This window comes from Porites lutea, chromosome 12, assembly GCF_958299795.1.
Source record: "Porites lutea chromosome 12, jaPorLute2.1, whole genome shotgun sequence".
Taxonomy (NCBI): Eukaryota; Metazoa; Cnidaria; class Anthozoa; order Scleractinia; family Poritidae; genus Porites; species Porites lutea.
Window position 1 is genome coordinate 7,224,164 of NC_133212.1, and position 72,089 is coordinate 7,296,252.

A 72,089-nucleotide genomic window follows, 5' to 3' on the forward strand; every position below is an offset into this window, starting at 1 on the left:
GCCTTGGTTAATATCCGGAATAACTCAACGCACTGGCGCGTGACCTGTACCTTCCCATCAGGCCTCAGTTATGCCGACTACGCACGCTCTTCGCTCAATGAAACAGATCTCCTAACGTTTGTCAATCAGGACAAATGCAAGAGGTATGAATATGTTTCAGTGCGAGGAATAAACTGTACTGATTGTAAAGGAATGTTGGTTCAAAGAGACAGTCAACACATGCATACAGATTCTTACTGGAGCGGAATAAATGGCTGTCAGTGGAATCCCGGGGCAGGAGCAAAATCAGGAGAAGATAATTTCGGTTTTTATGCTGATACCAATCCAAAACATAGGTGCACGGTAAACTCATCGTCTACTACACAGTGGTGGCTTGGGTCACAATTATAAAACAGTGTGACCGTGTGTATTTATATAAATTGTCCAATGCTAACCTTTTAGCTAAACACCATTTGTCGTGAACAGTTTCATTAAAGCATATAGCAGTGATGGATCCAGGGGAGGCCCCCCCCCCCCCAATTTTTGGCCCCAGCTGAGATGTGAAGGTCCAAAGATTTCTTAAATCCCGTTAGACTTCGTTTTAACAACCGGCCCTAAGACTCTAAATGCCTTTTAAGTACCCTGTAAATAAGTAAGGGATGCACTGATGGACTCTCAAAATCATATAAGCTTAAACAACTTTTAACCTTGCAGGAAAATGTAACAGACTACCAACACTCCAGAAATGACTGTGTGTTGTTCACCCACTGTGTCGTCTCGCACACAGATTTAATTTCTTGCGATAGAGGCCGGAGTGTAAATATTGCAATCAATATATATAAGTAGTTTTGAGAACCTTTGTTCAGTGCCTACCATTTCTTCCGTGGCTATCTAGTTACTTCAAGACCGTGAGTATTGGTCCGCTCCAGAAGATTGAATCTCCAAAACCCCTCCCTGCAGAAAAGTGATAGCAATAGTAGCCTGCAACGGTCTTAGTTAAACACGCAACGGTTTTTGTGAATGCTTAGTGTTCAATTACTACCTAGATGTGGACTTACAAATAAAACCAGTTTTTTTATTAGTTACAAAAATGGTAAATATGGAGTTCTGTTTCGGCAAAGAACAGGATATTTGCATGGGCTAAGCAATGAAAACAGGTTAAATGATTAATAAAGCATCAATTTCTAAATTATTTAAAACGTCCGAAGCCCAAGCCTATTAGCTTATTTCGAATAAAAAAAACTGAAATAAAAGTTGTTTCATACCTTTCTGCCCAGTAACAGCCAACCTGAGGCTGGAAAGGGGTGGGTGGTGGGTGGATACAGAGTACTCCTTATTATTCATTCAAAATATTCGTCCGTTTCTGATTGGCTAAAACTGATCCCAAGAATATTTCATCATAACCATCGACCAAATTTTGAGGAATTTTCAATAATAAGAACTGATGACGATGTCGCCAGATAATCAAACGGGTAACCGAGAAGATCTGGAGACGAGGTTGAGTTGTTTTGGTAGTGAATACAAAGTGGCGGAGCATTTCACTCGTTTTACAGGTTAGATAGATAGAAACTTTTATTTTCTATAGGGTAACTCCTTCAGTTTTTGCACAGTATAAAAAAAATCTTTTCCACAGACGCCCTACGTGATAAACCGAAATGGAATAGAAATAATAGTAATAATTAAGTACAAATAAAAATAGAAAAAGCCATATAAAAGACTTGAAAATCAAATTACTAGAGAATTCATAAAAATCTCAATCTGAATGAGTTACACAACCGTGATAAAAAATCCTTTTTTTTCATACAATTTAACTTTATAGACAGGAGTCTAAGCACTGTTCTTTGTTCTTCTGGGCAATACTTCCCCTGTTATAATTAAAATAGTGCATAAAAACTGTGGACAATGGTTCCTTAAGCATTTCTTAACTGGTTTGCGTACATGGCTCTCACGTCTTTTATCCAGATTCATGTAACCCAAAAAAGTTAGCTCTTTTTCGCTGCTCCCCAGACACATAACGTGCTGCGCGCCTCTGCAATTTCTCCAATTTTTCAGCGTTAACACTCCCGCAGTAGCTCCACACAGCGTCGCAGTAATCAAGAATAGGGAGAACAAAAGACGTGAAAACGGTACCTGTCATGTACATGTTTATGTTTTTCATTATTGGGCCTAACAATGCTACTCTCTGCCTAACATTATCGACTAAGTAATCAACGTGCGCATTCCACGTCAGCGACGGATCGAGAACAACCCCAAGATATTTATTCTAAAAAAGCATGGACTAATCCTTTGTGAAAATTTCAATTTATTGCATTTTTTTAAAACTTTACTTTTCTAGTCTAAAAGCGTTCTTTTCTATCCAAAACATCCAAAAACGATCGTTTCTGGTTTGATGTGCCAAAAAAACATAGTTGATAAAAAGATCGAATTTTTGGCAAAGACAATGCACTAATTAACCCCTTTGGAAAGTTTTATTTTTTGGGCTTTTTAAAACTTCAATTTTCTGGTCTTTAAAACATTGTTATATATCTAGACTATCCAAAAACGATCTTTTCTGGCTCGATTTGCCCAGAAAGTTCGAATTCTTGACAAAAACAATGGACTAACCCCTTTGGAAGTTTCATTTTTGGGGCTTTTTTAAAACTTCACTTTTCTGGTCTTAAAAACGTTGTTATATATCCAGACTTTCCAAAAACGATCTGTTCTGGCTTGATTTGCCCAAAAAACACAGTTGATAAAAAGTTCGAATTTTTGACTAAAACCATGGACTAACCTCTTGGGAAAATTTCAATTATTTGGACTTTTTTTAAGACTTAATTTTCTGGTCTAACAAGCATTGTATTTTATCCAGTATATCTTAAAAAGATCTTTTCTGGCTTGATTTGCCCAAAACACTCAGATGATTAAAAGTTCGAATTTTTGACAAAAAGCGTGGACCTACCCCTTGGAAAAATTTCGATTTTTGGGACTTTTTTAAAGTTTTACTTTTCAGGTCTAAAACGTGTGCTCTCTATCCAGACTATCCAGAAACGACCTTTTCTGGCTTGATTTGCCTCCTCCAAAATTTGATAAAAAGTTCAAATTTTTGCTGCACTAATCCCTTGGGAAAACTTTGATTATTGGTACTTTTATTAAAACTTCACTTTTCTGGTCTAAAAATCGTTCTTCTTCTACCCAAAAAATCCCAAAACGATCTTTTCTGGCTTGATTTGCCCAAAAGACACAGTTGATATATAAAACAGTTCGTAGTTTTGACAAAAACCTGCGATGGCGTGTTTTAGTTTGACTCAGTTTTCAAGTCATAATGATAAGAAAAAAAAATAAAGCTCTTCTACCGTCATTGACGCAACTAATTCACAATTTTAAATAAAGCCAACAAAAGAGAGAAAAAAGAAAGAAAGAAAAAAGTAAAACACCTGAGAATGAGCCAGTGCTACCTATTTGCAACCGTTTGTTTTCATTTACACCCGAATCCGGAATCCATGTGTTTCAGCTGTCTATTTTGTCAAAACAACCCCGCTTAAATTTCATCCCATTTATTTCTGTGTTGTTGTTGTTGTTGTTTTTTGTAGATCTCAGCGACAAAGTCGTAGAAAAGTAGAAAGTCTATGTTTTTTTTTAAGCAGCAGACACATGCTCCACCGGGGACATACATTTCAGCAAAGAGCAAGGTGGCCGCGCATTGTGGACGATGTGGGACCCTGGGAGCTAAAAAGCACAAAATCAAAGATGGCGCGCGGAAGGCAATGCAGAAGGCATGGTTGGTTTTTCTCTCGTTTTTCATCTTTTTTGCAAGGTTAGTAGCGATTGTAGGTGGATCAAACAGTAAGAACTGTACTCATTCCTTGATAATGGCTTCCTGACATGGCTGAAATGTCGGAACTTTGTCTCAATACTTTTCACATGTTTATGTTTCTCAAAATTGTTATTAATTAGGCAAATCTGTGTTCCTTTATACACCACTTTCCCTTCCCTTTAAGATTCTGTGCATACATCAAACTGCTGCTTATAAAAATTAATAAAGAGGGCTCATAAACAGAGGGTTTTATACCCGAGAGGGCTTACTTGTATAACAGGAACAGACTGCTCGACACCAGCGCTAGTTCACTAGCCCGAGACGAGTGAAACCTTAGGCTCGGATGGTAAAAATATGCTTATAACATAGCGCGCGTGCTTGCCCTATATAAGTCCTATTGAGCCGCTATGAACAAAATCTTTATTTACGCACGTCCGTGCGTAAATAAGATGTTGTGAGCATTTTTTTTTTAATCTGGCTGCAAAGTACAGTTGTCGTCTTTTAAGCTGCAGTGCAGTTTTCCTTCTCTTTAAAACATGGAAGAAACCAGCGAAGAACAGCCCAATTTTTGTATCGGCATTGACCTTTTAGGTCCTGATCCAGCAAGCAGCAAAAATAAAGCTGAATTTAAAAAAACTCGCAAGTTGCGCGTTTCGCAAATTTGTCGGAAGACCAACTGCAGCAAATTTTGGCCGAAAGACATTCACTGGGAACAGAACAGACACCAACTGATCATCAACAACATTTAAGGGTAAAATTTCCTTTTTTATTGTTGTTTTTAAATTTGTTACGCACTTTTGTTAACTATCTCCGGACAATCCGACTGAAGCAGGAAAATTTCTCTCGCAATAACAACACAAATTACACAAGAAGACATAAATTTATTACTCACGAAAACAACTGCTGCCAGGTCTTCTCAAGAAGCCGTAATGACCAGCCAATGCTCGTAAATGAATATAAGTTTAAAGAAGGATGACAGTCGTCTTCGCTAAAAACATGTTTTCTGAATTTCGCCGAGCAAAACGTAAACATCTTTTCAGCAAATCCAAACCATACTCCACGACTTCTTACGAACATGTTAGTATTTTAACTTTAGGTGAACTTTAAGACTCTTTTACCTTTGTTTCTGCTTAGTTTCCATTGATCGTTAACGAATAAAGAAGCAAATTTTCTTTCTCAGTTTTACAGAAAGAACATTTTCATTCAAACTAGACGATTGTGGTGTGTTCATAATCAGCCAATAGAACCATTTGTTATTGTGTTGCACGTTACAAGAATTTTGCAGTTAATCAAAAAGCAAGCATTTTTGTCAGCTATGTTATAAAAGAATTTGCTCATGCTTTTTAGCTGTGCGTATATCGAGTTATGGATTCACTTGGGAAGTTTGGAGAGCACTCAAGAAGCTGGAGTTGCACTCGGCTATCACCTCGTGCAACTCTTACGCATCTTTCGTGCTCTCCAAACTTCCCGCGTGCATCCATAACTCGATATACGCACACTAAGCATGAACAAATTCTTAATTCTATATGTACTATTCCCTAGACCAGTTAGTTTAGTTGAAAAGTAGCATTTCCACAACTTTTTAACTTGGGGAGTTCTTTTTCTAAAACACTTTATCTGTAGTTTGTTTCTACAGCTTAAGTTTTTAATGTAAACTAAGGACTTGCTATCCATATCATAGCCTGCAGAGCTGGTGTTTAGTCTCTCCCTTGGAATCAGTGGCAGTTTTTGACTTGTCCCAATTCTCTGGTAGCATTAATGTCCAAGCTGGCGGGATAGCATTATTCCCAAAAAAATCATGGGTCATGCTGCAAAATATGCATGCTCTGCAGGCTAGCCATATGGTGGAAGTAGATTGTACAATAATTATTGACTTGCAAAACCTAAGCCAAGTAGGAAGTGGAATGGTATTTTTTTTTTTAGCCCTCATGGGCTAGGGATTTATTAGAACAGAAGAAATAAACAGTTTGTTAAACACAATGCTCATATTTTTAGATGCATTTATTGGAATCAAATGAATATTTGTTTTGATATTTTCATGAAAGACAGCTAGATGTAAAAAGGTCTTTAAAAGTTTGAAGCCAAAGTGTATAGTTTTTCCAACAATAGCGCATGTGTAAGACTTAAAAATTGTTCATTTTCAAATTCATTTAGCTGTTACTTTGTATTATTGACTGATAGCATTAAGCACTTTAAGATTACTTCTTTCTAGCTTATTAAATTCAAATAATTACACGCGCAGTTAAAATCAAAATCTTAAAAGAAGAGCTTTTTCTGACAAATATCAATTCATGTAATCTGCTTCAATGAACGAGCTCCTCCACAATGTTGGTATACAATGTGAAGTTTTACTTTTAATCATAAGTATATGTGTAGTTCTGCTATTTACATGATACCATTTCAGTGGACTGATTTATTGACTGATTGATTGTTTCCTTAAGTGGTCCTTATATAGCTGATTGACCCATTATTATTATTGCTTACTATCTGACTGATAACTTCAGGACTGACTGACTGACAAACTGACTGTCTTGCTTGCTGACTGACTGACTTATTGACTGACAAAATGGCTGACTGACTGTTGACTGTATGACTGATTAACTAACTTGTAGTTGACTGGTGAACATACTGACTTATTAGCTGACTTAAGCTTGTTGACTGTCAGTGTCTATCTATCTTACTTCCTGAATGAATAATCTGCTGACCTGCTGACTGACTTACACTGTACCTATTGGCTAACTGACTGGCTTACTGACTAAGTGACTCATTGACTGAATAAATGGCTGAATTTTTGACTGACAACTGATTTACTTACTTTCTACTTGACTGTTAGACTGACTGTCCAATAGTCTTGCTAACCGAATGACTGATTATAAAAACTGACTTACTGACGGATTAACTGACTGATCGACTGAGTCATGGACTAACTGGCTTACTGATGGATTGACTGATTGGCTGACTGATAGGCTGATGTGTTGACTGACTGACTTATTGCCAAGTGAAAGTAACTTGCTTGCTGACTGACTGACTGACTCATTGATTAATATGCTAAGTAACTGATTTATGGACCTAATGTTTGAAAAACTGACTTACTAACTGTCTGATAGACTTACTGAATGGCTGACCTGTTGACCTACTGACTGACCAAACAGCTGACTTACATACAGTTGATAACCAACCGAGTGACTGACTTATTGATGGACTCACTGACTTGTTGAGTGACTGCCTTACTGGCTGTCTTGCTGACTGACTGACTCATTGACTAGACGACTAACTTGTTGATCTTGCTAAGTGATTGACTGCATGACTTGGCAACTCACTGACTTGCTGACTCAATAAATAGGTCATATTTTGACTGACTGACCCTTTGACTGATTGTGTCATTGACTAAATGGCTGACCTGCTAAATGACTGCCTTATTGGCTAACTAACTGAGTGGTTGATATGCTGAGTGGTGACTGATTGACTCATAAACAAACTCATTGAATGACTGACAGACTGACTGACTGGCTGATTATACTGACTGACTGACTTGGTAACTTACTGACTAGCTGCATTACTGACCGACGGCTGACTTGCTGACATGTACTTGCTGATTGACTAACTGACTGTTTGGCTGACTAACTGATTGACTGGCTGACTTGCTTAGCTTGTACACTGTAATGTACTTGAAGATCGATCAACTTCAGGACTGAATAGCTGACTGACTGATTAACTGGCTGACTTGCCTACATGAACTTGCTGAATGACTAACTGACTGATCGGCTGACTGACTGATTAGCTGGCTGACTTGCTGGCTTCATGACTGGGTTGGTGAATTACAGACTTACTTGCTTAAAAACGTACTGACTAATTGATTGGCTGTCTGACTGACTGTGTGACAGATAGAGTGATTAATTGACAGTCAGAGAACTGACTGACTGACTGGCTGGCTCATTGGCTTACTTATTGGCTCAATTGGCTTGAAAATGAATATATGATTAAGATAAATTTTAGGTTTCATAAAATATTTTATTAGAGTCATTAAATTTTGATTATGAGTTGCTATTGAAATATCAATCACTGAAATTCAGCTCTTTTTCTGAAATTCACACAAGACTACAAAATCATTGAATGCATTTTTTAAAATTGTACATTTATGCTGCTCAGTTTTGTATTAATTGTATTGGCTTGACTGGCTGGTTGACACACCCTAGAGAAATGGAAATAATAATATATGTTATATCAATAAGATAAATTTTAGGTTTCATAAACTCATAGTCATTTGATTATGAGTTGCCTTTGAAACATTGATCTCTAAAATTTGGCTCTTCTCCTGAAATTCACACAAGACTACAAAATCATTGAATGCATTATTTTTTTAATTATTATTTTGTACATCTATGCTGCTCACTTTTGTATTAAATTATTGTTTTTAAAATGAAAGGGTACGTATGGCTACTAAAAAGCCTGAAGAAGCTACATAAACAGAGGGGGTTTATATATTGAGAGGGCTTACAAATTGTAGTGCTAATCCACTTGGGCGAGTAAAAATATGCTTCTACTTTTACAAATAATTATGCTTCTACATTTACGAGCCCCCTTTCTAAAACACTTTATCTGAGTACTTTGATAATCTTGAATAAAGTTTGAAAGAATGCAAAATCAGTTTTTAGTGAGGTTTTTACCATAATTTGCTTTAGTTGCTGTTACTTTTAAACAGCTTGCTATTCAGTAATGCACTTGACTAGCTGGCTGATGTGCATTTTAAATGTTCATGCTAGGAAAAGAATCAAGGTTACTGATTGCTAATGATAGTCAATTTTTCATTTCAGATCAGATGTGCCCAGTAGATGTCCTAAGACTTCAACAGCCAGGATTTTGAGATTATATACTTCACTACTGTAAGTGCCATACGTTGCTTTGTAATCCAGCTATTGAGTGAACCACAAAAACTGAACTTGTGCAGCTTTTTTAAAGTATGATTGTATACATTTTTTGTAAGCTTTTAGTAGCCATACCTGGCATATGATTTAACACAAAATTTTAAGCTGTTTCAAAATTAATGTCTCTGTAAAATGAAACATACATGTCTACTTATAATTATTATAGTGAAAGAACACACTACTTGAGTGCCTTAAGATTCAATAGAAGTTTTCAAACACAACGTAAGAATATAAAACAGTTAATTTGTTAAAAAATAATGCTCTTATTTTAAAATGCATTTACAGTGATTTCGTTAATTCAGCATCCTGTGTCCCTGATGCATAAAAATCCCCAAAGATGCAAAATAATCAATCAATTTGTGTTTTTCTAGAAGTATCCTGTTTGTGTAATTTCTGTGGCAGTTATTATGACTGTTGTTTAAAGCTGCATATTTCTTTGAGCCTTTGTTGTGCTATAAAAATTATGGAAGGACTATATTTTATTTAAGGTTTAGTATATTGTAGTACAGAGTTTAGGAGTCTGTCTTCAGATTAACTGTCCTGGTTACATAAAGGCCCGCCCGAACATTTTCAATTTCAGACTCGCGATCGGTTTTTAACTGGGACTCATTGGTTCAAGACTGGGACTCATGATTTTTCACAAGAAGAGTCCTTAGACTCACCATAACATTTTTGTAACAAAATCACTGCATTTATTGAAATCGAATGAATGTTTGTTTTACCGATAATATTTTCATGAAAGACAGCTACAGGTAAAAAAGCTCTACAGTTTGAAGCCAAAGAGAACAGTTCTTTCCAACAAGTAGTACGACTTAAAAATTGTTCATTTCCAAATTCATTTAGGGAATTACTTTTCATTATTGACTGATACCATTAAGCACTTTGGGATTTCTTCTTTCTAGATTAATATATTGAAATAATTGCATGGGCAGTTAATATCAAAATCTTAAAATAAGAGCCTTTTCTGACAAATGGCAATTCATCCTTAAGTAGTACATGTGATCTGCTTTAAATGAGCTGTTACCACAGTGTTGGTTTACTATGCCAAGTTTTACTTTTAATCATGAGTATACATGTAGTTCTGATCGGCTGACTGACTGCGTTTGACTGGCTGAATTGCTTACATGTACTTGCTGATTTATTAATTGACTGTATGGCTGACAGACTGATTGACTGGCCGAAGTGCTTACATATGTACTTGCTGTTTAACCAACTGACTGACATGTAATTGGGGATTGAATAACTGACTGATCTGCTGACTGATTGATTGACCAGCTGGCTTGCTTCCATGTACTTGCTGACTGGCTGACTGACGGATTGACTGGCTGATTTGCTTACATGTACTTGCTGGTTGACCAACTGACTGATCAGCTAACTGACTGATTGGCTGACCTGCTGATTAAGATAGAGATTTCCTTCTTTAGAAACTTACCAACCAATTGACTGGGTCACCTGTTCAGTTACTGACTGTGCGTGCACCCCTTACCCTTATCTTGAGAAGTGACTAGTAAAAGTTTCACTTTTGTATGACAGATACATGTAGACTGATTAACTGACAGTCATGTCAGCTCTGATTGATTAATTGGCTCATTGCTGGAGTGATTGGCTTTACTGGTTGTTTGAAATAATGGAGAAATGGAAAATAAATATATGAATAAGGCTAGGTTTCATAAAATCAGAGTCATTTGATCATGAGTTACCATTGAAATATTGATTGAAATTTCCACAAGACTTGAATGCATTTTTTAATTTGTACATTTATGCTTCTCACTTTTGTATTAATTGTTGTGTTTAAAAATGGAAAGGTATGGCCTCTAGAAAACCTGAAGAAGCTTCTTATGGCTAGGAATTCCTCTAGGATACAAGAAAAGATTCAAATTCATTTTGAAATTAATTTTGACAAATGGCACTTCATCCTAAAGTAGTACATGACAGATGTGATCTTCTTTGAACAAGCTGTCACCGCAATATTGGTGTAATGCCAAGTTCTGCTTTTCATCATGAGTATTGTCTTTGCAATCTACATTATATCATTTGAGTGGACTGATTTATGGACTGATTGACTGTTTCCTTAAGTGATCCTTAGTTGATCAACCAACTGACTAAATGATTGACTAACTGACTAATTTGCTTTTAATTCTCACCAATTTCTTGACTGACTGTCTAACTGGATGACTTGCTCAATTACTGACTGTATGACACACTAGGCTGAATAATTAATGGTCACAGACTGATCGATTGATTGGCTGGCTTGTTGCCCTGACTAAATTGGCTTGACTGGCTGGTTGACATACTGGAGATTCATGCTAAGAAGAGAATTTAATTTTAATGTGCTCCATGATGTTAATCAGAATTACTGATTGCTGATGAAATGACTAATTTTTCATTTCAGGTTAGACATGTCCAGCAGATGTGACAAGACTTTAACAGCCACTGGATTTAGAGGTTATCTTCAGTGCTGTAAATGCTGTATAATTATATGCTTTGTAATCCAGCTCTTGAGTGAACCAGATAAGCAAAACTTCTGGTACAGCTTGTTCAAAGTAAGATTGAGGTGCAGATTCATTAGCTTTTAGGGGGCCAGGGGTACCTGGCCTAAATAAAACTAAAATTCAAAACTGTTTCTAAAATGAGAGATACGCTAATGAAGGAAAAAACACTACATTCTACTTGAGTGACTTGAATTTTTCTTGATTTCAATATTTGGCAAGCTGTTTCTTGTTTACAACTAAGAAAACAGAGATTCCAAAAAATTTTAAGGCTCAAAGGAAGAGTATAAAACATTTTTCTTTTTAACGAAATTTAATTTTTTGAAGTCAGTGAATGTTTGCTTTGAACTCTTCATGTAAGACCAGCTAAAAGCTCTCAAACAGTTTGAGGCCAAAGTGTACATTTCTTTCCAAGTAGTAGCTCTTGTGTATAAGTCCGAGGTACTTAGAAAAGTGTTTATGGCTCAAAATACTCTCAAATAAAATTATACAAGTGTACAATCGTCACTGTAAGACAATTATAATGAGCTGCAACTCCCACAAGTGGCATGGACATTAATATATTAATGTTATTTTGGAAAAGGAATAAATGAATAAGATGAATTTAAGGTTTCATAAAGGGTCATTTGATTATGAGTTTCCATATTGATCACTAAAAATTGGCTCCTTACTGAAATTCACACTACCAATTTAATTTGTACATTTATTTTGCTCACGCTTGTATTTTGTGTTTCAAAAATATGTTAATGCTTCAAAATCCTTTTAGGTTCAAATAATTACATGCAGTTAAAATCAAAGCTTAAAATTGACAACTGGTAATTTGTCCTAATGCAGCAGGCATGATTTGCTTTGAACAAGCTGTGCCACAATGGTACTTAAAAGCCAAGTTCTGCTTTTAATCATAAGCATAGTTCTGCAATCTACATGATACCATTTGAGTGGACTGATTTATTGACTAATTGACTATCCTTAAGTGAGCCTTAGCTGATTAACCAACTGACTAAATGAGTGACTAACTAACTAATTGGTTGACTGTCTGACTGATTTCCTGACTGATAAACTGACCCATTGATTGACTGTCTGACTGTTTGATCAACAGACTGTCTGTTTATATTACTGACTAACTGACTGATAACTCCAGGACTGATTGACTGACAAACTGACTGACTTACTTTCCGACTGACTGACTGACTCATTGACTGACAAAATGGCTAAAATTAATGGTGCCATTTAACACCACAAGCTAGCCAGCTGATTAGCAGCTGAGTAGGAAAACAACTGTCTTGAATGACTTTTTTGCAAGGTGGTTGGTTGCGTACTTTTTGACTAGGAGATCGATTTGACTGATCGCTATTTATTTGATCAGCTAAACGGTCAACTGTCCTCTGTGTGGTTTTAGTAGATTGATGAACTCTGCTTCCCATATTTCATTTCATGATGGTGTATTTTAAATCTCTCCTGCATAACCCCATGTGAGTTGAGAAAGATGTTTCAAAATAGAAAGACATCTGGAACAAAACTAATGCATTCCATATTAGTGACTTAGCATTTTTCTTGGTCGCTAATAATACATGTATTATCATAATGCGACTACTAATTCACCATGGTGAATATAAAGCCTTTGTGGTGCCATGTCATCGCTATGGAATGTTTAAATTCTTTTCCCAGGCGTTTCTTTCAGAGTGGGTGGGAGGGGGGAGTGGGGTGGGGGCAAACAGTTTGTAACACTGACATTTGACACCTCAGCGATATGTTTTCTTTTGTCAGGGAAAACAATTTCTTTCCTGAAATTTAAGGTTGTCAGCAATACCCCCTTCCTTTTTGTCGATTTTCTTTGGTTCCCTGGGAGGGCAATGAACAATAAAAGGGGCACTTCGCTCGTCACAGATTGGTCTCTTAAACAAAAGGCCAGCTACAACGCAGAAGAGTCCTAAGAATATCTTGGCAACATTTTGGTAAAACGAAATGTTATCACCAACAAGAGGAATCAAGAAATTGTTGTAAAAACTGTTTGGGTACTTACCTTCTATGATCATAAAACATTTAATTTTAAGGGCATTGAAGAAAAATTCACTAATATCGCTATTTGATTCATATGTGAATCAAATACAAGATGAAAAGTCATAAAAGAGAGAGTTGTTGCATTGTTAAAAAAATTTCTTGTGGTTTGAAAAAATGTAGGAAAATTTCAGTGTTACGAGGAAACCCTATGGAGAGATTTAAAGATGCCCACATCAATCTTGTCAGTTCCAAGGATGATCAGTGTATCATTTCTCCTTACTTTTTCAACGCATTGTCAAGTAATGAAAGATAATGCAAGTTAAGACCTGGATAAACATCTATATTTTCACAGCTAGTATTTTGGACATGCGTAGGGGAAGTGAGGAGAATTGACACTTTCAGCTTAGGACTGAAACTCCACAGTAACCTCAAGGTCTTGACAACGTTTTGTGAGGCAATTTTGGTTTGGCCTTAGCAAACGGCTCGGTTAAGCTGCTTGTAAATCAGTTCTAAAACTTTGTTTTAAATGCGCGTATTAGTTTGTTTTACCTACAAACATGTCTTATTACTACGCCGTTCAAATGTCACACGGCGAAGCGTTGTCGAAACTATGAAATTATTGAAAACAGGACTTGGTTTATTTTGTTATTTTGAGGAAGGCTCGGACACAGTGGAATATTTGACGGGGTAAAAATTAATTACTTGGTGTTTCTAGCGATGAGAATGTTACGTGCGATGTTTAAAGAAGTAAAATGCCAATTTCTAAAACACCGCGCGAAACAATCTCTTAGTTGGAAACCGGTGTAAATCTAAGACTGATTTATACTAGCTACATAAGCACAACTAGTACAGGTTTAGTGAGGTCATCAGCGACGGATGAAATAACAAAGAAAAGAGATTAAAAAAAAACGGATTCTTATGTTCTCCTCATTGCGAATATTCGCGATTTGTGCGTTAATTCCTTATGAGGAAACAAAGAATATGCGTTCTTTTTCTCCGTGTTTGCGCTCACATTGTTGAGGTCTTCACTAAAAGTTGTGCTTGTGTTTATGTCGCTAGTAGAATCAGTGTAAACTGCGCGCAATATTTCACTGTGTCCGAGTCTTTTATCTGGTTCACTCGAGTAGTTGGATTACAAAGTAAACAGTACAGGTACTGAAGATAAGAGTAATTTACTAAAGCTTGTCTCTGTTGTCCATTTATTCCAAAAAATAAAAAATAAAATTAAAAAAAAAAAGTAATCTAGCCTCCCCCGTCCCTGCCGGGCTGCTTCCACTCCGCTCCGAGTCGGTGTTCAGTCTCCTGTCCTCATTTAATATTCCAACTTTAAAATCCTGGTCGGTTTTACCTGATCCCTTCATTCAAGCTGGAGGCAGTTGGACACTTAGAAAATTCGGTCGTTTGTTCCCAAGTGGGGTGGGCAGCGTAAAGGAAAGTGAGAGTTAGCTCCTCATGCCCTCAGGGTCTCATTCATTTACGTCACAATACCACACCGGCCAAAAATAATTCTTAGTGAAAAATATAATTTGTTTTAGTTGAAGACGCGTATCTACAAAGTCAATATATCGTGAAAATATCCAGAGACTCGGACAAGAAAAACGAAAGTGCTACAGAGTGAAACTCAGTCTTCAGTGAGTCTCCGTCAGAAACGAGGGCAGCGAATTGAACAAAGAATCGCGCTGGTCTGACTGACCTTCATTTCACAAACTTCACCAAAGACCACAAGTCAATAATAATCTCTCCTCTGCGTAGCAACTGATGCTGGATTTCTCTCGCCCTATTTTAATGTTAAGTGTTTAATTTTTAGGTCTCAATGAAATAAAAATTTGCAACTGAAAATAAGATTTTCTTTTAGCGCCGATTATTATCATTTATCCCAAAATGCCGAAGTGCCGCGATTGAGTTTTGGTCTTAATGTTTCGTTTAAAATTCAAAATCTAAAATTTGCCCGCCCAATTATGAATTAAGATGCCGTTATTTAAAATCAGTGCCGAATAGATTTTGCTTTAAATTTCGCCAAAGGGATTAGATCTAGAGCGCCTTTGTAACTAAATATTTCATTTAAGTTAAATTTTGGTACCTTTTACTTTCGATGAAAATAACGGACAAATTTTCGCATTTCGAAACGAAAAAGGAAATTACGGAAATTATTGGAAATATATATTTTTTTAACCTATAAAGTAAAATTAAATGTTTGCTAGAAAAACTTAGAATTGATTTAAGTCTTAATTTATGCAGCTAGCCGCGATGTTTATCCGTATAACAATGACAATTTGCCGGAATAATAATTTGGGCCAATTTCCCTAGAGATGTTTCAGCTGTCGTGACCGCAATGGATACTTTACATCAGGTTTTCCACAGAAGACTGGAACTAGCTAAATGCGTTGTTTAAATAAAAAAATAAATGAGAAGAATCTTCCAGTCCTTTATGGGAAAGCCGATTTTAATGTATCAATTGAAGTCACTACCGAGAAATTAGCTGAAAATTTAAAGAAGACACTAAGCGAGATCTATGTTTATGATGAAAGTTGTTTATATATTTATGCCTACAACCGAACCTAACGCATGAAGGTCGAATTAACTTGATCTATCATACAAGCCACGGAAATCTACTCTACGTCCCTTTTAAAAAAGGAAATAGAGAAGACTTTCACAGCAGCCTAATTAACCAAGTTAATTTAATGGTAATAATTTGATCCTAAATTAATATGGTTGAGTTGCTAGGTTTCCTTTGGCTTAAGTAATATCAAAGAGAAGTTAGTCTTTAACATCAACAGCCAAGTTTGTTTAACTGTTGTTTCCAGTTGACACAAAAACGACAGACAAACAAACAACAGATGTTGATGTAATAAGACATTAGTTTTGATCATTGTTAGATAATTCAGGTAGGAAATATGATAATGACATGATAATTAAGATAATAATTGAATCCCAAATTATAATGGTTTAGTTATCTTGCTTTCCGAAGGTTTAAATAATATAAAAGAGAAGTTAGTCTTTAACATCAACAGCCAAGTTTGTTTGACTGTTGTTTCCAGTTGACACAAAAACAACAGACAAACAAACAACGGATGTTGATGTAATAAGACCTTAGTTTTGATCATTTCTAGGTAATTCAGGCAGGAAATCTGAGAATGAGATGATAATTAAGATAAAAATATTAATAATTAATTTGTATATGATTTTTATCCTATGCGATGGTCTGAACAGTTATTTATTATTAGGCCTAAGCAAGCTTGAGATAGATGTGAAATTTTTAGGTTTAGAAGAGAACTCCATTACCAGTTGCCCCCATTAGAGAGATTTTTATGACTATCAGCTCAATTTGATGTCATTTGTAAAAATCCACCCACACCACACCAGTGAGATTCAATGTCCAGTCCTCTGTCCTCGGATCCTCCATCGACACACCTACTCCGTGAGCCAGCACAATGTTAGCACCCCCGTTTTTCATCCTACCGCAGTGGAACATTCCCAGACATATTGTTTGCAGGCAAGCACCTTACTGTTTTTTTTTTTTGAAAAAAGGTGTGGGTAGTATTATGACAAAATGAATGAAGCCCCAAGAACACAAGAAGCAAACTCTCACCTTCCTCCACACTGTCCTCCCCACTTGGGAACAAACGGCCAAATCTTCCAAGTGTCCAACTGCCCCAAGCATGAGTAACAGGATCAGGTAAAGTTTCCCAGGATTTCTCAGTTGGAATATCTCAGAGGACATCAGAATTCACACCTTCTCAGAGGCAGAGCTTCCACAGCCCAGCAGGGACGAGGTTGGCTAGACTTAAACATGACCTTGCCCAAGTGATGGGCTCCTAATCTTGTGCGTGTACCACCTGAGGTCTGAAATTAAATAAGAACTTAAAAAAATAATGAAAAGCTAATGGCCTAAGAAAACAACCGATAATTCTTGACGACACCACTGGTTTCCCCAAGAAATGACCCAGAAAAAAAAAATAAGTGAAAAAATTCTATATTGATGATGTGTCACTACCCAGATCTGGATAGTGCTTCTGATTCGTGATGCCACAAGGAATATGTGCTTCAAGCAATCAGAAGCCCTTTGCAGGTCTGGGTAGTGACATGTCATCAGTACGGAACTTCTTTACTCAATCCTCATTTCAGGTTATTTTGCGGGGAAACCAGTGGTAGCGTCGTGAAATCTCAGCTGTTTTCAAAGCCTTAGCTAATGCAAGCCTAACAACAAATATCACTAATTAGCATAAAGGCAACTGATACAAGCTCATTAGCATTTTAAACAAAACTAGAAATTTCTTGGTACTTCAAACGTCTCCGTAATGTACCTGTGTAGTCAGTCAACTAATGCTCAGTTTATATGAGTAAAAAATGGAAATAAAAGAAATGCCACGGAGACAATTCCTAAAACTAACTATGGAAAATAATAATAAAAAAAAATACAGAGAGTGAATGCAGTACCAAGAAAATTAATTATCAAAAAAAGAATATAAATGCAATCATAAATCTCCAGTCTGCTTTGTTCTCAAAATTTAATAATAATAATAATAAAAGAAGTTTCAGTTGTGAAATTATCAGCGATTTGGAGACAACATTTTAGTGCAAGTTGCCTAGGAAAAAAAAAGCACAAGCAGACTAGAGATTGCCTTATAGACATTATGTACATGTAAACTAATGAAAAAATCTATTTTGTGTTGTAATACTTAAGATCCCACTATTAGGCCTAACTTTTTTACCAGCCTGTTTCTTAAGAGAATTTCCTGTGGCTTTGGAGTTCTTTTCTGAAAGGACAAAATCATTTGTGCACTGATGGGACAGGTCTAACTTTGAATTCCCAACAGAGACCAAAATCAAACATGAACTTATTACTAATCAAACAAAAATAAAACTATACCTTCTTGATACTTGCATGCATACTCCTTACTAAGGGATCAGTAAGCAGAATTTGGAAATTGGTATTGGGACTTCAATGATCAAGGTCACTGTGGTTATAAAATAATGCTTTCCTATTCCTATCCAAACTGTGCTTTGTAGATTTTGCCTGCAAAAATTAGATGCAATTCCCGCTGTAGCTTTGTGACCCTACGGTTAGACATTAATGTTACTTAAAAGATTTAAGGGTAATATTTTGCTAATGAGCTTGCTTAATTGTAGAGTGTTAATTTAGAAATAAGTAATAACTAATACTATAAGATGTAAAACCTCTATTAAGCCCCATCCACCCCACCCCCCAAAACTATTTCTTAAAGACTAATTTTGTAACCTGATCCTCTTACATGACATCCTTCACAACTTACCTGAAACGCCATTCCTCTTGCAGAAAATGCAGGAACTGATTTCCATCAAACCAATGCAAGATTACAGGTGGGATCAAAAATAACACTTTTCCACTAATTTTTCCCCTCAACTTTGAGATAATAAGAATCTGTCCTTCATCCCCCTAATACCCCCGACACCCCCCCCCCCCCCCCTCAAAACCCTTTAAACCTCGTTATAAGCTAGATGGGGCTTAACTGAGCTTTTACAGTTTTATGTACAGAATAATCTATAAAATTAATATCCACACCCACCAGACTACTATAACTACATCATAACCACTATTATCAATTTTTAGCAAGATTTCCTTTGAGCAGTGAAGTACTAGGCCCAAGGGTAGTTGACTTTAAACAATTTTGGAGTAGGGATGTGCCGGCAGGTGCACCCTAAAAACTCTAGCCCATACCAGACTTAAGCGTTCAGCTCAGTTGTGCTTAACCCTAACAGTATACTAGACCAAATTGGTCTAAAAGCTAATTTTTGAAAGCATTCTTCTCAGGTGATTGAATGACATACTGTGTAGCAGATTTTGATAAAATTACTAATTCCTGAGGAAAATGTCTTTCATAACTACTTACTATAACTATTCTTGGATAGAGCTTGTCACTGACTTTGTCTGACACAAAGTTTTATGAATCCCTTTTCTTCCCTGAAGTATAATTAAATGTAATAGACCTTTGTATACTACTCAAACTACATACTACTCAAAGGAATCTTGCATTTGAACTTAATAATTATTAATATGTAAGTACATGTAGTACAAATAAGCATCTGCACTCATTATCAATTTGAAAAAAAAAGACCGCAAACTTAATTAATTTATGAAAACTTTGATAGGTTGATCGCTGTCTGGTTAAAAATTAAACTGGATGAAGACTCAGTTAAATAAATAAATTATGTCATAAAATTTCAATCCCAGACTTAAAAACAAAGTTGAGAAACTTTTGTAAGTGATGCTTATTTTGTACAAATGTGGTGGCACACACACTGTATAATTATGTCATAACTATTGCAATACTGCAGATACCTTAGTATTCCCTCCAATAGTGAATTAAAGAATTTTGCCTAATAAAAAATACTCTTATTGATTTCACTACGTATTCAGCAGAAATGTGGTGAAGATACTAGCTGATTATGATCGGACCAAATTAGGTTTTCTTTGTATGAGCAAAGCTCAGTAATCTGAAAACTACTGGTATAGTTAAAAGGAAAAATATTGCAAGTGAATCTATTCACTCTTGTTAGGAATACCATGGACCTGTTAATATGCATGAGGCTCCTATTTGTTGAAATGGTCAATCTTCTTCAGTGTTTGTTTTTGTTTTGTTTTGTTTTTTTACTGCCAAATTAAATGAATTTGTCTAATGCTGCTGAATGGGGGTTGTGGAACAACAGCTGGGTGAAAAACCTCCCCGTACGTCCACTTGCTCCTAGGAGGAAAACCCCCGGGGCAGCTGTACCCCGCATTCAATGACCTCCCAGGCTGGGTCAGAAATATTCTTAAACAGTACCTGCTTTGAGGTAAGGTACTGGCTGTAACTGTTAGCATTAATAATTATGATTTTGTAAATACTAAACCAGGTATTTATTGTAAGTTGACTTTGATGGTACCAGGTTTGGATATAGTTATACCAGCCTCCTCACTCTTGGCTTTTGAACTCCTGCATTCAGCTACTGATGAGTTGTGAACCACGCAGTAATGCCAAGTCGGTTGTTCTTCTGTACCTAAGGAAAAATAATTCATTTTCACTCAACTGGAAACTTATCTGTGACTAAAATGATGACTTTTGGCTTGTAAGTATTTATAGGGACAGAGACAAGCAAGGGATGTACCAATAGTATAATGTCTAATGTCTAGTCATTTAACCGATTTCACAAAATAAAATTAATGTAAACGAAGACCTTATAGCATCACATGTTCATTCCTAAATAAGACTACAAGACTGACTGCAATGACAAGGATGACTAAGAATAAAAACAAGGGTGACCAAAATAACAGGTTTGACATGGGTGTCTAGGATGACTAAGATCACTGGAATGAGCAGGGTAACTGGCATCACTAAGATGACTAGGGTGACTGGGATGACTAGGGTTGTGTTAGACTAGGATAACTGCCAAGATGATAAGGATGACAACAGTCATTGGGCTGACTGTGATGATAAGGATGGATACAATGGCTGGGATGACTGGGATGCCGGTTTGGATGACTAGAATGACTGGGATGACTAGGATTACTAGAATGACTAAGACGACAACATTGACTGGGATGACTGGGATGATTAGGATGACAACAGTGAACGGGTTGACTGTGATCGCAAGGGCGACTAGAATGGCTGGGATGACTAGGACGCAGGTTTGGATGACTGGAATGACTGGGATGGCTAGGGTTACTGGAATGACTATGACGACAAGGTTGACTAGGATGACTGGGGTGACTGGGATGATAAGGATGACGACAGTGAATGGGTTAACTGTGATGATAAGGATGACTAGAATGGCTGGGATGACTGGGATGCAGGTTTGGTTGACTGGAATTACTGGGATGACTAGGATTACTGTGTCAGGCACGCCTGGGATGGTTTGAATAACTGGAATGACTGGGATGACTAGGATTACTAGGATGACAAAGATGACGAGGTTGACTGGGATGACTGGGGTGACAGGAATGACTAGAGTGACGGGTATAACTATTATTAATGGGATGGCTAGCATGACTGGGATAACTAAGATGACTAGGAACACTAGGGTGACTGAGTTGAATGAGATGAATAGGATGACTGGGATGGTTAGCATGACTGGGATGATTTGGATGACTGGAATGACTGGGATGACTAGAATTACTCGGATGGCTGGGGTGCAGGTTTGTACGACTTGTACAACTAGGATGACTAGGATTACTAGGATGACTAAGATGACAAGGACATTGACAGGGATGATTGGGATGATTAGGATGACTAGGATGGCTGAAATGACTGGGATGCAGGTTTGGATGACTGGATTGACTGAGATAACTAGGATAACTGGGATAACTAAGACAAAAAGGTTGACTGGGATGACTGGGATGGTAACAGTAAATGGGTTGACTGTGACAATAAGGATGACTAGGATGGCTCACATGACTGGGATGCAGGTTTGGATGACTGGAATGACTAGGATGACTAGGATTACTGGGATGACTAAGATGACAAGGTTGACTGGGATGACTGGGGTGACTGGGATGATTAGGATGACAACAGTGAACAAGTTTACTGTGATGATAAAGATGACGAGGATTACTAACATGACTGGGATGCAGGTTTGGATGACTGGAATGACTGGGATAACTAGGATTAGTTGGTTGACTAAGACAACAAGGTTTATTGGGATGACTGGAATGACTGGGATAACTTGGATGACAACAGTGAATGGGATGACTGTGATGACAAGGACAACTAGGATGGCTGAGATGACTGGGATACAGGTTTGGATGACTACTGGAATGAAAAGAGATAAGACATGAGGACTGGGGTGCTGGGGTGACAGGCATGACTGGGGTGACTGCAGTGATTTGGATGACTGGAAAAGCCATGGTTATCATGATGGGATAGCTAGCATGACTGGGATAACTAGGATGACTAGGAAAACTAGGGTGACTGTGTTGAATGGGATGAATAAGATGACTAGGGTGGTTGGCATGACTGGGATGGTTTGGATGACTGGAATGACTGGGATGACTAGAATAGCTATGATGACTATGATAACTGGAATGACTAGGAGTACTGGGTTGACTGGGATCACTAGCAGGACTGTGATGACTGGGGTGACCGGTATGACTAGGGTGACTTAGGTGACTAGGATGGTTAGGGTGATGAGGGTGACTAGGGTGACTAGTACGACTAGGATGAATGGGGTGACTAAGAAGCCTAGGATGACTAGGGTGACTTGGACAACTAGAATACCTGACCTGATTGGTAGTGGGGACGAGCGTTACGTGACGACACTAAAAATGGCTGTGTAGCAGACTACGATGATATTAGTTGTCTGTTAGTTAAGCAGCACTGATCTTATTCGCATGAATAGACTGAACAGCAGGGGTGACTGGGATGACTGTGATGAAAAGAATAACTATAAGAATATGTGGGATGGTTAGGTTGAGTAGGGAAACTTGGATGACTAAGGCAATTGGGGAGACTAGGATAACTTGGGTGATGAGATAACTGAGATTACTGGGGTGACTAGGATAACTAGGGTGATGAGATAACATTTTTTTTTTAATTACTGATACAACTATGGTGCCTAGGATAACTAGGGTAGTGAGATAACTGAGATGACTGGGGTGACTAGGATGACTAGGGTAATGAGATAACTTAGATGACTGGGGTGACTAGGATACCTAGGGTGATGAGATAACTGATATAACTGGGGTGACTAGGATGACTACCCTAGTTACATCAGTTATCTCATCACCCTGACTAAGATGACAAGGGTGATGAGATAACTTAGATAACTGGGGTGACTAGGATGACTAGGGTGATGAGATAACTGATATTAGTAAAATCCAACTAGTGGTCTATTATCAATGTTGCATTCTGATTGGCTGAGTTACTACTAGGCTATATGTTACAGCCCACTAGTGGTGAAAAGCGCTGACTTTTTGGCGGCAAAAAGGACTAAATTCTAGCTTTAACTATCTAAAGTTGTTTTGTCTCGATATGATTTTTACCAACTAACTGGATTTTACTAAAACAATTATTCCTCTTGCCCTTTTGCCTCTGAATCAATAGCCGAAGGGGTGACTAGGATGACTAGGGTGATGAGATATAAACAGTTACTGATACAACTGGGGTGACTAGGATGACTAGGGTGATGAGATATAACTGGGGTAACTACAGTGTAGGATGACTGGGATGATGAGATAACTAAGATGACTAGGGTAACTAAGATGACTAAGGATTTAGTCCATGGATTCCGTCAAAAATTTGATTTCATTTGGCAAAATCAGCCAGCAAAATGTGTTTGACGATAATTATTCTAGAAAAAAAAAGGAAGCATTTTTAGACTTTAAAATCAGAAAGTTAAAAAAGTAAAAGAATCAGCATTTTTCCAAGGGGTTACTCCAGGGTTTTGGTAAAAAAATGGAACTTTCCATCCTTTTATTTTTGGCAATAAAAACAGCCAGCAAAATGTGTTTGACAATATTCTAGAAAGGAAAAAAGTGTTTTTGACTCTAAAATCAGAAAGTTAAAAAAGTCGAAGAATCGGGATTTTTCCAAAAGGGTTAGTCCATGGTTTCGGTCAAAAATTTGAAAATTTTTCAAGTTTTTATTTTTGGCAAAATCAGCCAGCTAAATGTGTTTGACGATAATTATTCTGGAAAGGAACAAGGCGTTTTTAGACTCTAAAATCAGAATAACTGGGGTGACTAGGATGACTAGGGTGACGACATATAACTGGGGTGACTACAATGTAGGATGACTGGGATGACGAGATAACTAAGATGACTAGGGTAACTAGGATGACTAAAGATTTAGTCGATGGTTTCCATCAAAAATTTGAAAATTTTCCACCTTTTCATTTTTGGCAAAATCAGCCACTGCAGGGCTTGAACTTGGCGGCGGTCTACTAGCCAAATACCAGTAGATTTTGATTTTTGGATAGTGGATTTAGCTCATTTACTAGCCATTTTGGCTAGTTAATTTTCGCCCCTGTAAACAACATAAGCCTTGAAATGTTTTCAACATTTTCCCAGTTGATTCGCACCTTCTAGTAACCTCTTATTTAATTCCCCCATTAACAACTGGCATGAATAAAAGAAAGAAAAGTAATTCTACATAAGAATAATATTTGTTAATTCGGTTTTCAGTTTCGCGTTTATTCGCTGCCATCTTGAAATTTTGTACGACTAGGGAGCATGGGCCAAGCCGTACCCATGATGCAAAGCTAGCCAAAAAACAAATGTCCGCCATCTTGAAATGCAAATCTACGATCACAGTCCACGCGTGATTGTCGTGGATATGCAGTTTTTATTAACGTTTGATTACAACAGGATTTTTGACATTTTTTATTTTATTTTATGCTGTACAGAAGTGCCTAGACTAGTAGAAACACGTTTATGGCTAGTAAAGCCCAAGCATGTACTAGCCATTTGACTATTAAGTTCAAAAGTTAAGTTCGAGCCCTGGGGCCAGCAAAATGTGTTTGATGATATTCTAGGAAAAAAAAAAAGCATTTTTAGACTTTAAAATCAGAAAGTTAAAAAAGTAAAAAAATCAGCATTTTTCCAAGGGGTTACTCCATGGTTTTGGTAAAAAAATGGAACTTTCCATCCTTTTATTTTTAGCAATAAAAACAGCCAGCAAAATGTGTTTGACAATATTCTAGAAAGGAAAAAAGTGTTTTTGACTCTAAAATCAGAAAGTTAAAAAAGTCAAGAATCGGGATTTTTCCAAAGGGGTTAGTCCATGGTTTTGGTAAAAAAAAATTGAAAATTTTCCACCTTTTTATTTTAGGCTAAATAGGCCAGGAAAATGTTTTTGCCCATATTCTAGAAAAGAAAAAGGCGTTTTTAGACTCTAAAATCACAAAGTTAAAAAAGTCCAAAATTTGGTATTTGAAAATTTTTTTTCAAAGGGGTTACTCCGTGGCTTTGGTCAAAAATTTGAATTTTTTCCATCTTTAATTTTAAAAGAAAAAATAGGCCAGGAAAATGTGATTGACGATATTCTAGAAAGGAGAGAAGCGTCTTAAGACTATAAAAATAGAAATTTAAAAAAATTGAAAATCTGGGATTTTTCCAAAGGGGTTAGTCCATGGTTTTGGTAAAAAAATGAAACTTTTCCACCTTTTATTATTGGCAAAAATAAAACAGCCAGAGAAATGTGTTTGACGATATTCTAGAAAAAAAAAAGTGTTTTTAGACACTAAAATCAGAAAGTCAAAAAAGGCGAAGAATCGGGATATTTTTTCCAAAAAGGTTAGTCCATGGTTTTGGTCAAAAATTTGAAATTTTTCCATGTTTTTATTTTTGGCAAAATCAGCCAGCAAAATGTGTTTGACGATAATTATTCTAGAAAGGAACAAGGCGTTTTTAGACTCTAAAATCAGAAAGTTAAAAAAGTCAAAGAATCATGGTTTTAGTCAAAGGAATGGTCATGATTGAATGCAGTGCAAAAATTAATGTCAATTACTAACAAATATGAAAACTCGGAAACTCCAATTAAACAGTATACTAATGACAAACTCAAACAAAACTTCCTGAAAGAAACTTAAAATTATGCAAAGGCTAATGCCTGTTTTCTTCAGTCCACAAAATGGTTTCTTGCTGGACGTGTCGTCAATAATTTATGCTGACAGAACTTTCTGTTTCAATGATTCTCGCTATGTGATTCTCATAGTCAGGAAACAATATGCAACTAGTAACTTACTTCTGAGTATTTAGTAGGATGACGAGGGTGACTGGGATAACTAGGATGACTGGGATAACTAGGGTGACTATGGTGACTGGAATGACTGGGATTACAAGGATGACTGGACGGCTTGGATGACTGGGATGATTTAGACAACTAAGGATGACAAGGGTTCATGACTAATATTAATGAGGATGACAAGGGTGCCTCTGATTACTAGGATGACTGAGATGTCTGGGATGGCTAGGATGACAAGGATCACAGGCACTGCAATGGTGACTTTGGTGACTGGGGGGGGGGGTGGGGGGTGGGATAAGGTGAATGATTCTATGACTGGGATACATAGGATTATTGGAATGCCTGGGATACCTGGTGACTCGGATGGCAAGGATGCCTATGATGAACTTGACATAAGTAGGATAACTGGGTTGACTGAGATGACTAGGACTAGGCTTATTCCGTGCTAGACACCCCAGTCACAGAACAAAGTGTCATACCAGTTTAGAAGGTTAAAAAAAAGCTTTTAATACCTGGAATGCCTGAAACTACTAATGGGACACTGCCATCCTCAGCTGTCACTTTTAATGTCGTCCCTTTATTGTAGAAATTGTTTGATATCCAACTTGTGATGGGCCAGGAAATTTCCAAAACATTCCCAGATAGGAGGGGTTCTGTGAAATGGGCAGAAATGTACTGTAAGAGATAAAAAATTTTATGCAAAAAAAATTCAAAATGCCAAATATGGATGCCCCTTTTTGCAAAAATAATAATTATTTTCCTAGAAGATTAAATAAATGAAGCCTTGCTTTGATCTTTTTACTGAAAAAATAAATTAATAACAAACCCAAACAAACACCAGAAATATGTCTGAAACATGTGTAATAAGGAAAAAAGACAATCAGGCAAAATAAATAAGTTTGTGGTTTTCTGGCAAACTCACAGTCATGTCTTGATATTTGCTGTGATTGATCATAAGACAAAAAACATTGCCGAAATATCTCAAGTGTTCATGGTTTTGTCAGAGTTTTACAGCAAAATTCATTAAAGATGTTTACAAAAAGACTACAAAAGCCTGCCTGCAATATTAGATTTCTAATCTGGGTCCAGTTAATAATAATAATAATAATAATAATAATAATAATAATAATAATAATAATTAAAATTTGAAGGTAGGTTAGCACTAACTTGGGTTAAATTAATTTTTGAATCTGGTTTTCTTTTTGGCATTTTCTTTGATAATTTTCTCAGTCTATTTTTTGGAGCATCCAATCATCAAATTAGAGAATTAAGGCTTTCATATCTGAATTCAAATTTTGCACTAACCCTGGGTTATCTTAACTCAGCTATGTTAATTTTAATGCTTTTGTGACCTGACAACAGCTTTCAGTTGGTTTTATTGTGAGTACCAACCCAAGAAACATTAAGTAAGAGTAATAAGGTAAAGTGGTCCAAGGCAAAAAAAATGGCTGAAGAACAACAGCTGGGTGATTATAACCTGCCCCAAAAGTCCACTCCCTCAAAGGAGAAATACCCTGAGCAAAAAAGCTGAACCCCACAATCAGCAATCTCCCGAATTTGGTCATAAAAAGTGTAAAGCCAAGTCTCTGTAACAAAGACGGGCAACTAGTACATGTACCAATATTATTATTCTTGACAGCATACATACCAAACCAGTTAATATGTCAAGACTGTGATTCTGCATGGCTGTTATCCTCTTATTTATCCTGTCTCTCAAAAGAATGCAGTCCATTTCTCTTACTGTCTGACCATTGTGCCATATTTGTTGTCTTTTTTCTGCTTGAAAAATAAATATTTAACCATTTTTATTAGCACATGAACTGATGATATGAGAGCAACTTTTTTGTCAAAAATCTCATCACTCAATGCAATTCATATAAACACATTATAAACACGAATAAAAGCATAATAACTTTTCCTAGATGGAAAACATTGACCATTTAGAGCTAATATGTTGAAATAGTTGATAAGCTTGAAAACTGTGGTTTTGAAATTTTAAATCATGATGTCAGGACTTATTAAGTGCAAAAAGGGGAGGCTGAAAAATAATGTGATAATGTTCCATTCAATTGCACAATAGTTTTAAACTCCGCTGATTACTGATCTCTTAAACCCACTTATGGATATTCCATTATAAAATTATATCTGCTTTGAGTCTTATGACCCAATCAAATGAATGCATGTTCTTAAACCATTCCAGTCAACCAAGTTTTTCAAGGAAATGTATAGAAATCGATGTGGAGAATTTTAATGTCGAAATTGGGGCTTAAAGGGTTACAGGCTTGTTTATAGTGGAAAGTGCACTAAGCCTATCCAGCTAGTTTACAGGCGCACTCTTCACAAATGCTTAGAAACAAATAATTCAAAATATAACATAGCACAATTCAAAATTCCAGCAGGCACCCAGTTGGCTATTTACAAAGGTGGCCAAGGATTTGTACTAGGGACAACCGAGAACAAATCCAGATCGTGAGTCTGACATGCTGACCACTCGGCCAGGCCTGGTAGGGGTAAAAGGATGAAGCCCATGCAAGAATAGAGGAAAAATAACCACACTGTAGCTTGCCATAACTGCCTGCATTAGCTGTATTCGGAGATTCCAACCCTCTCGATCTGATTTGTTGTCTCCTATTCTCCCGATTTTTATCAGATTCTACCTATTAATCATTAACCTCCAAAAACAAGGGGAAAAATTCCTTATCTTAAGCATTGTTTTTTGCGATCTAAGTGTAAAACGTTATGTATTACACTTTCTTTTCCTTTTCTTTTCCAGTCTCATTGAACACTGCGTTTTCTGCAGGCTCCTAGGGCCAGCAGTCTATGCAGAAGGTTTACCAAGTATAACAGAGCCTATACCAGTGTTGCCTTCAGCTAAAATTAATGCATTTATGTCTTGTATACGTACATTAAGTTTAGAGCGGAGCTCTCGCGTATGCAAAGCAGGCGCAGCGGAGCACCAAGGGTAAGAAAATTTGGTTATCTGTGCATAAGATATCTGTGATAACAATGAAATCCTTATAGAATATTACAAAAATGATGTGGAAATGCAGGAATTGCCTTTTGAGAGAAAATAAATTTGCAAAATTTCATGGTTTCATAGGGGATCATACCCCCAGATGGCCGACCTCGCTAGAGGCTTGCACCTTAGGAACTTGTGTGAGTGCCTTTGTCGCTAAAAAATACTCCCTATTTTCCTTCAAAAGGGGTTGCAATTCCTCTACATGTAATTGGGCACGTGACTTAAAAAAAAATGAAATTCTAACAAAGAACATTTTGTTTGTCCACTCCTCCCTGACTGACCCCTCTTCATCAAAGCCATTCTGACAGTTAACATTCTTATCTAAGCAACTACTATGTAGTTTCCTTAGTTCTAAAATTGCACAGTAAGCTTAAACCGTCATTATATCTTGCCTGTACTATGATCAAAACTCTCCACATGCCACAGTGCTTTTTCACTCAGGACTTAGCCTCCTTGTTCCAAAATAGAGTACCTTCTTTTAATCACATTTAAATGATCCAGAAAATAATCAGTCACTGAACTGAAAGATCAAGCTGTGTTCTGGCAGAATCTGTGCTTTCATTTGAAGTTAGTTGAACGAGGGAACCATCGTATCATCATTAGACGCCATCTTGGTTCCCCTGGTCCCCAAGCCCCACTCGGTAGAAACGTAGGGGAGGGGTGAGGTGAGGCGTTGACATGAGAAGTGGCCAAGAAAAAGCGATCAGTTAAAACCTTCTTTTATGTCGATTTATCGAATTTAAAGTTTCTATTTATCTTTTCTTACAATTTTTTCAAATGCAAGCGAATTCTTTTTGTGCCGAATTCCTAAGAACTATATTCAACTTCGGGAAGAGAAAGAACATTTAGCTGCTGCTTGTTTACGTCCTCCATAAAACGTGAAAATAGGCATTTTCCCGTCGTAGTCGTGCAGTGACGGCAGAGAAATGCACAAAAAGCGAAAAAATGCACAGGAGCCCATCAAACAAGCTATTGCTGTTTTGACGTTCTCGTTGTCGTCGCCGTCGTGGCATCTTAAACTCCCTATTACTTAACATGCAGTCAATCCTGAAAAATGGGTAATATCCATAAAAGGTAGCGAGTTGGGAGGTCAATGTAACCTCAAAGCATTTTCCATGCTTGAAAACGTGTATGCAAGTTTTATACGCCGTAGTTTCCATACTTGCTTACCTCGACCCTCTGCAAACTTGCCTAAAATACGACTGCTGCATGCCACATTATTTCACTTTTAGGAACCGTTAATTTTTTTATCAGGTAGGGGAGGGCAGGTAAAGTTTGGTGGGGGGAAGGGGGCATGAAAAAATACGGCTTTAAGGAGGGAGGGGGTCAGGAGAAACATATAACATATTGGGTATAAAGGGGGGGGGGTTATCAAAAATTTTCTTTCAAGTTTTGCAGTGACGGCATCTGTCACAATGCGTTTCTCACGTTCAGAATGTTTCCATTTTCCCAGGAAAGTATGCCCACGGTCTCCCTAAGTTATTATGCACCCAAAGGCAATTCTACCCCACCAAAATGCAAAAAACCATACCAAATCGAAAGTTTCGTCGGGAAAAAATAACAGTCTCCATTTCCACAGGAACAAATCGAATAGCGTTGCCATTGATGGAAATTTTTTTTCACCACAACTACCTCAACTACTCAGGCAGTTTTATTTGGCTTCTTCAGGTAGTGTTTATGGTCTAAAATCGTTCTTTTCTATCCAAAACATCCAAAATCGATCTTTTCTGGCTTGATTTGCCAAAACACACAATTGATAAAAAGTTCCAATTGTTGACAATTGGGAAAATTTCAGTTTTTTGGGCATTTTTTAAACTTCACTTTTCTGGTCTAAAAAGCGTTCTGTTCATTCCAAAATATTAAAAACGATCTTTTCTGGCTTGATTTCCCCAGAAACACAGTTGACAAGAAGTTTGAATTTTTGACAAAAAGCTTGGACTAACCCCTTTGGAAAACTGTTATTCTTGGACTATTTTAAAGATTCACGTTCCTGGTCTAAAAAGCATTCTTCTTTATTCAGAGTGTCCAAAAAAGGTCTTTTCTGGCTTGAGAAGATCGAAAGAAATATCACATTTTTGACCTTAATCGTGGACTTACCCTTTTTAGCCTCAATTTTCATCTAAAACGTTTTCAATTAATATAAATATTATTATTATTATTATTATTATTATTATTATTAGAAGGAGCAGCAGTAGCAGTAGCAGTAGCAGTAGTAGTAGCAGTAGGAGTAGTACTAGTAGTGGTAGTAGTGGTAGTCGTAGTGGTAGTCGTAGTGGTAGTAGTAGTGGTGGTAGTGGTGGTAGTGGTAGTGGTAGTGGTAGTGGTAGTCGTAGTGGTAGTAGTAGTGGTAGTGGTAGTGGTAGTGGTAGTGGTAGTGGTAGTGGTAGTGGTAGTGGTAGTGGTAGTGGTAGTGGTAGTGGTAGTGGTAGTGGTAGTAGTAGTAGTAGTAGTAATAGTAGTTTTAGATAACTATTTTTGTAGTATACCTAGCTTTGCATAATAACAATTCTGTGGAGATGGGAACGGACTTGCGTCTAACTAAAGAGTGACCAATTTTAGAGGATTAAGTTTTCTTGATGTGCCTTTTCTCGCCAATTGTTCAAACATTTCAGTCCCCAAAGCCAAAATAATACAATTAATAGCAGTAACAACTGAAGATAACTTTGGATAAGTGGCCATCTTTATTGAAAGATTTCAAGCATAGATATGGTCAGAGATACAACAAATAACCCGAGGTTTTGAACGACAGGAAATAACTTGTCTATCGTACATTGTAGGAGTTTCCCTTAATATACCATCCTAGCATTTCTAAACTTCCTGTTTACCCGCTTAGCAAAGAATGTAACAACTAAGGTATTGCGGCTTACATTGGGCAAAATGAGAACAAAACTGGTTCTTGTGTAAATATTTTAGTCTTCGTAATGAAATTTTTTCGCTGTACGGAAACTTAATCAATTAAGTCTTTTTTTTTTTGCATTTATAACTTGTACAAGAATGTGGTAAATCCAAACTAACCCTGGTATAACTGATATTTCCGGGCGTAGTCCAGTACTCACGGAACACTTTTTGTAGGCAAAGAAAGCTTTAGGGTTACATAAACAATACGTCAGTACCTGATAAACATACTCGTTCTCCTTTATAGCTTTGGAAAACTGGGACTGAATGACAAGCTTGATTGCCGAATTCATGTCTCTCAGGATCAGTTTTTGGGTTGAAATTAATAATTGCCGTTAAATGTAGCTAACAGCTGATATGAAATGATGTTGGGATTCCATTTTGGCAGCTACACCCCAAAAGGGAACACGTCTTGTCCTCTTCGCTTCCGGGCAGGATCCAAAGACTTTAAAATTGCTGACTGTTCCTTTAATAACTCGTATATCCCATTGATTCTATTGAATAAATAAAACAAAATGAATCAAATAATTTTTAAATTAGAAAATCACGTAGGTGAGAATCAACCACATAAAACCCAGAAAAAATGCATGGAGGTTCCAGGTGAGATTCCAACCCACGACCCCCCGTACTCTAGTAGAATGATCTAAGCAATAAAAAGAGCTCAAACCTATGTTAACTGTGACGTCATACCTCTTACCCACAGCAAGCGGCTTTAACCAAAGACTGTCAAAAGGTAGTCAAAATGTGTCTCTATTAAGACCAATTTTAAAGGCACATTTTTGTCGCAAGCAATGTGCTAACGCTAATCCAACGACGCAAGTTGTATTCACTTACAACTGTTTTGAAACTATCGTAAGGTTGATTTACAAGGTACGATTTGCGTTGGAGGTCTATCGAAAGCACATACACTCGACACTGAAGTCGCACCGAGTGAATCGGTTTTTAGGTAGAATTCTCTTGGTTTCAGCTGGTTTCAAAGATAAAAGTTATGCAATCTTTACCTGTATAAAACGGACAGCTCTGTGTTGCGGACATTTAGCTCTGTCTACCTCCTCCAAGGCTTTCCCAACATTAACTGGGAAGCACGGACCAAGCGTGAAGCACGAGAGCTGGAGACATTAAGGTAGAAGTGCGAGAGGGGAGGCGGGAACGAGCACAGAGCGCGAGTGGGGTGCGATTGGAAGGAAAAAAGACTTCTTTCGCTTTCCGCTTCCTTAATAACTAACTCAAATATCCCCAAAACTACTTGATCGCAAGTGACTGTGGACGAGATAGTAGCTCTGTGCCTTCGATGTCCGGACTATAATTGTAGTGATAATTTGTTTTACGATCTCCCTCAAATCTGTGAGAATTTTTCTCTAGTACTAACAAGTAAACTCTTACCTCTCCTCCTGTTCCTTCATTTTATCCAGCAGAGGCATGTGCTCAGGGGAGGCTTCGTCTTCCTGTTTCTCGTCTCCAGGTGGGCTAAAGCCCAAGAACCTGTCATACAGCTAGAGAAGACATCACTCGAACAAATGAATAAAAAAATACACTAGTAGTGATACATTAATTTCATTGCACTATGATACAAAACTAGCAAAACCTGACCGAAAGGCCTCTATTGTAAAGGCCTCTATTTGTATCCAAATTTATCCATCATGAAAACTTCTTGTAGTTTCGGTTATAAACAGTATTAAAATTGCTGCAAGTTATTAGTCAGATATAATTTATGGCTAAGCTAGGATATGCGTTTGAAAATATACCGCATATGAGACTGTATTTCACAATAGGAAGGTATGCAAAAATAATTCAACATCTTGCTTTAGTTTTAGTGATAACTTCAGTCAGATTGAGTGATTTTAATTTAAAGTCCCTGAAGGCGATAAATTATTCTCAAGTCAGAGCTCCCTCGCTCCATTCCTTGAGATGATTTTGTACATGTAGATTCAGTCTTTCTCTATAGCTACGTAAAGCTATGGGCATAAGTTCACGACTTTGAAAAATCGGATGAGTGTTACTACTCATACCTTGGATGCGTCTCTGTTTGGATACACGACTTGTTTTGTCACATGAGCTCGTTTTGCTAGACATGCAGGAAGCATCTCTTCCATATCCAACACTAATTCCACCTGAAAAAAAAAGGCAAAAAAGAGAGAGAGAGAGAGAGAGAGAGAGAGAGAGAGAGAGAGAGAGAGAGAGAAGGAAGATGTTACTCAGAATGATGATTTGAACTGCGGAAATACAAATTTTAAATGAAGATATAATCGTCGCATTGGTAACCGCAATTTAAGCAATTGCAATGGCCTCTGTGTTAGCGCGGCAGTGTTGTAACTAGTTGAACTATGAAGACCCATACGTTCGGAGCAGGTCAATTTGTTGAGTTCATCTTAACCCGTGAAAGGAATGAAACATTAAACTGCAATTACCACTGCGACGATCATATCTTCATATAATATTTGTATTTCGGCAGTTCACATCATCATTCTGTATTTCATTCCTTTCACGGGTTAAGGTGAACTCAAAAAATTGGCCTGCTCCCAATATATGGGTCCTCATAATAGCTCAAATCACGTTCAAGGCAATGCAAAAGTGATCATACATAAGTGGCGCCAAATTTGTTATCCTGAGTATACCCGGACGTATTTTTTAGGGAAGACTAGAACCAAGCCCCATGAAGTATACCAGCCACGCAGTCTGGGTGTGGCTCAAGCTTTAATTACTACATTAGCTGGACCTATGAAAGGTACCTTTAAATCAACATTATTCCGTGCGTTTATTATCATCATCTTCTATTATACCTGCATCATATATCGATCAATCGCTGCGTGTGCCTGAATCTTGTCAATGTCTCCAACTGCAAGACCTACCTAAAATTGGAAGAATTAAACGATAAATAAAGCTCGTAGAGAAATGTCTCATGCGATGGCACAAATTTTCCCTTACTGGTGGGAGTTTATTAGGTACAAAGACGATTGCATGATTTAGAGGTGAAAAGGAAAAAGATAAAACAACAACAACAACAACAACAACAACAACAAGAACACCAAGGACCGTTAGCGTTTACAAAGCCACAGTATTTTAGTTTTTGAGAAACCTTTCTAAGAAAACCTTTTAGGAAGGAGACTATAAGTCGTTCAAAAGACCCCAAGGTGTAGCTAGTGAAAGGGTGATCAGCACAAGTCGCGGTTAATTTACTTTTACAGCTCATATACTAAGTCTAGAACTTTTAGTTCTCTCGTGTTATAACAGTCTACTTACCAACATGTTCATAAGGATGATAGGCATTCCAAGCACAAACATTAAAAACAGAATATTGGCGAGAGTAGCATATTCCAGGCTATCCCAGGGCATAAATCGGTCTTCGTAGCTCATCTCACCTAGAGTCATCACAAAGACCGTCACCATCGATGTAGGGAAAGTAGCGAACTGAAATCAAACAGTGTCAAGTGTGAGTAATAGAAAAAAGGGTCTGGAAGGATACTCTCGGGATCCGGGATTTGGCCAAAATACAGAGTGGGATTCGGGAAATGTTAACGGGATACACAATTTGACTGCTATCTGGAAAGCGGGATTTGCTAAAGTGTGGGCACAATGCGCCCTGGATCGGGAAGAAAACGATTTTAGGGGCAGCGAAGAAATTCGGGATTCTAGTGAAAAAGGAGCGGGAATGCGGGATCGGGACCCTTCTTTACAGAGACTCTAAGAAGTGATGGTCTTGGAGCATTGAACGTGGTAATACAAGGGCTGATGCTTTACTTTAAGTAACTACTATACTGTACGCACATGCGCATATGCATGTATCAAGGTGCGACTGTAAGCAGAGACATGCAGGCACATGGGTTATCAGGGAAATAGTAAACAATATATTATTGTCATATGGGTAAATTTGTTTCACTTAAAGGCTCTCGTGCTTTTTCCTCTCATGCACACATTTTACCGGGAAAAAAAGAAAAAAAACCACTGTTTCTCTCTGGACCAATTAATAAAAAATTAAGTCCAAAATAATGTTACGGGATGTTTTTTCCAGTGCATGACAGGTTTATGGCGCCCTTGCAAAGTTTTATTGATTGATTGAAGCAAATTTCCTTCACGGCTCGACCAATCAATAGCACTACCCAGATCCGGGTCATCAGCAGGGAATTTTGAGTCCCGTTCCTAAATCGTCATCAAGAAGTTTACGCAACGACGACGGCGACGGCTACGAAAACGTCACTTAAAAAGTGAATTTGCCCTGCAGCGAACTTTATCGCGCTTATTCCATCTCGTTTAATTCGTCAAATGTTGGCATTTTTTTTGTAGTTGAATTCTAAAGGACTGCATCAAAGTTCAGGAAAAGAAAAAGAAAGTTGTCGTCTTTTGTTCCCGTCCTTGACAAAATGTGAAATTAGGCAGTTTCACGTTGTGGTCTTCCAACGACGGCAGAGAAATGTACAAAAAAGCTTGATGCACGTGCAAAGTTGTTGTTTTGCTTGTCTAAACCTGTTGCTTTTTTGCCGTTCTCGTTACCGTCGTGGTCGTCGTTGCGTAAACTCCCTATTTCGTGGGGAAACCAGTGGTGGCATTGCGAAATGTCACCCGTTTTTTTCAGGCCAACACTCTCCATAAAGTTTCAGTGACGATGTAATTCGTGCGCCACTTTTTTTTCACAAAATCGCGTTACACAAGTCAAAACAATTCAAGCGAACACAACAAATTGCCGTGCATCATGATATTTAGTGTTTGCCATTCATCAATAACAATGAAAAAACTGTTGAGCGCTAACCTGCGTTTCATCCATGAGCAAGTAGAACGCACTGCTAAATGTCATGACGAAGAGGAAAAACAGCAAGAGGACCTGGAATAGAAGCAGTAATTTCAACAACAAAACCACATGACTTACAAAACCTAACGTTTTTGCTTAGCTATATTTTTGGATGACAAAATTAAACCAGTGGAGATATTTACAAGTATTGGAATCTACAATCGGCGACAAAATGAGTTGAGACACTTCGCCCAAAAACTTGGCTTTTTTACGTTTTATTAACTTATCCCCTCCGTGCAATGTTGTGCCCTTTTTCTAGCTACCTATAGAAAACAACAAACACCCCAACTTTGAATGGAGGGGACAGGGGTGGGGTGCGGATTCATTTGTTCTCCGAATTTTCCCTATTTAAGTAAAATGTCTCAACAATTTTGTCGCCGATTGTAGGTACGAGATAACAGCAGTCTCTTTCGTGCAATTAAGCCTTGAACAACCAGTATATGATGTCAGAAGCGCTTTTTTACAGTCTTAAGACAACAAATTGTCAACTGACCAAAGAGGACAGGTGCAAATTGATCAAGCACTAACCTTAAACAGCGTGACAAACATTGTCGTTAGCATTATTATGTACCGACCATAAGAGGAAATCCTGTGAATATAAAAATAAAGATTGATATGTTCGATATAATGTCATCACCTATATACCTCCCATCAGTCATTTGTGCTCCTTTCTAGGAACTTATGTAAGCAACGTTCCCGACTCAGTAATCGATCCCGAAAGTTATAGTCTAGAGAAATATAGGCAAAACGTGAACAGTATATCTAAAAGATGTATAGAAAAACATCCAACACTGAGTGGCACTTGAATATTTGTACATTACAATTCGTCCTTTATTAATGAACAAAAATGCCATAAAAATTCCATTTCTCGACGTTTACCCTACTGTCAACATAGATGAAAATGGAAACACCACTCGACTCACACCGCTTGTCATCGAATTTTATGCCAGCATTAATTTGGTTCATAAATATTTAACTATAGTCCGGAATGTGGAATAAACTTTTTAGATACATCGATGATAAGTGGCCCGTAAAAGCACGGTACAAGAGATTTGCAACAAAAGTTGGCGTTTTCCTATTCCGGAATACGATCAGTCGAATGAACCATTAGTCTGCTGTGAACATTATACTAGGATAAAATATATAGAGCGTTTTTCGTGACGTCACAGCGGCCATATTGGAGTCTCAGACAATGAAACCTGTCTCAAACAAAGGCCTGTATTTGGTTAGGCCTTGTTTTGTTACAATAAATTGCAAGTATGCTGGCCACGTGATTGAAAACACTTTTGACGCCAGTGAGTCATGTAGCCTTTTAATCCAATCAGCCATTACCTTCTGAGGAAAAGAATGAGATTCACCCAACCAAAGAACAAAGCGATTGCACCCACTTCCTGCTTGTATCCTAGTTTACAATCACACGCCGGGAAAATGTAAGCAAGGGCAGACACGTAGGCAATCCATTCCAGATAGTGAGAAAAGAAGACGAGATATCTTTTTTTCTGAAACCGGTGAATATATAAAAAGGAAAAGTTGTGAGGAAAGTTAGCACGTCGTTTCATGCCAGTCTACCTCACAGCCCTTTTTGTCTCGTCACGAAACGCTCCTCGACGAGCGCTGAGTGACGAGACAAAAACGGTTGCGAGGGAGACTAATTTCCTGCAGATGGCGTTGGAAAATAAAAGTGATGGTGAACATTTATTGAATGAAGCTGAGTATATGAAGGATTAAGCAGATCACCGGGAGAGTACCAACGGCCTTGGTGGATCCCCACGAGATTTACTTAATTCTTCATTATACAAGACAGACTGATTCGATAATTGTTTTTTTTTTTCATATTCATTTAAAATATTTCCTAAATTTTATCATCCTTACTACCTCACAGACTTTCCTGAGAACAATTCCGTGGATCGGAGACTCATCGTTTTAGAATATTTACAAATGTTTTTGTTCAGTAAATTGCAATGTTAATTTTTTTTTTAGTAACTGCTTTGGTGCCGCTCCCCTCAGTAATGTAAGAGCTGCTAGTAAGGTATTTCCTCATTGGTCGCAAAAAGCAATAACACATTTATCATTATTTCTTATTGTTTCACGGTAAGGGTATCGAACCAATTGGTTGTTAGGGTTAGGAAAGCTGCTATATGCCGCTTCATTTGCCAACATCAAATAATAATGTCGCCTTATTAGAGTACCAACCTGCATTTTCAACTGAAAAAGTTTCTTCATTGCGTGCACCATCGTGATTATGGCTACGAAATACTGAAGAAACTGGGTCACCTGTCATTGAAAAGAATGATACAATCCAAATAAGAAAACCTCTATGAAAATTGTTATGTTCCTACACTTTCACTAAACTAAACATGGCCGGACTGCCAGTGGTTACAGGACAATGAAAGTCCTTTGAAAATTATCAGTTCATTCAGGTGTATTAAAAAAAAAAAAAAAATTGTGTTCAAAGTTGTTTTGCTTCGCTCCACTCTTATAGTTGTTCTGATCAGCGCCTTCCGCATAAAGTAAAAAACATCAAAACAAAAGACAATAACTGTAAACATTCTTTTACAACTCACACCACTTGAACTACTTAAGGGAATCGCACTTTCCACAATTATAAGTAGTGAGTATTGGAAATGATGTAGGTGGAGATGTATTCGCAATGTAATACCTTGTCGGATTGTCTGCACGGGACGTCCAAGTTAATGTAGTTCTGTAAGCAACGATAAAACAAGTTGGTGCCAATTTATTCACAGCTTTAAACACCACCTTCTGCTAACACTTTCATAGAATTAGCATTTCAATAAAAAGTTGTTTGAAACCATCTTTTTTCCATTCCACCGTTAACCTTAGACTTTTATACTAGAAGTAATCTTAGATTAGTGAGTGCGTTCGAATTTTTTAATAATAATTATTAGCTTCAAGTGAAATATTATCTTATCAGCAAGTTCTAAGATATCAGTGAACTGGACATCGACAGCAAATAAGTCTTTCCTCTCAAGTGACATTTAAATTGCATTTAATTGAATATAAACAACAGGTCAAACATGTTACTTCACTGATGGGACCAATGCTTTCACCTCTCAAGTTATTTTCGTGAATGACAAACTTTCGCCTCTTAAGTAACTGCATAGGGAAAATAAGCTTTAATCTCTCAAGTAATTTTAAACAGAGCCATGATCCCCTTGGCAGAGAATATGATCACATGAGATCGAAGCCAAATGCGCCAGTCAGTCTAATATGGTGTCCAAACTGCGAATCGCATGGCATTCCGAACGAGATATCCGGGTAACCTGCGGGACTGGATTAGTACGCGTTCTCGTTCGTCGAACGCAATAATTGACTAGTTTTCAAAACCCATAATACATAACATAATTGTTTTTTTTATGAAACAGGGAATTTCAGAAAACAATTCTTAGAAAATTAAATCACGCACTTGTCATCTCCCGGACTGACATTGAGACAGATAACGATACCTTATCTCTAAAATTACCTTTCTTGTCCACGATTCATTTATGTTGCACAAACGTTTTTCATTAGCGCGCTCGGTGACAGCAAGAACAGTCAGCGGAATCACAAATAGGAGGTACAAAATCATGTTGATGGTTATGGTTTTCCATCCAAAAAACTTCCTGAAAGAGGTAGTGAGGTAAAACATATTAAGCTGAAAGACATTAATCTTTTGTAACGACTGGTTTTAGCTTTAAGCTCCTGTTGTATTTGGGTGGCAAGTAAGAAAATTTATCCTCCTCAGCTAAAAGCAATGAACTTAAAGGACAGATGAAATGCTTGCCTTCAAAGAAATTTAGTTAAATAAATAACAGTAACAGAGCACTTTACATGTATTTTCTTTTTAAATATGTTGTTTAGATATATTAACTATCCGTATTACTACTACTACTACTTCTACTAACAATAATAATAATAATTATTATTATTATTAATAGTAATGATTGTAATTGTGACATTAAGAATGTTGATATCGACGTCGAAGTTGCTGAAGGAGCCATTAAATCGGACTATTGATGTGTTTCCTTACTTCATATATATCTTTTTATTTCATTATTATTACTATTTTTTTTGTTTTTTAGCAGTTGAAAGCAACTTTTGAATTTTAGAGGTTGACAGGTTTTTTTTTATTGAAATGAAATGTTTTTTAATTCGAAAAAATTTTTCTTAGTTTTAATTACCTTTTTTTTTAAGCTAAATTAAGTGCTTTTTAAATCGACAGAAATTGTAAATAGTGTTTTTGAATGAATAGTTTTTTCTTTTTTTAAGCGAATTAATTGTAAATAGGATTTTAATAGTTTTTAAATAAAATTGTCTATTATTTAAAAAAAGAAAAAAAATGATAATTGTAATAATAATAATAATAATAATAATGTCAATGATGATAATGTCCAAACAATGACAATAATTGCATACCTTACCATTTAGTGCTCATAGCAATGAAGCAAATTGGATGAGTTAAACAGCTGATTCTTTGATGCTTCAGCATGGTCTGTAGAGAAAGTTGGTGTTTTTGGTTTCAGCTTCGCCACAAACAGATGAACATTGAAAAAATCAGAAAATGTTAAGTCTGGTTGAAAAATTAATGCACGTTAATTATTAAGTTTTAAAAAAGAAGATTAAAAAAAGTTACCTTCAGCACCATCAGATAGTCTTGGCCTCGTTTCTGCTTTCCTTGAATGAGGGACAAATCGTAGGTCACCTGAAAAAGAAAAAATCAAAACAAAAACATAAACCCAAACAAAACAAAAACCAAACAAGGAAGACAAAACGAACAAGAAAATTTAAGATTTATGAGGACTTACGAGCGGCAGACTTTGAAGGAAGTAAAAGAATAACTAAGAACCTTGCTTTCATGGTCATCCCTATAGTGTTGTCTTAGGTGATCTTGGGTGGGTAATCTGTACGGAGGAGATCTTAATTGTCGGGATCACACCTAATGTATTACCGTAAAATTCCGAAAATAAGCCACTCCAAATATAAACCTCCCAAACCGGTAACGCAGAAAACCCTCCGTTAAATTGCCCTCCAAATATAAGCCCTCCCCGGGGGCTTGTACTTGGAAAATTGCCCTCAAATACAAAGTAAGACAAAGCAGAAACGGTAAATTTACTTCCAACTGTGAGGCTAGCCCAATCGATTTAGAAACGCAAATCTCCCTCCGTGGATAAGCCCCCCCCAAAATAAGCCAATCAAAAAGGGCCTTTGAAAAATATAAGTAGCCTGCGTAGCAGGCGCTAGGAAATAAATGGGCGCAAAGAAAAAACGCGCGCGAGGGAGACATGCGAGGGGAGAGGGAGCTCCCTCTCCCCTCGCGTGTCTCCCTCGCGCGCGTTTTTTCTTTGCGCCCATTTATTTCCTAGCGCCTGCTACGCAGGCTAAATATAAGCCCCGGGGCTTATTTTCGGAATTTTACGGTATATTCTTCAACTGACCTTTATTTGTAGCAAGCAATGAAAGAAAGCCAGCATTCTATCCAGGCTAATGCTAGGCTTTTGAGGTTACAAATAAACCCTTACTGTGTAATCTTCGCCATCGGGGTTCCCTTCATTGATTATGCACTGGTCCAAAAAACGCTACAGAGGAGAAGAGTGCTGCATGAGCTATAAATTATTAGTTCAGGAACGCTTAAGCAAAGAAGTATTGATTGAAAATATTATCATTATGGAACGGGTCTTCAGAGTTAATTTTATAATTGGCCAGATGCAAACTGACGTGACTTCGATCCCTCTTAAAATTAGATACAAGACGTTTTTTTTTATTTCATACTTCATCTTAATGTAACTACTGTCAAAACTTAATACATTGATTTCTGTCAAAATTATGTGCAAACAATGATTTTTCCTTCACAAGATTGATTCCCACTTACGCGTTATGGCTACGCACGTTAACACACGTAAATTTTAATCACGTAAATAAAATAGAGGCAAGATAAAAAGTGCTGAGCTTAAACGAGAAGTTGAGCGAGGTTCTACTTTAACGCTTACATGCGACCTTTCATGCATTGCCTCTATTTTATCTGCGATCGTAAATTTTACGCAGGTACGCACGTAAAAAAAAAAAAAACGCGATACTGGAAATCAACCCTTAAGGTGATGTTACACGGGACGATTTACAAGGACGATTTTTAGCCCAACACAGCCTTGACAATGTTGGCACAATGTTGTTAATGTTTAAAACAATGTCGCAACAATGTTGAAATTGCGCTAAAAATAATCGTTGCGAATCGTCTCGTGTAACATCACCTTTAGGAAGGAGGATTAGCGTAGTTAGTTCGCGGCCTTCTGTGCGGAACGTCTCCAGTTCGATTCCCAGATGCGACCTCAAATCATTCTTTGGACTTCTTTCGGTGTAGCTTTAAGTAGCTTTAAATACCCTTAAAAAGGAGCCCTGATTAGTATTACTAATATTATTATCATTATGATTATCAGGTTATTAAATTAATTCTGCGTTAAATCCAGTGAGGAAGACCACTTTTCTTACCGTTGCAACTTCAGGAAATTTGACGACTAGAACTTGCATCTGTGACATGTGACCTGGGGCCGATGACATTAGCAACTCTCTCCATCTGCAGAAAAAAAAGTGCAAAATCCTACCACCACTGTATGATGTAGGAAAGCTGTTTGGCTCGTAGTCTATACAGTAGATACTTACGTGGCTCGAAAGAGCAATCAATGCTTATTCCACTGTTTTTATAACGCTCAACAGACCAAGGAAACGTGTGGAGTTTTATAGTCTCAATTTTCTTAAGCACAAATTATTTTCCCTTTTAAATAGAAGTTGTAGCTTTTTACCACAAATAACTTTTCCTACACATGGTATCTTAAATTGAAACTTACTAAATGTGAATTAAAAAAAGAACATAATTGATGATTTATTTTATTTTTAATTAGATTTTCAATTATCTAACAATTAAAAAGAATGTTTGCTCACCTTTCTTGACTTGCAATTGCGAGTAAGGAAGTTTTCCTTTCGGCCTCCATGGCTGCGTCCAACGCATTTTGATTTTTACTGTTCTGGAGAATCTCTTGTTCTTTACAAGCCAATAAACAGGATATTATATCTGGATGGCCGTGAATAGCAGCCAAATGTAATGCAGTGTTCTAAATGAAAAAAAGTTCTTTCGTCAATTTATATTTTCTAATATGTTGAGATAACTATCGGTTCAGTTAGTTACCCGTGATATTGCTGAAGTTTGTTTTTTCATGCAAGAGACATAATTAACAATTCGATGAAGCTCCCAAGCGACTATAACGAAATGAAAATGCAAGAAAGTACAGGTTAATATGCTAACCACAATAAGTCAGTTACAGCTGTCAAAAAGATACATTCGGTTATTAAATCTCTATAAAAAAAAGCCGAAACATTGGCTCATGCAGGAAAATAAAGGGTACATATCATTTTGATGTTTATAGAAGTTGTTAATTATCCTTTGGATCGTGGTTTCAAGTTTGTTTTGTACGTATTTCAGATGAATAAATTTCGATTGTAATTGCTAAAAATTTTATTGTTTCAAACAAATCATGGTTCGTATTTAGCAGGAGCTCCGCTTTTAGGTTTGGCTTTTGGGTGGAGTTAATCACATGTCCTTATTGTTTTTGGTTAGTTTTTGTTGTTGTTGTTGTTTAGTCAGAAAAATGCTCGGACATCACTCACCTGATGTTTGTCCAAGTGGTTAATACATTGAGGTTGATACTGCAACAGATACTTGACACATTGCGTAGATCCTCTCATAGCAGCAACGTGAAGGGCTGTTCTGTTGCTATGATCACTGAAATTACAACACAAATGACTGGTATGTTTAAACCAGGAATCCTATATATACTTTCGCAAGGTGTAGGCTTAGATAAATTTTACTGCGCCTGGCTTAATATTCAGCAGAATGAGGTAGCATTTTCCCGGCACAGTAAGGCATTTTCGAGTATAATTTGAGAGCAAAATCAGAGAAAAAGCATCACTATTCAATCACGTAATATTTGTAACAAAATTGCAAAAAAAAAAAATAAATAACAAAAATAACAAACCGAGAGATTTTGTGATTAATGTAATTATATTCTAATTAGTATTTAGGAGTCCGGGCTTCCTTTCGTTTTTGTGAAAATGCTAGTGGACAAAAGGACCGAAAACATTTTAGATACTGAGCAGAACTCGAGGAGAATTTTTACAAGAATTGCTGGCAGCCAGAATAAGCCATTATACGAGCAAAATTCATCCAAACCCATCGCTAAAACAAGAGGTTTGTTTGTAGTCCTTTAGCGCACCTTGCTTTAATATGAGTTCCAACAATTTTCCTTCGGGACCATTTGAATTATTCCATTCAGGTATCATTTATTATTATTGAATATCGCGTTACGCATGCACTAAGAATTCCAAGGAAATTTTGTTTGACAGACGGTTTTCATGCCATACTGAAGTGAAAATAACTTGCTTGGGTCCCCTAATTAATAATATTTTTCAGTGATTTAAGAGCGAATGTCTGTAAAAATCGAGCAAAATCGAAATTTCGCGGCCACAGTCAAAAAATCATTTTCGCTCATATCTTGTCCATAGATAGGCATAAGTAAGTCACTAAACGTGGTGTAGTTTGTTTTTCAAAAAGCCGCTTGGATTTGGAGAAAATCGACAAAATCAATTTTCGTGGCCGGCGACTTGAAAACAACGAAAATTCGAGGCAAAATGAGGCGGTCTCAAAATTTCGCTCCCACGCACACAGGAAGAAAGCGGGGTAAAATATTTCCCAATAAATCAATTTATAAAGGGTTCTTCTTCTGGTCTGGTAATGAATTCTCATCTTAACGATAATCTGGAAGATAAACAATGTTATTTTAGTTTGGGTTCTTTTTCGACTAAACGAAATTTAAATTTAGGCTGAAAGTTGCGTTTTATATTTTAGACATGTGCTACACCTTGGTTTTGCCTGAAACTCAAGCCAGTTGTTATTTAAACATTGTGCTAAAACATATGTAAGAATTGGCCTGGGTAATTAAATTTGTACTTCACACGAACCTTCTGAAGTTGAATAAATTTTGCTTGAAATATGAGACTTTTCAAGAAAGTCGGTTGGTTGTTGCTCGACAAGTCACGATGGCTGGGCTCTCCAAACGAAACTTAACTCACAATCGCACTTGTATTAAAGACATTTGAACTGAAACGATAATTTTTGTTACCTCAAATGCATTTTCCTGTTCTTGTCAACTGGCATTGCGCCTTGTCCCATGCTAATCAACCGAAGATCCAAAAACTCGAGGAACCGTGGTGCGTGAAAATAACCTCAAACAGAACATGGCCTATCTTTTCCGCAGTCACACTTTTACATCCATTGCCATTTAAAAATTCTAGGTCTCACAAAAAGTGCGATTTTGATAGTGAAACTTTCGGGCTGCCGATTCCTCTTTGGTGATAAAAGTCTGGTCAAAAGTGTTGCGTGACAGTATTCACAGGCTTCCCAATCTAACCATTTGAGCGACGCCTTTTTTTAATGTTCTTGCCAGAAGTAGCATATTATGCTACTAACAATACAAATCATGTTTTTTTTTCTTTTTTTCCTAAGTTTTCTTAAAGTGTGCTTCCATACCATACTAAATAAGTCCAAAAACATCGTTTTTCACGTCAACTTTCCCCCGTTGCCTTGTATGTGCCTTTGATTGACTTCAGGCTTCAACCTCTAGCTATTTCAACGCTTTATTACCTATCAGGCGGCTGTCTTTCCTCTCATATATGCAAGTTCCATTTTTTGGGATAACAGTTTTCGTAAACTTTCTGCAATGATCTTTTAGTATATATATTTTTTCTAATCTGAACATGGTTATTCGATCGTCAAACTCTTGTTTCAGTCTGTTTATATACAGAGGAACCCCGCCTTGGGATTACCCCGTTTATACGATCACCTCTTGCCTCAGCTCACCTCCCATAGTCTTTCACCCGGACGTGAAAATCTTCGAGTCATTTTATCATTTTGAAGACCTCTTTAATGCGACCACCTCGGTATCACGACCAGGATTTTATGGCCCAACGCTGGTCGCATCAACGGGGTTCCACTGTATTGAAATCAATAATAATAATAATAATAATAATAATAATAATAATAATAGTAATAATAATAATAATAACAATAATAATAATAATAATAATAATAATTAATAATTGAAATTAATGTAAAGAATTAAAATTTAGGCCCCGCTTATATGACGAAAATTTGTCTCGAGCAGAAGGGTCACCCGCCCATCCGAGCTTCCCTTAATAGGGAAAGGGCATGATCTCAGGCTAAGCTTCCCTGGAAGAGGCAACTTTTCACACATTTCCTTACTGAAAACATAGCGGACCGTTTAAATTACAAAACGTTTGCTCGGCTAGAAGGGTGACCCACTTTGTCCAGTCACCCTTTTGTAATGGTAGGGTCAGCCTCCTAGCCGAGCCAACGTTTCTCCGTAGGCACTTTACGCGCTTTCTATTGAATAAAAAAATTCCTGTTTGAAATTTCGGAAAAACCACGTGCCCAGTGGAAGGTACATTCCAGTTGCAAAGACCAAACCAAAGCCACCGCGAGTTTGGTTATCGTGCTTGTAAGCAGGATACAGATCATTGGTCCTAGGGAAAAAAAATTTGTCAAATGGAAGAAGACATTTCGGTCCGACCGTCTAGATCAAATCCGATCCGTATCGGTAAAGGGCTCGCATAGCCAAGGCAAGACAATTAGAGCATGCGCGAAGGCCGGTTGGGCCAATGTTTTTTTTTTCGCTCGGCTAGGAGGGTGACTCTCCTACACGAGACAGGTTTCCTCCATATAAAGGGAATTAAAACTTTCGAATACAAAACTTGTAATAGAGAGGGAATCAGAAAAAATTTCAAAATTCACAAAAGAATAATATTCAAGCCCTTGTAATTTCGATCGAAAAGACTACTCAAGTTGCCCTGTGGATGACAGAACAGTTGTTATAATTATATGGCGCCGCAAAGAACTTAGTGATTTAGATAGCCTAAAAGGGTTTTCAATGTATTTAGGAGGAAACTGTCGTTGGGTGCCCCTGTCAACTATCGCCTAACGCTACCACTACTTTCTTTACCCACATAGTTTTTTTTTTCAGTTTTACTCTCGGTCATTTGCCATTTTCTGAGTGTGCGCTTTGGTACCAGTCTTGAGACTGAAACTTGGTGGCTCGTCAGAAATTCATGATCAGAACTCTTGAAAAGAAAGTCTCCGACCATAACTTTCTCTGGCAGTCATTAATGAAACGGATATTGAGGCTACATCCGCTTCTGGGTCCGTTCAATTCTCGTAAGTCCCGATAATTAACGGGCCCCTAAAGCTGTTGTTGTTTACATGCAAGATAGAAATTTCAATAGTTTTGCATCTAACATGATAAAACTATCAGTTAATGAAAAAATGAAGTATTTTGCTAGCCAGGACCCGCGCTCCTCACATTCCTTTTATATCGATTTAAATATTTGATATCGGGCCCGAAAAGTTATAGGGACTTTGGACAAACGGGCCCCAGGGACCCGTTTCTCGAAAGTCCCAATAATTAACGTGCCCGGTAAGCTGTCTCCGTTTACATTAAAGATCGAGGTTTTAATAGTTTTGCATCTAACATGATAAAACTATCAGTTAATGAAACAAAATGGAGTAGTTTGCTAGCCAGGAGCAGCGCTCTTATTCTTTATATTTCGATTTGAATATTTGATTTCGGGCCCAAAAAGTTACCGGGACTTTCGAGAAACGGGCCCCTGTGGTCCGTTGCCAAAGGCCGCAAGACAGAATTTACTGGAAAAGTAAACTTAATGCTTTTGCCTTAACAGTGTCCTTTTATCCTGAATTTGAAGACGTCAGGGCCTAAGCCACTGGTAAACACGTTTCATTCCAGTTTTTTAACTTGCTGTATCTGCGGTATATCTTCTTAGTGTCGGATTTTAAAGCTTGTTTGAGTAGCCGAGCATGCTGTAAGGAGGAAATTGTGTGATATACTTTGACATATCTTTTGGTAAAGGAATCAGAGACGAACAGGTCAGCGTTCTAGACCCCAGGTTTCTTTCATTGTATATATTCGATACTAGAAACTGAAACTCATGCCTTAAGTCTTCACACTTAAGGAGAGGTTTGTAGACTTGAAAATAGCGCTACGTCAACTACCACTCCACAAGGACGCCCTGCCTGGGTCGCGTTTCCCCAATATTTGCAATATTTTCTTAGTTGCGTGTGCTAATGTAAGTTTTTAATGCTGGTTAGCCTGTGCAAGCATTTGAAAAGGGGGAGACAGTGTTTAGAGCGAATTGCTTACCTAACATCCTTGAGAAAGAGTTACAGCTTAACCCTTTCTACGGATTCTCCTATCCCCTCAACGGCCTTTCCATCGGAGTCTTACTAGGTAGTACCCAAGTAAGATTCAGAGCCACCCTTCCCCCAAATATACATATGAAATAACGTGATTTTTTTTATTGATTCTTCACTCAAAACAAAAAACGCTTCCGAGATCATTTATCCAGGTTGTCCAAAGTTTAAAACCTACTCAGTGTTCGTGTGTACTGGCAGGGTGTATGATTTTGATGTTTTCCAAATTCCTTAATAGTCATTGCTTTTATCACACGCGCAGGTGTCCGCAAAACTGACTTCCACTTTACACTTTTAAATCAAGTACTGTTGGCAGCCAGACTATGCAACCTTCCAGTTGTTGTATAATTGAACAAATAACTTTGGAAACATCCAAGAAATGTATAAACAATTTTGTTTTCTGTTCGAAGGATGGTGTTCGTTGTCACGCAACACCACTCCTTGTCTTCTCACACTTCCTCCCTGTATGTTGTAACTGATTCTATTAAGTGGTAAGAACATCTTTCAAATCGCCGAAAATGTCTTAAAAACATATTTTTCTCGTGAAATATTTTGTTCAACCACCTGAAGAATTTAGATCATAACGCTCATTCGGTTTGAGTGACATTTTAATAACCTGGCCCATCTCCAATGACCTCTCGTTAGAGGTCAAATTACAAAATGCCTTAGCGCCAGCAGAATTTTGGAGCTCGAGAGTAGAAAAAGTAAAACAAGTGCCCAAAACTATAAAGGTAAGTTAATTTCTATTGCATGTTAGCAAATTAACTATCGTAATATAAAGATACATCAGGTTTCTTCTCAAGAAATGCCAATGATCCCTTTCGGCAACAGCAAGGCATTGGTGAATTATGCAAATGTGTCATATTTCATTCAAAATTTGGTCAAGTTCAGAAGGTTCGTCTGAAGCGCAAATTAAATTACCCAAGCCAGTTCTTACATATGTTTTAGTACAATGTTTAGCTAACTTATAGCTTGAGTTTCAGGAAAAACCAAGGTGTAGCACATGCCTAAAAATTAAATCGCAACTTTAGGTCTAAATTTAAACTTCGTTGAGTTGAAAAAGAACCAAAACTAAAATAAAATTGTTTACCTTCCACATTATCGTTAAGATAAGAATTAACCGCCACACTCGGGCTAAAACCCTTTATAAATTGATTTATCGGGGAATATTTTACCGCGCTTTCTTCCTTTTTTGCGTGCGAGTGAAGTTTTGAGACCGCCTCATTTTGCGCCAAATTTTGGTTGTTTTCAAGTCGCCGACCACGAAAATTGATTTTGTCGATTTTCTCCAAATCCAAGCGGCCTTTTGAAAAACAAACTACACCACGTTTAGTTACTGACTAATAAGTATGTATGGACAAGATATGAGCGAAATTTAATTTTTGATCGTGGCCGCCGGTTGCTCGATTTTTACAGACATTCGCTCTTAACAGCTTCTCCCCTTTGTAGTTGCAGTATAGATGCAGGCTAAATTCCTGCCATTCAGGATGATCTCAGGAAGGATACAAAGTAAAGGACGAAAGAATACCCGCGTGCAAATGGAATGTGGCGTGAGCTCCAACAACAATGAAAGCGTAGAATGGATAAGAAGACGTTAAAAAATGCACTTTATCTGAATGTCAATGTATTTAGCAAGATTTATTTATACTAATTGGGGACACTATTTTTACGGCTCCTGGAGAGGGGACCGCCATTTTACTTGGTCATCGGAGTCACGTCAAGGTCTAGCCCCTTTCAGTGCAAGGGTAGTACCTTCATTTATCAGTTATTTTAAGACCCTGAGTGTTGGTCTGGCCTCGGGAATCGAACCCGCGACCTCCCGCTCTTTAGTCAAGCGCTCTACCAACTGAGCTAATAGGTTATAGGTTTATATCTAAGTTATAACTTAGAACTACCATCAACAGATACTAAATAGAAGGTCACCTTTGCACAGTCGCACCAAGCTTGAGTAGGAGTTCAACAACTTGGTCATGTCCTTCAGCGCATGCGAAATGCAAAGCTGTCTTTCCTTGATTGTTTTTCACATTGATTGAACGAACATTCCGGCCGGATAATAAAGCATCAACTATTTCTAGCCAACCATATCTAAAAAAATATTAATCATCTAATAAAAATTTGGAAAGTGTTGCATTGACCATCTGCACAAAATATTCCAGACCTAGTTGAATACAAAAATGATATTGTTCATCTCTTTTTCGTGTGTATACTGAAATTGCTACCTTTCATCAATTAAAATACATCCTCTCTTGATCTGTGTTTGCGTACGTTACGTTGACATTGTTTACTCACTCTATAGCCATGCAAATAGACTTAACCTCTACTCCCTAATTAGGTCGGTCTTCAAAATGACTGATTGGTTCTTTTCGTATCACCCGTAATACACGCTGTTAACTCCCCAAATTTTGTATATTGTTTTCAAATACCCACGGGAATATACAATCCCTCCAAGAGCGTTTTAAACCACGAGTTTATGCAAAGTTTAGGGAAAAGTATGTGGGACATAGTGTATTATGGGGAGAGAATACCTGGCGGCGCCGTGAAGAGCTGTGTCCAGTGCATCTGACGTCACAATAGTAGCGGCCTTATTTCTCTTCATAAACAGTAAGATGTTCTATGGGAAATAAGAAAAGCTTGTGCAAATACTCAGATGAATCAAAGAATGGTTCTCAAGTTACGAATGTCAACTGTTTCGCGCCATATATTTGGTTTAACCTATTTTGACCTGCGCTAAGTTGCAATTGAGTTAGACGTTTTACACAGCAGTCCAACTTAACTCAATAAGGTAAACCGAAATGGCAAGCTGGTTCGTCGGATGGTAAAGTTCGACGTGTAGTACCCACCTTATTTATCATTTAAGGTTCATTAAGGTGCAGGCCATCAAGAAAAAACAAAAAATATGTATTATAACAGCCTATAGGCCCTTTATTGGCACATTAGGATCAATGGGTGACGTAAATCGATCTTTTTACCGTTGATTGGCCATTGAAGATCACAAAGGCTCTGGCTCAGATTCTTACCTGAAGATTGCCGTATTTTGCAGCATAGTGGACTGGAGCAAACCCCGTGATATCCTTGTCAGTTATTAGTGGAATAGCTTCCCGTTTCTAGGGAAAAAAAAAAGTAATTAGAGAGTTCAAGCATCACATATACGTCAAACGTCAGGTTCAAGTTTTGAATTTTCCAAAGTAGAAAATGAGCAGATAAAAACAGCTCAATTCTTATGGATAAAAAATCGCGTGCAACTACTAATTTATGTGTTAAAATATTGAACAGTGAATGACAAGTAAAGGGGAAACTTGGTCACATGGTACAAATTTGGCAGCACTAGAACATGGTGTATGGAATCCGGAAAAGGAAACGGAATCAGTAATCAGCAGACATCTTGGCACTGATAACCACGGAACGTTGCCATGGCAATTTTGTATCTTCACAATGAATTAATGATCTTGTATAGCTAACAGTAACAACATGAATTGTAGTGATATTTGGCATAAATACCACGAGTAATATTTCAAAATTGTTATACGTAATTTCAAGAGCCCTTAGGCGAGTGAAATTTGAGACAATTTTGAAATATCACGAGTGTTATTTATGCCAAATATCACGTACAAATCATGCTATTATTTGCTTATACTACTACCCGCAAAAGGTTTGTAATTTTCACATGTAGGTATTTCAGATTAGGCTGAAATACCACCGCTCTAAGCCAATCAAAAGGCAAGAAGGGTTGTTTTTTATCATATCCAAACACCAGATCTTTTTCACTGTCCGAAGTTTTCTTCACAACAGTGAGTACATTTGTTTTATTTTCTTGAATTTACTAATTTGTCTGAGAAAAAAGACTTTAGTTTTTGTAGCGTCTTCTATGACTGTACTGTTAATGAAAATTCTGGAGAGACCCTCGATCTAATCTCAGTCATAATTTACATCTTCTTCCTACTCTGGTTGTCATTTTCTTAATATTTGTTACGTTTCCGTTACTGATAATTATTCGTTTCATTACGTTACCGTTAATAACACTGTCATTGTGGCAGTATGTCCCACAGCCACTCTGACACAGGATCGGAGATCAACATCTTTGGCAGTTACGTCAGCACCATTGTCAATCAAAACCTTGGCAGCCTCCGTTCCACCATTCTCAGCTGCTAAGAAGAGAGGGGTGCGACGTAGTTTGTCACGTGGATCTACCAAGGCGCCCTAAAAATCATGTTATATGATAGATATTAGCTTATCGAGAGCATAAGTACTTCCAAAAATTTAGATTTCGCTGTATTCTTTAATCAACAACTTTCCTAAAGTTCTTTTGTTCATCTGGCGCTCTACCGGTAAATATCGCCATCCTTCATCGCTATCTTGTTCCGCTGCCTTCTCCATTTTATCATCATCATCATCATCATCATCATCATCATCATCATCATTATCATCATCATTATCATCATCACCACCACCACCGCCACCACCACCACCACCACCGCCGCCGCCACTACCACCACTACCACCACCATCATCATCGTCAACATCATCATCATCATCATTCATCATCAACGTCATCGTTATCATCATCATCGTTATCATCATCATCATCATTATCACTCTGTGTTCATGAACTAACCTGTTCCAAGAGGTACTTTAAGACATATGGGTGATTGTTGAGAGCTGCTAGGTGTAATGGTGTCCAACCTTGTGCATCGATAAGGGTTATTCGACAAATTTTTGGATCCTTAGATGCAAACAGCTTAACTATCTCCAGGGCTCCCACAGCACATGCCAAGTGAAATGCAGTGCTCCTGTCATGATCCTGAATCAAGATTAAACAGAACTCATTCCATTTAACAAGCTTGTACTAAGAGAATATCTTCTAAAAACACCAACTATTTTTGGCAGATTCCTCTTCAACCATTCTAAGACAAGCTGATGCCGGGGTTAAGTGAAAATAAAGTAAACTACGCAGTGCATATCCCCGTACGAACAAAGCGCTGTACGAAGATGGAGTCATGGGTTCTCCTACTCTCTCGCCGGCGCTCCTTTTACTTCTTTTCAGTCTTTTTTTATTATTCTTTTTTTCTGTTTATTTTTCACAACAGGCTAAGCAGCGAATTACTAAAAGAGCCATCAGTGCGACTAGCAATATTATCAAACCTAAACGTATCAATGAATTACTGTGCTAATTAGACTTGTTTAGTTACCCTTTGCCAATTACCTTTGGTTGTCGAATGATAGATCCATTTTTAAGACAAAGTTTCACGACCTGAAACGAAGTAGAACGGTCAAACGATCAACCTTAAACGCAAGGAGGAATCGCAGTTAAAAGAAAATTGCTGATGAGAGAAACAAGTACCCACCGCACAACTTTCACTGTCGACTGCCAAGTGGAGCAAAGTACTGCCGTCAGAGTCCACATTAGTGAGCACTTCCTTCACCATTTCTTTGTCCCTTGTTTTAGCTTTGAACGAAGCAAATATAAGTAAATAAGTACGGTAATCACCTTTAAGATTTTAATGCAAATCCTTCCCTTAAAATGTGATACTTTTCAATACAACAAATAAAATAGTAAAATCACGACTACCAACCTTTGTAGTAATGTTATAGAACCTGGAAAATTTGTTTAAAGATAACCCTCACAATCTTATATCAGGAATCATTTAACAATTGTCTCTCGAACTGGGATTTGGCAGCGTTTGTGTCTGACAATAAAAGATGAAAAGGTCTGTGTACCCCGAGGGTACACATGTAGATCTACAGAGAATCCCACATTGTCAACAAGAAGGATCTGTTTTCTCCCTAAAAACGGGACTACAGTCTTGTTTTGGGGTCTAATTTGGCTCCCTTAATCAGGGTGTCTAAAGCCCAACTACCGAGGGCTGATTTGCACCCACAGGCTGAGATGAATCCCAGCACGGGCTGAAATAGGCTTTTGATGTGGATTTAAATCATGCGGGGCTGAAAAGGATTTTTTGTCACTTTCAGTGCAGGCTGGATTAAACATTAGCTTAAACATCACAATAGTTAATTCTTATTTACGGACTGAAGAATGCTTGGTTAATCACATTACTTTTTCTTTTACTGAACTGCTTACCGTCTTCAAATAATAACTCCGCAGCAGTGCAGGCTCCTTGTTCCACGGCTCGTGTCAGCGGTGTCATTTCTTCGTCATCACGACAGTCTGGAGAAGCACCGTGATCGATCTAAATAAATACAGTTGTTTGAGACTTGCGGGATGATTGTAGCAAGAGCCAAAATAATAGGAAGTAAGAGGGGAGACGAGAAAATTTTATCCCTCATCTTTTAGCTTGGAGAACTCTGTCGATTTGATCACTCCCAAAGGAAAGTATCTCAGACGACTGAGGAACAGCGCTATTCAATACTGAATCTATGCGTGAATTTTAGTATCTTGTAAATACAGGGGGTGGAAACCATTTTATTTATGCTTCTGAGTGATTTAAAATAAAGAGACTCTCGGCAAGCATTTTCATAGCAAAAGTAAGAAATTGTTTCATTCTTTATGCATTATATTCGCGGGAAAAAAAGCGCGTTGGAGAGATTAGCTTTGTATGCTTGCTTGCTTTTTTTTTTGAATACCTAGATGACTTCCCCCTAGCTAACCGTCCTGAGAAAGCAGCCGATAGTATGCAACGCCACCACGTTCTAAGGAACGAGTTAAGAAATTCCGTCTGACAGACGCGTCACTACCCAAATATTGGTAATGCCTCTGATTTACTGAGGCAAATTTCCTTCGCGGAATGACCACTGAGAGGCACCACCCATATCTGGGTAGTGAAAGTAACACGTCACCAATATGCATTTTTGCGTTCTTCCTTCCGACGTCACTTCACAGGGCAACCAGTGGTGGCGTTGTGGAATGTGGGTTGCCTGTTGTCTTGGGGATGCCTGTGGACATCTTCAGTAAACCTTCAATACCTCATTTGCCACTTACCAGAACTTTGCAGATAGAAACTTTGTCCATCTTAGCTGCGATGTGAAGTGGTGTCTGAGATGCTTTTCCAGTTATGTCAGGGTTGCAATCTTCTCGACTAAGAAAGGCCTGGAGAATGCACGAAAAATAGGTTCAGTTATCAGCCAAAAAAAACGAAAAAATCAAATTGTATTCAGATTACTCTCTTTAAAGGGGCTGTTACATTTGCTATATTTTCAAAAAGCTTTAAAATGTCTTAACATAAAAAATAGTGGTTCAGGTTTGTTATGTAACACTAGGCATTGAAAGTGTTTCCTCTCCTTTCTGTTGTTACGGATGGCAAGGATGCATGTGGATTGAAACTTGAAAAAGAAAGGAAAAGAATTCTTTTCAACGCGTTACCTGCAAAGTTCAATAAAAAATATTATGGTTAGTGTTCCTTGAAAAAAACTCTGTTGGAGTAGAGTGTGCATGAATAAAGGTACTTTTATCAGTAATGACTTATGAACAAATTTGGCGTTAAAACGACGACATCCTCGTGACCTCACCCTTTCAAATACTGGCATTTTTTCTCTCAATTTTTTCGTATGCTATATATAAATATCAAAATCACACTCATACATACATTAGAGTGGATTTTTTAAAAGAATTGAGCGCTTGAAAGGAAAAAAAAAATTAACAAAGTCTCTTCACTTTGATTTGTTCCTTGGCTATGATGAAGCCAAAAGAAAGAAAAGAGAGCATTTATTCTGTAAAATAAATGAATAATAAAAAAAGGCTACTGTAGGTCTGGACTGAACAATTGTGTGACGTAGACGCAACGTCATTAACGTTTACCTATTGAGGAGCTAAACTCTTTCTTTTCTGCTGGGTTGTTGTTTTTTTTTTCGGAAAATTCAGTGCAGATTGCGCAGTGCACGTGGAAGCAACAATCGGGTACATTTTGAATGCTCATTTTAGTAATCGCAATATCCCCGTACAAGCCGCTCACATAAAAAATGATATTGTGCTAGGCTAGTTTTATACTATGCAATTCCCAATCAAGGGCTTAATGTGAACATCGGCCTAAAAAAGTGCTCCATCTCTTAAGGTCATATCAGGGACCAAAAACGTCTTGGGATCCCTGTGACCCTGTGACAAGGGCTTACCTTGACAAGGTTTTCGTTTCCAGTACGAACCGCAGTATGAAGAGGTGCCTCTTGGCTCCTATCCAGAAGTGTTGTGTTAGCACCTGCCTCTAGGAGAATCTCCACTATGTTTACGTGACCTCCTAAGATGGCGTTATGGAGAGCGGTCCGTCCTGACTTGTCAAGTTGGTTAACATCTAAAAAAACAAATTAACTTCTAAAAGAAAACGGTGACGGCAGTTTTGTTAACGTTCTTGGTAGTTGGAGCAGAAATTTAGCCCTGTGTCAGCCTCGTTCCGAGGCGTTTGCCGACAAGCTTTACAGGTGACGTCACATCCGACCGAGGACGACTGGGAACGAGGCTGGCCCTGTCTTACTTATTTTATCATTTCTGGATTAATTGAAGTTTCTGGGTAACTGTATGACCACCTACCCCTGCACAATTTTTGCCCTAAGCGAGAGGGAAGTGTTTATGATTACTGAGGAGAGGGGTATTTGGCCAGTTACCCAGAAACATCAATCGATATCCAATTTCTTTGTACATTTTTCCTTTCTAAATTTCATTCTTTCTTGGTTTATAAACAATTTTTACAACCACTATTTTTTCTCATGCTTTTCTGTACCTTTTTGGTGACTAAAGACTTTTCAAATGACATATATATTCTTGACCGCGTGAGGAGTAAAACAAAGTAGCTACATGTATATAACATTATAATATTTCTCGTTACCTGCTTTGTTTATCATGTTTCTAACTTCTTTTTCGTCTCCACACCAGGACGCCAGATGTAACTTGTCGGGATGTTCTACAGTTTCATCCACCTGCAAAAACGAAAGAGCATCTTAGTTATCGTTCGTCTTAACCCTGATAAATTAAGATTTGCTACCCTGTTCTGCACATGCTCCCGGTCGGAAACTTTTATTTATTTTTTTATTTAATTCAATATTTATCCAGGGGCATCCAATTTAGCAGGCTAGTTTAAATGGAGCCCTGACAAAACACAAAAACAAAGACATTAAAATATCAAAATTAGACAATTAATTAAGTTAAGACAACATGTAACCGGTCAGAAACTCAGCACCACTCTGTGTTACTTTGCATGCCGTACTAGAGAAGTGTGAAAACCTACGAACGTTGAGTGTCACTGCTGTTAAAACTTCTCTAAATCGGCTTCTACGCTTGCACAAAAATCCTTCAGGTAAAATATGGTTACAACCAAAGGCAATGTTATGCCGAACCGTACTTAAAAAATTCAGTTTAACAAATTTCTAGAATGACTTCTTCTCTACTACTTCATGCTTATAAACACCCAAGCTCATCTGGTAAAAATGTGCCCAACGTCACTATTTTGTGATATTTTTAATCATGTGTTAGTTCGTGCAACAACGAAACAGCTCTCGCGAGATCAGAGCGCGAAAACTTCGCGTTCTTAAAATGCAAGCCGGTTACTTCAAAAGCACGGAACTCCGTCTCAAGCATTGACTGATAATAAGCAATTACTTTCATTGATATATTTAGATTTTTCAAACATACCAGTAATTCAGCATCTTTACCATCAAAGGTGGCATCAAACAAAAGGCTCCCCTCTGAATGGAGAGACAGCTGACTCAGTGCTTTGGCTCGATGGCTCCGATTTAGGGCAGGGCTCATAGGAATCAATGGCAAATCCTCGTCACCTCTTCTCTCTGGATGTGCTTCAATGTCGTTCATGTTGTTATCCATGTTACTCTTAAGTCTTTGTAAAACAGAGATAATAACCCTACAGATCAGTTAGAGAAAAAGAAAAGGAAGAAATTAATGGCTTTGATAGAAATATATGGTGATAAGTGGAGCTTAGCTTTTGAGTTAACCACCCCTAATAAGTTATGAATAGAAATATTTAATGTGTGTGCGAGGCGTCATGGCAACTATAGATAATAATGTGAAATAGTCATTATACGTAGTTAACATTCAGTTGAGAGTTACGCAGAATGAAATTCTTTTGTTTTGTTTTTAGGACTTAGCCTGTTCACAGACCCTCCATTTTCTCTTCAAAGTCCGTCGAGCGCGGGTGACAAAAAATAAATTTTGAACTGGTAGTAGCTAAATCATTTTATGTTAGCTTAGCAATCTCTTCTCTTTCGCTATGGCAAACGTAAATGTGTGTTTGCCATAATTTGACCTTATACGTGATGCATGAAAATTAAGATTTGAGGCATATCAGGTATCTTGGTGTGAGTGAATATCAGACACCTTTTGGCCATTTTACGATAATTCCAGGTTATTTCAGAAGATTTCCGAAGACTACCGAAGAGTTCCGAAGACTACCGAAGAACTCCGAGGACTGCCTAACACGTCCAAAGACTACCGACGATGTTCAAGCCACAACCGACGATTTCCGAGGGGAAATCTGAAATGTTTCCAAACAAATCAGAAAAAAAAATCTTCCAAACACCTCACAGCACTTTCGCGGGAAACAGTAAAAATGAAAGATTTGGCCAATTTAACAGCAAACACTAAAAATTATGGGCAAATAAAACTTAACTCTAAACCTCACTCAGACGCTCTTCTGCGACAATTCCAGTTATTTCAGAAATTTCCGAAGCCTGCTGAGGATTCGCGAAGACTACCGAAGATTTCCAAGAACAACCGACGATTTCCGAGGGGAAGTCCTTTTTTTTTTAATGAAAAAAAACAAAAACAAAAACAAAAACAAATGACAAGCAAACTTAAAAACGAAAAACCCTCCAACAGTATTTTTTTCGGCAACAGTAAACATTATAAAATTGGACAATTTGACAGCAAACTCTAAAAATTAATGGGCAAATGACATTAAGCCGCATTCCGATCCTAACTTTTCGTCTTTTAGTCGAATTTCGTGGTGTGTGATCACTGCACCCTCCCGTTCCCTAAACCCGAGTTTTTGTCTACAGCTCTTAATATTAGCAGTTTCAAGAGTATTCGTCTAAAGAATCAGAAGGATCGATATTACGTTTAATAGTGGGTAACATTTAAACATCTAAACAGGAGGTGAAGGTTTAAAACTAACCAAGGTCAAAATACATTCTCTTTACCGCGTCTTGTCCTCAAATGTCCTTTACCAGGGGCTAAATGCTCAGTGGGCTGATTGCAGAATTATAATTCTATGTTTTACCTTTTCAAACTAACTGTTTTCGTTACCAACAATGGTTTAGAGAGGTAATAACTTAAAGGGAAGGGCTAAACAGTAATATGGAACTACATGCAAATGGATTCTTTCTTTATCTCTATAAGCTACAACAAATTTACATTCAAGGATTAAACTTATCTAAGGCACACATACTCACAGGGGCACCCAACGGGAAATTTTGAGAAAAAGACCTAAAAACAACAACAAAGAGTGAATAAAGTTTTTTGAGACTATTTTAAGCATTTTGGGAGATTGCTGGAAAAAAATTATCTGTTCCTCACTCCCAGCAAGACTGATGGAAGAGTTCCCAGCCAGCAACCTTTCAACCTGCAACCTGACTTACTGGGAAGTTTCATAGGGCACAATTCAGATTTTGAGTGGTAAGTAACCCATACAAGTAACCCGTAGCAGCTATTCTAGACTTCAAATCCCCTCTGACACCCTGAATTATCTTTTTCCCAGCAACACTTTGCTTCCAAGGACTATTATTTCTTTCACATCTCCCAGCCAGCAAAAATGTGCCTGAAGAACAGATATTTTGAGGAACAGATCCATTGGGTGCCCCTGTACTCACACACACAAAAAAATGTCCAACTATGCTAATCGAACTTTTGACTTCTCAATACTGAAACAGTCAAAATTAACTTCTTACCTAAAAGAATCGTCTACATGTAGATCCTGCTTTGGACGCCAAAACCTGAAGATTATATACTTGTTGGCGCTTTAATAAAACAAGATTTTTATTAAACTCTTATAATTGTGTTTATAATTTAGCATCGTTTTTGAACGCGTTTTAAGACCGCCAAAGGAGATGTCTAGCCAGCACGACCAGAATTACTGTTTCAAATGATTATTTGCTATACTTCAAGTTAATCAATAATTACACTCGAGTAGCTGAAACATGCATTATGACCATTATTTTTAAGTTGTTGTCAGTATTTTATGGAATCTTGTCGCTATTGCCCTGTGGCTAAAGGAAGATTGCGAAACTCGGCGAAATAAATTACGCGAAAACTCTTTTTAAATACTGTGTACGAGAAATTAGGTACATAAGCTCAACCTTTTTTAACCTTTAACCATTAATTATTAATAAAATATCTAGGTAAAAAATTACACAGAATCTGGTTACTTTATATCCGGTCCAAGGAGTTTAGCGCTCGTTATGCCATGAGCATTGACTTTGGTTATTAAAAAAAAATTCCTACGTCTTGTGTAGTTTTTGCCATTTTTTTTTCTTATTATATTTAGACAACATAATTGACGTCGAGAATGGCTTTAATCATCTACTTGCTTATAATTATTTTATCATTTGCTTGATATTGCCATTAATGCATCGGTAATTTCGCAAGTATTCATAACAGTACCTTCAAACAAAATGCTTTTTTTTCTTTTTCTATCTTTCTTCCTTTCTTTCCTTTTTTACCCGCATCAAAGTACGCGAAAAAGAGGATCTTGATGTTGAACAATGAAAAATTGGGAAGTGAAAAGATACAGAGATAACTGGCGACAAGCACGCATTTTCGCGAGATACTTAAGCCGAGATGATGTTAAATAATGTATGTATTTTATTTTTCCAGTAAACTGAAATTTTTATACAGCACGACTCCTACTTTCCCGAGTTAACTTATTAGAAGTCATTAGCCCTAGCTATGTTCAAGTTTATTTCATGTTCTCCACATGAAACATGTATTTAGCCTTTTTTTAATAACTTCATGACTTTGTTGACGACCTTATGGACCTTTCCCCCAACCTACAAAAGTACTTCACTTATTATTACTCATCGGGGGGTGGCCGGTTTTTTATATTTAACTATAATGCTCAGTGTAGCTTAGTGTTTGGCATAATTTTCAGTGTGTCAAGGTCTAATACCTTTGTGGTTCTGTAGTCCACTCAAAAGTAACCTAAAATAACCTGTAATTTAAAAACCTGAACTTATAGTTGAAAAAATTAAAATCATCTAAGTTACTCTATAACGCTTTGCTAAAAAAATATTGATTAAGTGTTGGCTCAATTTATTATGTTTTTTTTAGTTATCATTTTTGCCTTTAGTTAATAATATTTGGATTTAAAAGGGTTCGTGAATCTTCCAGCGTACATCTGTCCTAAATTTGCCACTCCAGAAAATACCATAACATACCATAATGCTTTTTGATTGTCGCCCCAAAATTTTGCATAAGCATTGTCTTCAGTTTCTCTTGGGAGTTAAAATGGCCCCAAGAGAAATTGAAAACAATGCTTATGCAGAATTTTGGGGCGACAAACAAAGAACATTATCAGTATGTTATGGTATTTCTGGAGTGGTCAATTGGCCGGCTATCTTTCTCCGCCCCGGCAGAGAGGGGGTATATACATGCCAGCGATTCTTACAAACGAACAGCAAGAGAGATTAGGCTTGCCCTCCCTTTTTGATATTTTGGTATTTTTTCCTGTTTTTACTTAGAAGTAATACTGGTAAACGTCGAGTTTCGGGATAGCTATCGAGGTACTTACCAAAATTAAACGAAAATGAATTAAAGGTATCACAAAACTGGGGCATGAGTGTCTTTTCTCCAGTTACACTATTTTAATATCTGTTTCATTGCTAATAAGTTTACGATTTGAAATATCGTACGTTTGCAATATCCAATAAGTGGAGTGAGCTGTCTAACACCCCCTTGCGCTACAGGTCAATTAATTTCACTGCTGTTTTAATTTCCATACTCGCGCTCGACGACCTCAAAACTGAAGAGAAAAGGAAGATACTGTGAATATGCTAAATATATAAGTCACCAGGCATTTTTTTTCTAGAGTTGGCATTTTAAATCACTTCGAGTCTTCGGCATGTGAATCTTTTAGAAGATTGATTAAAGTAGCCGTGTCAAAGAACCATCAGAGCAGTCCGGGGCGCCTTGTTTATGGAATAACATCTTTTCAACGTTGTAACGTTGCTTCAAGCTGGAAAAAAAATGACCTAAAGTACAAAATTCAGTTTTGTGAAAGAAATTTAACTGGTTAAAAATACTGCTATGTGGTAACAGTGTCGACAATGTCTTAGTTGAATGATCACAGGGCAGCAGGATTTGATCCACCGACCACACATGTTAAAATGAAATGAGAACACTTGTCTCGATAATTGACTTTGGGACAGAAAAGGTTAAGCCGCAAAGCAATACATTTAAACAATACCTCTGCTTGAATCGGTGTACCTTTTGTTGCACTCTTAAGGTGTTCTTGTGTTAAACGATTGGAGCTCTCCCTTTTCGTTTACATCAAGACTTACTCTTTTTAGTCTACAACAAAGATAGATCATATTCATTTAATAACAATTTCAATTAAAATAGTCAAACTACAAACCGTGACTAACATGCATCACATAATCCCCGCGCCAAAAATTAAGTAAGCACAGCAGAAAAAATGGCGCCATTTTTTAGAAGACATTTGTCGTAAAAACTTTACTGAGAAGCAGCCAATTACACACCTATAGCACCGTGCAAATGGACTCAACATTGTTGGCCAACAACTCCCAACATTGTTGGATGTCACACGTTGCGTCCGTTTGCATACCCTGTTGCATTATGTTGCGTGTTGTTAGGAGTCGTTTCATCCCTTTGCACACACTGCAGCACGGACGCGACAGAACACAACATTGTTGACGCATTGTTGGTAGTTATTGCGTCCGTTTGCACATACCTCAGCTTTTGCTGGATTGTGCTCTTGACAATGGCATCTGAATACACCTCTGGGTAGTGCTCGTATTTTTCTGAAATGATGCCTAAAATTATGCCGGTTTTTTTTTTAAATGTGCTTATATTAGCATGAAATGCCGAAATTATGCTTACTAGTGTTTTCCTTGAAAAATACCACTGCATGACTTGTAAGCATGCAACAAAAATTGATTGCACTGATGATCAATAAACTTCCTTTATTCTTGATTTGAAAACTGAAAACAGGTTAGAAATGCAGTTCATACCAGGTGTGCTGTTTTCGGAAGAAAAGGAGGAATTATACCACAAATTGTGTCAGTACAATCTATAGCCTTCAAACCTGCCTCTGGAGAGGGAAAAGAAAAAAAAAAGAAAAAAGTGTCTCTAAAAGAAATAAAAACTCTTTTTAAATACTGTGTACGAGTAATAAGTGCACATAAGCTTGATATTTTTTAACTTTTAACCATTAATTTTTGCAGTAAAATATCTTGGTAAAAAATTACAGAGAATATGAATACTTTATGTCCAGTCCAAGGAGCTATGTCATGAGCTTTGAGTTTTGGTATTCAAATCCTACGTCTTGCGTTTTTGGTATATATTTTAGGTCCTTTTAATATATTTAGACAACATAATGGACGTCGGGAATGGTTTTAATCATCTACTTGCTTATAATGTACATTTGCCTGATATTATACTATTAATGCATCGCTAATTTCGCAACTATTTAGAACAGTACCTTCAAACATAATGGTTTTTCTTTCTTTTTTTCTTCCTTTTTTTCCTTTTTTACCCGCATTAAAGTATGCGAAAAATGGGATCTTGATGTTGAACTGAAAAAAATTGGAAAGTGGAAAGATACAGAGATAACTGGCGACAAGCACGCATTTTGGCGAGACGCATTTTCGCGACATACTTAAGCCGAGATGACGTTAAATAATTTATGTATTTAATGAATATGTCCCAATAAATTGAAATTTTTACAAAACAAATCCCACTTTCTCCAGTTTACTTTTTTTAAAGTCATTAGCCCTAGCTATGTTTTAGTATGTTCTCCACATAATACTATTAAGCTTGTTTTGATAACTCACGACTTTCATCACGACCTTATGGACCTTTTCCGCAACCTACAATTTAATGTACTTCACTTATGAAGAGACGAGGTCTGGGACCGAGAAACGATGTTCTCACAACTTGCAAAGCGGTCACCCAGCGAGGTGGTCAGCGGATAATTACAGTATTTTTCCCACAGTAAAATAATACTTTTAGACTTTTTAGAAGCAAGAAGCGAACCGACAGAGGAAATCAGAAATGCTTAAAAAACTGAAAAAAATAATATCATGCATCTTTGTTTTTCTTGAATATCGTATTTGTCCTTTGGTACTGAAATGCGGGGAAACTAAAACGCAACCGTACTAGATCTTAACCAACAACAACGCGCTCGATGGATTTATTTATAGGTTACATCGTTTTTGCCAGGCAAGGATAACTTGATGCTGATAAAAATTACTGGAGCAGGTGTCAAATTTATCGGAAGCAAGTATATTCAATAGAGCTTTATAAAAATGAGCTTACTGCTCTACATATCATAACTGAATACAAATTAACACTTCATAACATTTCACTTCGTTTATTTCGATCAGTCAACACCTTGAATCCAAAGTTAAAATTCAAAACGATCCTAAAACAAATCACAACTACTACTGAAAGCTCTGTACCTTGAAGCGGCTTTAACTTTCCTAAGATTTGCAGCAAAACACTGCTCGATAGCTCTGACAACTCGTCGGCGAATCTTAGCAGCTATACGGACCTATATGTTGCATATTCCAAACTCTGCAAAGGGAAATTGTTTAACAGAAAAAGAAAACCACATACTATGTCTGAAAAGCGACATAAAATCAATAAATTTGCGAATTACCAAAATATAATAGTGAGAAACAGTCCCGCCGTCGACTGCCATGTTCTTGTTTTTTCTCAAGACCGTTGATCTATGGTTTTTGACGTAATGCGCATGATCAGTTAGCCTGTTCCAAGCGTTCAGATAGTGGAGAGCGGTGCGAAGTAAAGATAACGATGAAAAGTAGAGGGGGACTGGGGAGAGAGGTGCGGCAACGCTTGTAAGAATTCTTAACAAAAGTGCGTTCCGGTATATCAGATCCTGGTATACCCTCTGATTGGTTGATTTTGACAGTTTTTGTCAACAGTGGAGCGTCTTCGATCAAAGCGAGAAATGCGATATGGCGATGATGACAGATTCTACGTCCCGTCGCAACAAACACAGAGCTGAGTGACTTTTCAAACGTGGAGGCTAAAACGCGAAGAGCAAAGGAACTGTTTAAAACACGTAGTCGGCAGGATAGATGTCTTCGCAATTTCACCGACTGGCTTTGGGAAAAGACTTATTTTCCAGCTTTTTCCTCGAATAAAGCGTGTGTTGGAGTGAAGGCAGGATAGAATACCATTTACGATTGTTGTGGTAACTCCATTGATTGCCATCATGAAAGACCAAGTGGAACATTTGAACAAAATCGGAGTAGCGGCGGCAATGATGGGAGAAGATGTGGATGAAGCCGTTAAAAGTGGAAGCTGTGAAATTGTATGATCCTTAAAAATTCACTCAAAGGCGTACTGCTGTCACAAATCGTGGTTGTCTAAGGAATGGACAAAAGGACTTCAAAGGAAAGCTTGGAAGGCAAGTTGCAGCTATCGCTATTGACGAGGTCCACTCAATCATCGAGTAGCAAATTTTCCCTTCGTTTGTTGGGCATTTTCATTGCTCGAGTTAACGATCTGTATTGAAACGGCTTTCTATCGAAATGAGCGATATTTGTTTGTCACTTGATTCATAATTTTTTTGTCACGTACACGCTGAAATCATGTTTTCAAGCCGTAAATAAATTACTTATCCCGCTCTCTATTGTCTGAAAGTCTTACATTAGGTTTTTAGTAAGATTATGTACACATAATATTAATTTTGATGTGAGAAATTTTGATTTATTCCTAAGAACAATAATAAATGTATGGGGCTGTAGCATCAGTCTTAATTGACAAGTGAAGACCACCTACAGCTGATGAGGTCTGAGTGGGCGGATGAGTCTATTTAAAACAAATCTAACAGGCGTTCCCTCTCTCACCTCTCCCCCCTCCCTCGCTTTTATTTTTTCGCGCTCCTTTTTTCTTCGCACCGCTCCCCACTATCTGAACGCCTGGAACAGGCTAATGATCAGTACACAAATCCGCTGGCAAGACCCTTCCTGAACGCTTTGCAAGTTGTGAGAACATCGTTTGGATTCCATTTAAGAGAATGTATGGGAAGTAGCTCCCCCCCCCCCCCCCCTGGGTATGATAATCACAAAACTGGGGCATAAGTGCCTTTCTCCGGTTACACTATTTTAATATCTGTTTCATTTCTGATAAGTTCAGAATAGATAGCACGTGTGCAATATTCAATAAGTTGAGTGAACTGTCTAAAAGTTGAAAAAAAAAATAAAATAAAATAAAGAAGTTGAAAATAAGACTTAATTTACCCACCCCCACCCCCTTGCGCTACAGGTCAACTAATCCCCAACTGTTTTCATTTCCATACTTTCGCTCGACGACCTCTAAACTGAAAAGAAAGAAAAGATACTGTGAATATGCTAATATAACTGTATAAGTCACCAGGCATTCTTTTTTTTTTTCGAGAGTTGGCATTTTGAAATCACTTTGAGTCTTCTGCATTTGAATCTTTAGAACTTTGATTTATCCGCCTTGTTTATGGAATAACACTTTTTCAACGGCTAACGTTGCTTGAAAACCACAAAAAAATTACCCAAAGTACAAAATTCAGTAATGTAATAGAAATTTAAGTGGTCAAAAACACTGCTATATGATGTCAACAGTGTCTTGCTTGAATGATCACAGGGCCGCAGGATTTGATCCAACCCCATGATCACACAAGTTAAAAAAAGACATCACTTGTCTCGATAATTGACTTTGGGACAAAGAAAAGGTTAAGCAAAGCATTGTATTAAACAATACCTCCGCTTGAATAGATGTATCTTTAGTTGCACTCTTAAGGTGTTCTTGTATAATAAGATTGAAGCTCTCTCTTTCTGGTCATAACAAGATCCAGTTTATTCTACAACAAACTTAGTACATATTCATTTATGAGCATTTAATCGTATTTTTATGTTAATTTGGGCAATATAAATGATAATGGTTATTGTTTATAGCAATTTCAATTAAAACAGTCAGACTACGAAGCGTGAATAACTTTGCAATACTTAATTCCCGCCCCCAAAATTAAGGAAGCATAACAATAAAAGTGGCGCCATTTTTAAGAGAACTTTAATTTGTAAAAACTCTAAGAAGCAGCCAATGACCTACTTGTTAAGCCTTATGCAAACGGACTCAAAATTATTGGCCAACAACTCCCAACATTGTTGGATGTTACATGTTGCGTCCGTTTGTACACCCCTTAAGAAATGGTAAACGTGCAGCGTGCAACCATGGAGTTATGGATGCACGCGGGAGGTTGCTAAGCACGAAAGAAGCGTAAGAGTCGCACGAGGCGATAGCCGAGTGCGACTCTAGCTTCTTGAGTGCTTAGCAAACCTCCCAAGTGCATCCATAACTCAATGGTTGCACAGCTGCAACGTTTACCATTTCTTTTATAACATAATCAAAAGAGAAAAACATTATTTTCCATTTGCCTTCGGTTGAGTCATCGGTCCGAGTTCATGTATGGTGACATCTGCCCGCGCGTAAACAAATCATGTTCTATGTTTTTCAAAAACTTGCCTTTGAGTTTTTCTTTCGCTGAATCAACCGTTCTCCGTCCTCAGGTAAATTGCAAAACGTTTTTCGTTGTTATTCTGAATGGCATCTGTCTACTTGCTCTTAATATTAGGGTAAAAACTTTGAGGGAAAACTATAGCTGCAACTATAAACACCAACTAAAAGGACTCTAAAAAATAAGCTAAAACTAAATAAATGAAATAATTATCAAGCTTATTTATGTGACAATTTTTGAAATAAACGCAAAGTAGAAATGAGAAAATTTGACTGTAATTCCTTTAGAATAACAGGTAACACTAATTTTAAAAAGAGAAATTAACTAGCTTTGTATCGAAATCTGTCTGGGGAAATCCGCTATGAAAGTGAAAGTTGAAACTGAAATTCGCCGACACACAGCCGGCGCTGAAGCTGTTGTTTTTCGACCGTTCTCCGAACGACTGTTATGAATGAACACTGAGGAACAAAATAATACACACAGAAGTTATTTTTTGAAAAATTTATTTGAAAACCCAAATGTTTCTGTACTCAAATGAAATTCGCTTATTCCAGCGTTATGTGCCCGTTTAAAGTCAACTAAAATTTTTAATCGATGCGATGAAAACTTCACAACAAAGCTGTCTCGAATTTGAGCGTGTTTCCTAAAATATTTGCTTGAATTTAGCATCAGCTTGACCAAAAAGTCAATAACACAATGCTAATTGATAATTTTCCTTTCCAAACAGACTTTCTCTTCTACAAAAAAACACACAAAATGTACCTTAAATCTTCGCTCGCTCGATTTTCTTTCAGCAGATTCTAGCCGCGAGGAAAACAGTGATTCATTCATCCAGGGCAAATTTGTCGCTTGATCTTTTGTCTTTTTTCCTTCAAAACGACAGCTTAGTATTTTCTTCAACTTCCACTTTTCATCTGTGCATTTCGTCGGTGTATTTTACCGTCAGGAGAGGAGATTTGTTGAATTTGCCTAAATTTTACCGCGCTAGCTTAGTTTCTTAGCGTGCACCCACGGGAAAATGGTAGTGGCTGACTGACCAATCAGAGCGCGCAATTTAGTTTTGTTATGTTATAATACATTTTGTTGCGTGTTGTTGGGAGTTGTTGCATCCGTTTGCGCATCATTGCAACACGGGCGCAATAACACACAACATTGTTAGCGCAACAATTTTGGATGCTGCTGCGTCCGTAGCTTATAGGCTTTGCTAAATTCTGCTCTTGACAATGACATAACACACCACTGGGCAGTGCTCGTATTTTTCTGGAATATCAAATGCCTAAAATTATGCCAGTTTTTTTAGAATATGCTAATCTTAGCATAAAATGCCGAAATTGCGTACCAGTTTCTTTCTTGAAAAATACCACTGTAACTTTGCACTGATGGTCGATAAATTTTCTTTTCTGGACTTGAAAACTGCAACAGGTCAGAAATGCAGTTCATACCAGATGTACTGTTTTTGAAAGAAAAAAAAAGGGGGAAGAGAAGAAAAGGGCATGGATATAACATTATACTCGAAATGAGGGATTATACCACTAATTGTGCTAGCACAATCATTAAAAGCCTACCAGCCTGCCAATAGAGAGAAAAAAAGGACAAAAAAGTCTCACTATACATTCGACCTTAAATTCCCTTCAGTCAAGCTTGATCATAATTATCATGCTTTATGATCATTCAATTTAATCATAAATATTGACCACAATTACTGAAGCGTGGGAATGGTCAAATTTATACCACAAACCTAGAAATCATTAGCTTTCACTCTGGTTTGCTTTTTGTGATGAAGACTGGCCATTACATTCCTACATTCAGTATTAAACAAACGGAATTGAGCCACATGACCACAATATGGATGATTACAACCCGGCACAAGATAAATTCTGCTAGGAGCCCGTATTCTGAATAAATTTCACCAGCAGCTCGGCTGTAGATCTGAATTTTAGGAAGTTTAGCATGCAAAAGAAGACAAAAACACTCTTTTTCAAAAACAGTAACTCTGCGTGGTGTTTCATGGCTTCAAATCGAATAAGGAGAAACTCAATCAACCTGTTCCCTCTTGAGTATATTTAACAATTTTTCTTAATTTATCCTAAACTGTTTGAACCTTGCATGACCTCTTGCACAGTGGGTTATTCTTCAATGAATTGATCAAATTAATTATGATCCAGAATTATTCAGAGCAGACTTAAATCGTATCCCATGGGATATCATTGAACTTGAATCAGACCCTGACAACGCGTGGAATTCTTTTAAGGATATCGATTTATTTATGGCTGTAGCTGATTGTAATGCTCCAGTAGTCAATCGTCGTGTACGCGGGAGATCTTTACCGTGGATCACACCTCCTATAAAGGACTTGATGAAAAAGCGCGATTTTAATCACAAAAAAGCCATTAAAACTAACAAAGAGCTTCACTGGAGCAGTTACAGAAGGTTTCATAACTCTGTGTCGATGAAACAGCCAGCTATTATTCAAATCAGCTGTGTGAAAAACAGGACTCGCGTAAATAGTGGAAGACTCTGAACGAGCTTTTAACAAACAAGAAGCAACACAAAACTGCGAATGCCCCAGCCTCTGAAAATTTAACGGCTACTAGCTTGTCTCATATAAGATACGTCAGACAAAGTCAATTGGTTTGTAGCTAGTTGTCAGCGGTTACTTGAACTCTGCGGCTCACCAGACCAAACGGTCACTCTGGCCTAGTCAATGTACATGTGGCTGCATGTATTGATTGTCTTCGTCCTTTTTCGTCTAAAGTGATCAGTATTCAGGCAAATTATGGTTGTCGTCCTTGCTCTGAAAGTCCTTTTCCTCCTCACCTATAATAATAATAATAATAATAATAATAATAATAATAATAATAATAATAATAATAATAATAATAATAATAATAATAATAATTTTTCAATCTTAATACAGTCTAAACTCTCCTTACGGACACCTCTATAATACGGACACCTCTGAGAAGCGGATACTTGGTTCTGTCCTGTTGGTGTCCGTATTAAAGAGGTTGACTGTAGTATATTTTTTATTGATAACAATGCTAACTGTTAAAACCCTATTTACAATTAATTCGCTTAACTGAAAACTATTACGTCAAAACACTATTTGCAATTTCTTTCGGTTAAAAAACCCTCATTTTGATTGGCAAAAATTCATTTAATTAATAAAAAATATTCCTATTAAAAACATTTCATTTCAATTAAAGCAACCATTTCAATTGCCAAAAAAAAACGTATTTCAAGGTTAACGTATTTGTTAAAGCGAAACTTCTAGAACTTAGGGTTTTCTTTGTTTTTTTTGTTCGCGTCTACTTGCAATTAGTTGTACTTGTTTATAGTTTTCTTTTGTTATATTGTTTACTTTCTTTTTGGTGTCACCATCGCTGCGTAATGTTACGTAATCTGTCAAGTTTTTTGGTATAAACTTAGTCTTGTCGGTCAGTGTTTTTTACAATTTTTATCGGTCAAGAACAGCTCATTCCTTTTAACGTTAAGTCAAGAAAACCGTTAAGGTAAATTTTAGTCATACGCCATTTGTACGCTTTTCC

At 37.4% G+C, this 72,089-nt stretch overlaps 2 protein-coding genes across 2 annotated transcripts in view; one reads left to right on the plus strand and one right to left on the minus strand.

Annotated features, from left to right (window-relative positions):
- LOC140953644 (uncharacterized) overlaps positions 1–843 on the plus strand; it is a 2,506-nt gene extending 1,663 nt beyond the window's left edge. The window contains exon 2 of the mRNA XM_073403061.1: positions 1–843. This exon is cut by the window's left edge and continues 402 nt beyond it. Within this exon, the coding sequence (XP_073259162.1) occupies positions 1–390 (390 nt within the window). The 3' untranslated portion in view covers positions 391–843.
- Positions 844–32,184: 31,341 nt separating this feature from the next.
- On the minus strand, positions 32,185–58,661 carry LOC140953645 (transient receptor potential cation channel subfamily A member 1-like). Its single transcript, XM_073403062.1, has 29 exons — positions 58,493–58,661; positions 57,670–57,780; positions 56,963–57,138; positions 55,836–55,943; positions 54,978–55,086; positions 54,244–54,344; positions 54,102–54,149; positions 53,514–53,699; positions 52,910–53,098; positions 51,919–52,005; positions 51,427–51,512; positions 50,825–50,986; positions 44,233–44,347; positions 43,510–43,679; positions 43,060–43,144; positions 42,096–42,152; positions 41,210–41,278; positions 40,998–41,068; positions 40,061–40,199; positions 39,239–39,280; positions 38,773–38,853; positions 37,912–38,078; positions 37,108–37,168; positions 36,535–36,612; positions 35,037–35,204; positions 34,577–34,645; positions 33,806–33,907; positions 33,180–33,289; positions 32,185–32,290 (listed from the first exon to the last, which is right to left on the minus strand). Exons 1-29 carry the CDS (start codon positions 58,659–58,661, stop codon positions 32,185–32,187), a joined length of 3,222 nt encoding a protein of 1,073 aa, XP_073259163.1.
- Positions 58,662–72,089: the final 13,428 nt, after the last annotated feature.

Excerpts from the sequence above, each read along its gene's own strand:
- LOC140953645 (XM_073403062.1), bottom strand. The coding sequence starts at position 58,661 with ATGGATAACAACATGAACGACATTGAAGCACATCCAGAGAGAAGAGGT. Across the intron at positions 38,854-39,238 it reads CGTGCAGACAATCCGACAAG|GTGACCCAGTTTCTTCAGTA; the intron begins GTATTACATTGC and ends TTTCAATGACAG. Across the intron at positions 37,169-37,911 it reads CTCATTCTTTTCCTCAGAAG|GATTTCCTCTTATGGTCGGT; the intron begins GTAATGGCTGAT and ends TTATATTCACAG.